Genomic DNA, 72089 nt, shown 5'->3' with positions numbered 1-72089 from the left:
ACTGTTTTAGTACATCTCTACCCTATCCAGGAAGCTCAGAGGACAGTGAAGGTAAGTTCCCATCTGTCTGCAAAAGACTCTATAGACTTCCACTGAGTTATGAGCTCTACTTTGCTAATGTGTAATGAAATTAATTAAAAACTGTCCCTTCCCCCAGTATTGGTTAAATATTATGACTCACCTGGTTGCTTTGTGAGGATAATAAAACTTGACAGGATTGGGGAGGGGGAGGGGGGGAAGAGAAGGGATGCAGAGGAAGGAGAGGATGAGAGATGTTTCTTCTTCTTTGTGTCTGTTTGGCTTCTTACTGCAAAGTCACATTCTGTCACATTATATACACACCAAAATATTTAGAAACACATAGGGCAAAGATCAGCTTGCAAACATGAGTTCATGAACTCTGCCAGCACACAGATCTCTCTGTCAGAGCAGCACAGCATCCCAGAGGCAAGTCAAATGAAAACAGTCACAATAATACGGTCAGGTAACAAAAAAGGCAATTGTATGTCCAAGACCAATCCTGAGCAGAATACATTTTGGCATGTATCTGAGACCTTGAAAAAAAGGAAGCCTCCAAGGTTACCAGCAGAGTTCGTTTAAATTTCTATGTACCTTTTATTTTATTTATTTATTTATTTATTTATTTTATTTATTTATTTATTTTTTTTTTAAAGGAGAAGGAGTGTTTAATTATCAGTTCTCAAGCAAGTGGTGGTTCGGCAAAATGTCAGATTTCCAGCTGAGATGCCACCAGTTTTGCTTGGAATTTTGTGCCAGGCGGCTGTATGGACAGGCAAAGACCTCCGACTGTTCGCTGAATGAATTTCCACTCGTGCCTCTCGACATTGATTGAAAGCGAAGGCTGCTGTTGGAGCCCTCAGGCAGTCTTAAGAAATCCATCCCTCCCTATGCTAGATCCTTGATGAGTGTAACTCTAGCTTCAAGAGAGACCGGTGGAGTGGGAGGAATTTAACCCTTACGGCCCCTGGAGGCAAAGTACTGTCATTGGTCTGAGCTGATATTCAAAGCAAAGGTAAAGAAAGAAAGGAGAATAATGAAACCAGAATAGGCCCAGCTAGAATCCTATTTTTTTCCTTGTCTTTTTTTTTTTTTTTTTTTTTGTCCCAGCAAGAAATAAAAGACATCAGCACAGAATCCATTCTAAGATGTTCTTTTGTTTTGCTTCTGAATTCATTATAATATTGGAACAAAAAAAGAAAGGGAAAAAACTAGCCTATGAACTAGGCGTTGAGCATTAGCTGTAATTGTTGCAGAAGGAAGATCCAGATTGGTGTAAATCTATCCTAGAGTATCCTAGAGAACCACTCTAGAAGTGGTTCCTGAACTACTTTTACTCTCTGAGAACTGAATTTATGATTTAGTAGCAATAAAACTGGGATTGTCAAATACTGAGTTTAATAGTGTGCCACAAGTTTAATGCGTATAAAAGCACCTGACAACCAGATCTTACTGAGGCATAAACGGGTGTTGTCTCATTAATGCCATGCCAATCCATTCTTTGCAGGGATGTAACCCATCAAATATAGCAAAAGTGTTTATTCATCACAAGAAAAAAAAAAAAAAAAAAAAAAAAGATTTGCTTTTTTGCCACTCTATTTAGCATTTTTCTTAGAACTGAGTATTTTGCAGTATATTTTTAATATCAGGAATACATTGCTGTGAGAGCTAAATGAGACTGCAGTCTGTCATATCAACCAACTGAAGTGTGTGTTGTTTGTTGTTTGTTGTTGTGTTTTTTTTTTTTCTTTTTTCTTTTTATTTTCTCTATTCTCTATTCCCTTTTCTTCTCTCTCTTCCCTGCCTCATATTTCAAGGACCATATTTTGATTCAGTTCTTGTACATGTCATGTAGCACAGTGGGGTTCTGATACGTCACTTCTAAATGTGACGGTAACAGCACTAACAACTGGAGGCAAACTAAGAAAAGCACTGCCACTGCAGATCTCAGAAACATCAAGTAGAATGAAGAGTGAAACGTTAAACAAAAATTCTCTTAAACAGTAATGACAGAAAAAACACAGTTCATTAACATCCTGTATTTAAATAAAAATAATAATATACATATAATAAATAATAAATAATATACAATATATAATACACAATATATGATAAATTAATAAATAATACTAATATGTAATGGTAAATAAATAATAATATATTTACATACATCCATCTGTCTCACTGCCAAAGCTAATCAAAACCACCATTGATTACCATGGGATTTTGTTTAAATTGTTTTGTTTATAATTGTCCCCTAAATTCCTGACACAGGCATTCCCTTCTACACCAAATTGCATAAAATCTTCTTTGTTTGTGCTGTTGGATTTTGATTTAAAAAAAAAAAAAATAATAATAATAATAATAAAAATCATATAATAAAATCCCATTTTCCTTTCTCCTAAATATAAAATACATATAAAATATAGTTTGCAAAACAATAATTTGCTTGGAATAGCAAAATGAGTAAATGAATTATTTTTTTTAATTCCATTAAATATTTTTATTTTTAAAGTTTTATTTTTATTTCTGTCTCCTCTTTCTCTAACAGAAAACCAGGAAAGTTATATCAAAGTGAACATTTTCTGTCAAAAGGGAATGTTTATTTTGTAAATAGTCATTCAGTAGAATACCGAACCACTTGCTTCACGTTGTGATGGATACAGTGCTAATTAATGTTCTCCCAACATGTGAGGCTTGAATTACTCCTTACTGAAAATAATGAAATGCTTACTATTGACTTCAGTGCATGCTGGATTGGTCCTCAAAACAGATTGATGAAAAGAGAAGGGAATCTAGCCCTGATTTCTGAAGTCCCTGAAATTACTGAACTCTCTGACATTTACTTCAGCCTCTGGACCATCAGGTTCTGCTCATCTATTAAGGTCAGTTAACTTCACCAAACTAGAACTGCATGTTCAGATGAGAAGGAGAAGCCTTTGTGCTGTTATTCACTGGTGGAACACTTTCCGCAAATGCCTAAAATCACTGTACCTCCCTCTCTGACCAGAAGGTTCACCCAGAGTTTTGCTTTCCTCTGCCACAGTGTCACACAATCAGGATATGAAGCAGGAAGATATTTCATCCCCTGCAGGTGCTGATGGAAATATCTGACCCCTCTCCCACATCCCATCTCTGAAGAGGACACAGCTGTGGGTGTTTGTCCTTGATAAATCCCTGTGGTGGCTTCTGACTCTATTATCTGCTCTCAGAATTGCTTCAGTTTTCCATCTAAATGGCAAAATACATGTATTGCCTTAGGCACCAGAACTCTCACCTTAGAAGTGTCCTGCACTCCCCATGTGCATGCATGCTCACCTTGCAGTCTATAGCCCAAGGGGTGGCTGCTGCAGCAAGGTGCAGAGCATCAGAATTGAGATTTTAGGTTTCTGGAGAATGTCATAGCCACTGAGAGATCAGAAGAGAGGAGTGTGGTAAAACACCCCTTGCCTCCTTTAAAAGAAGTGAGCCATATGCATTTAATTCAAAGTAGAGATGTATGAGACTGCCCCTGATGAGGAGTCCTGGGTACCAGACACCAAACAATTAAAGGCAGCTACCTGCAGTCTTGATCATGAGTCTAAGCTCGACATATGGCCAAGATTTTCTGACAAACCCCAGTATTCAGTTATGTTTTTTTTGTTTGTTTTTGTTTTTGTTTTTGTTTTTGTTTTGTTTTTGTTTTTTCTTCTCCTTTCTCATCCCTTGAATTTTCTTTGTGAAAACACTCTTTGAGGTGCCTTATACTTTTATTTCATCCTACGGAACAGCTGAGGTGCCCTAGAGGTCCTATAGTCTGTTCTTTGAGGCAAGGACTGTTAAGTTAGTGCCACTTTCTCTCCAGCACCTTCCATTCTAAGTGTTTTAAATGGCAGATAGAATGACACTGCTACAGACTGGTACCTGACAGTAACTAGCACACATGTGCCATCTGAGTTTGTTTAAGGAAATAACATGCACTGTAAGTGCAGCTCACTCCTTCTATTTTTTTTCCCTACATTGCTGCCTGCCTGTACATACGTGAAAGGCTCACTCCTGTATAAACCACATCAGAATATCTTTCAAATGGTTTCTTTGGTATTTCTGTTGGAAGGATAATAATAATAATAATAATAATAATAATAATAATAATAATAATAATAATAATAATAATAATAATAATAATAATAATAAACAATAACAATACTTTATCTGTTTAAAAGATAAAACGAAAGAAAGAACCAGTAAATTCATCATGGGTATCGATTCACCTTGGGAAACCAGGCTATTTTCATGACCACATCATACATCTCTGTTATTTGCTATCTGTGGCCATCAGAAAAGTCATACCAATGAGGACATGCAAAGTAAGATCTCATCCAGGCAGCGTCTTCAGTTTCTGTATGAAATTTGGCATGTGATTTTTTTTTTTTTCCTGCTGAAAGTATTTTTTTCCTGCTGAAAGTATTTTGCAATGGTTAAGGAAAAAGAATCACAGAATCACAGAATTGAAGGGATTAGAAGGGACCTCAAAAGATCATTGTGTCCACCCCCCCGCCAAAGCATACACACTTCTGAGCCCCAGTTTATAAGGCCTATTTGGGAACATAATAGCTGAAATGGTTTCTTGTCTCCTACTTTAGAGATAACTTGTGCCCTCTGGCTCATAACATGGTTTTCAAAGTATGATGAAGACATATCTCTAGAAGTAGTCCTGCAAATGCAAACTCCTGTTATGTGCTTACGTGAAGGTTTAGTTGTACAAATAGCCTTAGATGGCATAAGTATGGCCTAAACATGGTATAAAATCTCTGTGAATGTTCACTTATCCTGGCTTTGTCAAATCACAGAGTTTAAGAAGCCTGTAAAATGCTTTTTTCAGTCTTAATGACTGATCCTACAGTGCTTATTCTGGAAAAGGGGGTTTTAACAACTTCAGTAAAAGTTTGGGCCCATAATGTGTTTAATCCCAAACAAGTAAAACTCAGCCTTGTCCTCCCTTCTTATGTGAGTATGTTAAGCTTCTTGCAGGACAGCAGAAATGATTCTGTTAGCTCTTGCAAGGCTCCTTGAAGCTTCCTTTGTAGGTACATGGCAGGGTTGTGTATCATACTACAAAGCGAAGCCTGTTACATCCAGCAGAGAAGCTTTTGTATTGCTACTGCTGTCTGTATACAACACATTTTTCAGCTCAGTTTCTCTTCAGAAAGTTTAATTTGGAACAAGAAGAAGGAATTATAGCTAAGTGCTAGACAGACTGAGGAAACTTGCATTGTTAGCTTTGCACTTCCTATTTTGAGCCTCCTGTTTTTCTCCTAGCCCTTGCCTTCCACATCTGTTTAGCTCAGCAGTTATTGAGCATAGAGAAAGGAAAGTTGAATAGAAAGATTGGTACTTTTATTTACCCTGAGGAGGAAACTGAGAGAGTTTCTCCTTCCAGAGAACAGATATACATTTAGACCCTTTCACTCCAAAGAAGGAAGGAAAGCTAAATTTCCCGTCTCCTAGCAGGGTATTATGCCACAGCTCATTTATAGAACCTAATTTAGGAAAATAAGATCAATTCAACTTGTAAGAGATGCATTAAGATTTATTTTTTCCTTTTTTAAGCTTTTACATACTAAAATCTATGTGCTGTGGAGGTAAAATTATTGATGTTTAAGATCTGAGAGGTCTGTATAAGAAGTTCATCCTAACTAAAAGGACATTGCTTTCAACTAAAAGCTAGAAGTAATTCACCTGGTCCAACATTTCTCCAGAGGACATCAAAGTTACATTTGGTTGTCCAATCAATTTGTTCAATCAATTTGTAAATGTTGTCACGAATGGAGAGCCCACAACCTCTCTACAGTTTCAATGTTGTTTTTGGTTGTTTGGTTGTTTGTTTTGCTTTTCTATTTCAATGTTTGATCACACATTACTTTTTTCCCCTATATTGCAATTCCACTTGATGGTTGTTATCTCTTCTCCCTTCACTGGACACTTCTGAGAACAACCTGACTGCAGATTTTTCTAAGTACTCATGAGGTTGTCAAAGAACAAAAAAATATGTCTTTTCCCCAGAGAGCTCAGCCTCAGCTCCACCAATGTCCCTATGCACATTCTCCAGTCCTTTGGCAATAACGATGGTCTTTCGCCAGATTCCCCAGTGTACCCCTGTCTGTCTTGTACTGGGGAGCCCAGCACTCCAGGTGTATCTCACCAGTGCTGAGCAGAGAAGTATCACCTCCCTTGACCTGCTGGCAATGCTCTGCCAAAATGCTGCCCAGTAGGCTGTTCTTGTTTGCAAGGGCACATTTTTGGCTCCTGGTCAACCTGTCCACCAGGACCACCCCAGGTCCTTTTTTTTTGGAAAGCTGTTTCCTAGCCCCAATTAAATAAAATCCCGATTATAATGATAGAAAAAGCACACAAAGAACTCTCATTAGCAGAGTTACATCAGTATATCCTCTGCTGGTCAGGAAGCTAGATACCTGAGAGCAATACCACAGGATGGACATGTGGCCCTCCTTCCTGAGCCAGGACTGCAGGGGAGAGAGGTGTGGCTGCCTCCTGTGTTTGTTTTTCATAAGGGGAAGGGAGTGTTTGCTGATCTGCTGTGCCTATGTTTAAACTGAGTTCAGGACTCTAATTGCCTGGTGTTTTCTGGAGTGTATTTGCTTGCTGTCTTGACTGGCTTTGGACTGGAGTATGTTTGTGCTGAGTGATTTTGGAGTTTGTTTGCTTTGAGGGAAAGTGGGGATTTGTCTAGACTGAAACTTGTGGTGTTCCTGTGCCAGCTGCTTCATGTGAGGCATTTCTCTTCCCTCGAGGCACTACTTTGGAGCTTCAGCCTTATTTTTCCTCTGTGCAGGCAGGGGTACCTCATGCTTAAAGGGGTCACTGCTTTTTCCCTTATTTCAGCTGTGTTGCAAAAGGAATTCTTTAGGAAAAACAAATAACTCCGTGAGTGTTTTTTTTGTTTGTTTGTTTTTTCTTTTTCAAAAACAACAAAATGGATACATTAATGTGTTATTTTTAGACATAAGCACAGTTCCTATAGAACTGAGCAGACAGCTACAAATGCATTTCCTGGAAGGAAAATGCCAATTACAACTTACAAGCAGAATGTTTAGGGTTAATTATATATAGTCAATGGATTTGCATCAGCAACTAACCTGCCAAGGCTAGGCAAGACTACTTTTTTTTTTTTCAAAACCAAATTTCAGAACCAAACAAAACCTGCACAGTGAATTTGGACAATTTTTTTTTGGTAAAAAAAAAAAAAAAAAAAAAGTGGCAATGTGGTGTAAAGACCACACGAACTTAAGGGCTCTTTTAGGATCTGTGACTGCTACTACCTTATTGATGACATAACTTCAACTCTCTCTTATTATATGTTATTAAGGGCAAAACTTCATCCCCTTATTGAGGACAGGCTCCCTTCCTATACTATTTGCCCCACAGCAGTCCTTTTCCACTAATTATTCATTGGTCAACAACTTTGCCCGACAATCACAAACACACAGCAACTTCCATGCCTTAATGGCTAGAGAAAAAGCAACCCGAGACGGCAAGGCCTCTCCTGAATCGCCCTTCTTTGTTCCTTCTAAACTCTCTACATTCCTGATGGCCTCATCGTTAAGATTCAGATGTTAATCAACAACCGGTCGGCTTGCCGACCCCCTTGGCCACACTCTCACATGGAAAAACAGAAAACAATATTTGTATTTGCTCTTCTCATCAGCAGCAAAATGACAGGGGAAAAAAATAAATAAAAAAAGGAAACAAAATAAAAGAAAATGTGAAAAGAAATAAAAAGCAATTTATATTGTTATGAGTGTAACCTTAGCTCTATAATTCTCCACGGTGAGAAACTTTTCAGGGTCAGAGAAAATACGCATCAATTGTTTCTGTGTAGCATTTTCATTTTGGTTTGTTTGCTGAAATGCATTTTGAGTGGTTAGACAGTAATATACTAGGCAAAGCATAGACCAAAGAGGCAGAAGAGGAAACCTGAACTGTCTCTCGAGAGAATTAGAGGAAAGGAACTCTGAAGCATCACCTGATGTTTGGTGAGTATAGAAAGGTTTCTTTCAAAGGGATGAACAGTGTCCTAATATCCCACTTGTAAAAACTGGGAGAAAGGAGTCCTTGAAGAGAGCCAGAGAGATGAAGCAATTTATTTTTTGTGTCTCGAGCGATTATTAAAGAACTGTGTACTTACGCTTATCTGCAGTTTATGAGGCAGCCACTAGATGTCTCTGATTATTGCACACAGTTTCAGGACAATTCAGTCTGCGGTAAACAAAGGAGACAAAACTGGATCTGGAGAAGTATGAAATCTTACGTAGAGCTCGACTTACATTTGCTGTTAGATAAATGTCCTACTTTTAAAACACCTATCATTCTGCATATTGCAGCAATATCAGTGTTTCATATATACAAACTGCCTTTTATCAGAAAAGATCCAGGTGAGAACCCTTCTTGTAACTTCCATTTGTCCTTTTTGTAATTTTCATAATTGTGTAAAAAAATGATTTCTGATTTTTCACAGTAAGTGAAAACAAGTCTAATGCTCTACATCATAGCTAGTCTATCAGCTTAACAGAATACATCAGTGTGGCATGCCCAAGTCACACTATTTACAAATGAGCCAGTCAATGAATGAAATATCCTTAATAAATACCATTTGTGTTTACTGAAAATACCAAAGCAGTTTTTGTGCATGCACAAAAAATAGTTGTGAATACTGTGAATGAAATTCTGGCCACATTTTAACCAAGACCATAGTGAACATCACCTATATAAAATCTCCTGGAGCTTTTCACTGAAAAGACTGTTTTTCCTAAATGGAGTACATTTAGGCCAAGCCTTTTCAGCACAGAATGATGATGATAAAGAAAACAGTGTCTTATACAGAAGTGCACATTTATTGTTTTTTGTAATATATAGCCTAATTCCTTGCTGTCTTTTCCTTGCAAAGTCATGTACAGTGAGTTTCAAAGTGTATGTGAGATGGAATTAGTCTGGAACAGAGCTACACCTTTATAATTTAAAACACCATTATAATTTAAAATGAGAAGGAAACCTAACCATTATACTGAACATAATAGCATGTCTACTTCAGGAGCTGTTCAATGTGTAGCTGTCTTTTTTTTTTTTTTTTTGTCCCCGGTAGGTCCAAATGGGCACTGATATCTAATAACGGAAGGAGACAGAGCTGGTACTTTGTAGAAACTTGTATTTTAGTTGTTTACTTTTCTAAAAAAAATCCCTCAAGAATGGAGAGAACCTGAGACTGACAACCCAAGTGCCACCTCCAATTTCACCACTGCCTTAATAATGTTCTGAAGTGGGTTAAGGCCTTTGGGATCTGTTAAATATATCACTTCATCATTATAATGATCATTGGAAAGGCTTATTCATTGCCATTGTTGGCAACAATTTTTTCTCTGTGCTGTGCCAACCACACTGAAGGAAAGCTTCTCCCTATTCCACATTGTGATTAGGTGTGCTGGGATGTCAAACAGGAAAAGGACTTCTTGGTAGAGAGCAAAAATGATAGAAATAGGAAATGAGATTCTCAGGGAGATAAATGAGTAGGAGAGATTTATCGATGAAGCATAGATAGTGCTAAGAGTAGAAGTTAAAATAGCAGAAAATGAGGTTCAAGGGAGTAAATTGAGGGAAGAGATTTGTACTTCAGGGAGAAGCAGCAAATGGAAAGTGTGTAGCCATGATAAAAGAGCATGAAGCACACAGACAAGAAACAGAGTTGTGAAGCCATAAACATCTTCTGGTCCTCCCATGTGGGTAACCCATTTTAGCTATCTACCTGCAGTGTCATTACTGGAAATGAAACTTGGTATTTACATGATGGCTTTGAAAGGTGGTGGGCCATGTGTATTTCTGTTGCAATCCCACTGGTGTCACTACAGGCTGTGAAGTTCCTCTGGGGAGAGCACACTTAGATGTTACACCTGCAGTTAATAAACCTCAGCACATCTCAGCCCCTATTTTCTGATCAAAGGCATGTGGTTCATGATAAGCCAGACCGAACAGCTGGCTTGAGGCTTTTGTGGCTGCTTTTAGGAACCAGGCTCACTGGCAAGGCTGGCTCCACTCTTTAGCTAGGTTAATTCTTGCCCTATTATTCAGCACCAGATTTGACCTATTCACCTGCACCAGATTTGACCCAAAGCTCTACAAACCTAGCTTGAACAGCCTTTCCTCTATTTAGAACAATGATAATTATTTCTGATGGTTTTATATTCAGAGTTTTAGAAAAATAAATGATTGCATTTGCTTAGATCTATCTCAAATAAGGTAACACATTTGTAATGAAATTTGATCGAGATGGTCTTAGCTAGTATTGCTCTATTTAAAGGCAAAAAATCAGGGTAGAAAAAAGGGGATCTGATGGGATACATGTCATCTGAACTATAAACATAAAAGCATTGATTTTCCTAAGAGTAAAGTCTGATGGATAGATAGGACTTTGGGTTATAAGAGCATAAACTTTTTGTAACTATTTTCTGCATTGATGAAGCTTGATTCAGAGCTCATTGTGGCCTAGCTGGACTTTAGATCTCATTCAAGTCGAGGGCATGAGTCTTGTTACAGTGTTTGGAGTTGTATGGCTCCAACCATTCTGTCTACTTCAGATGATGGTTTCAAAGCAAGCCCTAGCCATATGAAGAAGTCTAGCCTATTGAATTACAGGCTATACGAGGTGTAATGTTATTTATCAGCTGGCAAATGCTATTATACTATACTAAACTATTCTTGACTAAGCCAAGGGACGTGGAAGAAAGACTAAACTCAAACATGACTATTCAACTTAGTAACTGTGTCATCCACACAGGGAATAAACAAATAAATCAATCTTGTCAGCAACTGAAATCAATAGCTCAGGTCCTGAGTTCTGTTCTCCATGATCCACAGACATTGGGTTAAGCAGAAATAATGAAGATAAGAAATCAGCCTTCTATCCAGTAATCACTGCAATAATAATGTGGAAGATCCCTGGATGCACATTTTTGCCTGACCAGTGACTTCCCTCAAATTATGCTGGCCAGCTCTTTCAGACAAACCACTTTCAAATCCAAGTACAAAGCTCAACTTTACCTCAATAATTTCTTCACATAAGCACCTACAGAAAAACAGACACAGCTTAGAAAATCAAATAATTTCCTTCCTCTGGGAAAGAAGAAAAAGAAAAGGATTATAGCTGTCCTTTTTAATCTGAAATATTTGAGACATGCTGAATTACTGCACTGATGAGACTTACGATTTCCATGAGAAAATGAGACATTCTCCCTCTGGGAAGGTGTTTGACTTTAACAGAAACATCCATGTTCCCTCAGGCTGGGATGTGACTGGCAATGTACCATCGATCCTTAAACTGACTGATTTCTTATCCTGCTTGCCATACACGGTATTATCACCAAAGAAGCTGTTCCACGTTTAGAGCAAGAAGCCATTGCAGACCAGCTCCGGTGAAAGACTGTGTGTGTACCTGATATCCTAGATGCTGTATTTGAGGAAAGGAATTGAGGAAAGGATTAATGCCATTCAGTTGCCTATGCTGCACTCATTTCAACACTTCTGTGGGGTATGTCAGTCCTCTCCTCTCTTTGAACACAGAGAGGTCAGAGAAAGGGGTGTTTCATCCCAGATCCTCTCCTTCATCCACCTCTACTTTCTGTAGCCTTCAAATAGAGGAAGAAGTCTAAGACAATGTCTGGGTGACTCTGCAAAATCAGTTTGATGCCCCTCTGCATTAAGAAGGCAAGAAGGATAGCAAATTAAAGAATATTGCAGACCTCAGGGTCTTGCTAATTGACAAGCCTCTCACCTGGTCTGGTCCCACAACAATTTTGGCTCTCCTGTAATCCTCTGCTCTGATTGACCCATTACAGACACCCGGCATCCTTAGACACCTCTTTCCTCCTACAGCAGTGGAGGAGGAAACCTGTTCAGTAACCCTACTAGGCCTTTAATGACACTTGATAGTCTGTCCTGGAATTTGGGATGAAATGGATGAACAGAGATGAGCAACTAAAAATGAAATGAAAAAAAAAGAAAAGAAATGAAATGAAATAAATAAAATAAAATAAAATAAAATAAAATAAAATAAAATAAAATAAAATAAAATAAAATAAAATAAAATAAAATAAAATAAAATAAAATAAAATAAAATAAATAAAAAGGCAAAACAAAACAAAGGAAACCTCCTTGAAAGAATACAGTCAAGCCCTAGTTCTGTTAGATGTCTTTTACAGGTATGTTCATAATCTGTGGTGAAGAGCATAGTATTGCGTTATAGCACTCACTGATTCACTGTTATTTCACTATTTGACTCCAGTTAATACAGTCCATGTCTCTCTCTGTCTCAGATTCCTCATCAAAAAGAAAAACAAAACCCCAAAACAAGACAGGTAATAAATCTCATATCCTATTATTGGAACTATCTGCAAAATGCTTTAACATATATTGACAAGGTTTTATTTGATGCTGGTAGGTTAGTGACAGTCCAGGTACCATCCATGCTTTCATTTGAAATGGGTTTGATATAGAGTGAATAATACACTTGAGGAATGAGTGAATGGGGAGAGGGACAAACAGTGGCTGTATAAATTAGTAAGAGCTGTTTTTCATCACTGGAAGTGCACAGTCTGGCGAACAAATATGGATGTGTACAGGTTTAAAAAAAAAAAAAAAGCATGAAGTGTAGGAACTTGTCTTCCAGCCTATTGTTCAGATGATAGATGACTTTGTAAATGTCACAGAACTTTTTCCCTCCCATATGAAAAAGAAAGAATCTGATCAATTCCTTTCCACTCCCCAGTGCTTCCCCAGGCAACTTTTGCAACCGATGCAAAGCATAGCATTCAGTGTCAAAGCCTGTTACATGCTGCTATCTCCTAATAATATTAAAATGAAAATGAAAGTAGCTCCCAAAAAATCTTTAAATCAATCCTAATGTGATCAAATTCAATATCTCCCTCTCTCTCTTCCTCTTCTCCACTCCCTTCCCTGTCTCTTGAACGTTTACTACAGCATTTTGTCTGCAACAATGGATTCAGTTGTCACATTACTGATTGGTGTCCAAACTCTAAAGTTTGACATAGTTGTTCTGTTCGAAGGGTTGCTGTACCTATCTTTTTAATTTGATTTCTTTCTATCTGTTTTGTTTGTTTGTTTGTTTGCTTGTTTGTTTTCCTGATATGAAGCTGCAACATGTTTTCGGTGTAATTGAACTGACCATAAGATAAGAATTTTTACTATGTCTGGGAAGAAAGTAGCTTCTGCCTAAAGATGGCCTGTAATTTCCAGACCTTGTCTTTCTATTGGCTGGCCTAGATGTTTACCAGAACTGTTATTCCTGGTGGATAGTACCTCCCTGTCCTTTGAGAACTTTCATAAGTCTTGCCTGAACTTGATTTGTTCTGGGAAACTAAAGAAAATAAAAGGCATTTGAAGACTGATGGAAAGGTGAATTAGACTAAATTCATTTTAGTGCTTTAGTCATTATATCTTTGGAAGCCTGGTGTAATGGGATGCAAACAAAAACTTCAAAGTCCTGAACAAGGGTTGTCTGATTATAAGAACATTCTTGCAACAAGAAGTTAAAGCAGTTCTCTGAGAAAAAAAAAAAGGGGGGGGGATGGGGAAGAGGGAGTTCATGGTTCCAGTTTTAATAATTAATATAGCTTACTTAGCACAGATGAAAAAATACTGAGTATTGGATCCCAAAATATCACATAAAATGAGCAATCAGCCCTCAAAAACTCCTTTCAGTGGAATTCCAGAGAGGTGTTTGTTCATACCTATGATTATTAAATAGTTTTAACAAGGACCTAGGGAAAAAAATAAACAGAAAATCATTACAGAGAGTATTTTCAGATGACATAAATTTGGGCAGAGTAGTAAATAATGAGCAAAATAGATGACTTAGTTAGAGCTCTCTGGATTGCTTGGTAAGCTGGGTGTAAGTGAACAATTGGGACCAAGTGTGCCATTACAAATCCAGGGGAGAAAGAAGTATTAAAGCTGACTATACAAACAGAAGGATAATGCAAGGAGGTAGTGACCCATTTTTTAAACATGGCTATAGCTGCTGCTCTTCCAGATTCCCTTTGTAAAAATCTTTTGCACATCAGGGTTCAGACATAAATTATTCTTATGTCTCCCTGTATGAATTCAGTATTTCATTTGATCTGGCTTGGCAGAGGTAAAACACATGGGGAGATTTGATTATTCTGTAAGTATCTACGTAAAGAACATTGTGGACAAAGCTGGTTGTTCAAAGGTTGGATGTTAAAGCTACAGAAATTCAAACTGAAAATAAAGCATAGATTTAAACAGCAAGATGATTAACCACAGGAACTATTTACCAAAGAAGGTGGTAGATTTTCCATCTCTGTGCGTTCTTAAAATGGGTTTGCTACTTTTCTTACTTCAAACATACAATTTGGACTCCGTGTAGGAATTAATATAAGGAACTCCCAGGGCTTGCTTTGTGGAAAGAGGTTTCCTTTTATCCATAGTGCTAGAGAAATTACACTGCCAGAAATGCCTTGTTTGGCCCAATATTTAACCAACTGTAAAAGTGAGTGTGAGACATTCACCCACATGCATTATCCACAAAGCTCAATTCTGATAGCTCTGTGGACATTGCCCAGAGGACCAATTAATTGTCCATCTGCCTTCAATGTAGCACCTATTTTGACTGATATACTCAATTTTTTCAACTCTATCCTGAATTTGTCACTTCTTCAATTTATTTATTATGATTTAGAAATAAATCCTCAAGTCTCATGATACAGCTGAATTTGTCACAATAATCACCTGAGCACAACATATTCCTGTTGTGAAGCTTGATAGGTTAATAGAGCTTCACAAACCTTGTAATGGGGTTTGAGATGCTTGGATAAAAGTGATAAGTATTGGGTAAAATCACTGTTAATATTTTTTAAAACCTTCAAGTATAGTGGCACCCAATTAGACATGCTGAGAACATTATCAGAGTATTAGTCAAGATATACACCAGCTACCTTTCCTCAAACTTTTTTTTTTTTTTTTTTTTTTCCTACAAGAACAGAGAATTATTTTTGTCCATAGATTCAGCACTGAATCATTAGGGCTGGAAGAGGGACCCTAGTGGGTGGCATATCTTGTGCTTCTGATTCACAGCAAGACTGAATTCATTTTCTTTAAGCCATTACTGTTAGACTGATTATAAGTCCGCCCTTCAAAGCTTCTAAGTGAAAGTGGTTCTGTGACCTCCCTTGGCAGTTTGTTCCATGGCTCTAGCTATCCTAATAGTTATAAAGTTTGTCTTAATCATTAACTTAAATTTCCCCTTTGTTGTAGCTTCATCCCATTACTGCTTGTTCTGACCTTGGTGGCTAATTAGAATAATTGGCCCCTGACCTCCTTCTATTGTTCTTTATGTATTTGGAACAGAGATGGGTGTCAAACAGAAAATGTGGAACCATATCCTAATGCCCTGACAGCCTGGGGAAAACATACAGCCTCGGGACTTCTGTTTGACCTAAAGAAAGGGTAAAAGCTATTAGAATGTTTAGAATAACATTTTGTCTTTAAAGAAGCTCCATTTTACTAGAGTTGTTATGCAATTACATATTAGCAAGCCAAAAACATCTTGCTGAACTGGCCAGAGCTACATGGTTAATCAAATCAAGTCTGCCCTTCCTCAACCACAAAGGTAGTAGTGAAGCATTAGTAGCTCAGGGTGGTTCAGAGGTTTCCATCAGGGCAACTCATTTGGCATACTATGTTATAGTTCCTCAACAGTGCCAAATTTTAGCAGATCCATTCAACAAGGCTGAGATTTGTCAGCATCCCTGCTTTATAGAGGAAGAACAGAGAATATCAGATTAGACCCTCAAAGATATTTGAGGAGATCCTCTTACTGGTTTGGGCAGAAAAAAAATGAATCCAGTTCTCTCTAAGATATAAATTTGCATGTTAATTCCAGCCTTTGCCTCACTCTGGAACTTATCTATTGAATATAGGATTCAGGATCTTCTGCATGATTACAGGTGTAGGTTGTTCTACAGGACATGCTTATTTCTGAGATCTAGGATTGTTCAGATTCAAAATACTTGTCTTTTCAATGGCACGCATTGGGTAGTGACTGTTGATTTAAAAGAGTAATTTTTCATGAAATGATCGTACACTTTTACTATATACATTGTCTTACTGGGGTGGATCATGTGTCTTGGAAGGATGTTGGATAGGTCTGAAGAGTTCATTTCTTTTCCACATAATTTCTGTTCCATACAAACTAGCATGTACTTAATGCTATTTTCCAATGTCACAAACTTGCATCCAAAAGAGACTCATGACTTTGAGATCATCGCAACATTAATAGTCTCTTAATGTAGGATGATTTTAGAAGGAAAAGAGCTTCATATTTTTTTGGGGTGTGCACCCAGTGGTTAGGTCACCTGTTGATATTGTATGAAGCTGCCTTCAAATGCTGTAGAAATTGGGTCTTGTTAGTAGGATTCATGATAAATTTATCAACAGCTCATTATTAAAAAAATTGTTTTTTAGAAATAAATACAGTCATTATGTATGTAATTTATACTTTTGGTTTCTAGTACAGTCTGTGGCAATAGGTCCGCAAGATTGGCATATAATACATGCAAAAAAAAAAATATATATATATATATGTATGTATTTTTTACCCTAATGCCTAATAATTTTATTGTGTGCTCCAGAATTATTGGGCTGAGGGGAAGAATAACGAATTTTTTATAAATGTTTTTGGCAGTTCTGTTTTAAAGACCTTTGATTCTTCTCCATTATCTATGGAGATCTAATATTATTTATATTATTTGCATGTATTTCTTTACCACGTTTTCATTGCTGGTGTTGGTGAAATCTGTATCCCATTGATTTCAAGAGGAGTATATCAGAGCAGACACTTTTTTTGCTCTGATAGATAGATTCTTCCTCTAAATGGCAAATGAAAAAGAATTTGGTACATGGAACAGCACACCCAAATTTAGGGCTAAACACACAACTGATGAGTAAAGAAACTGAACAAGATTCCCTTACCTTCTGCTATGTTAACATATTTCCCTGGGATAGTGCAGCAACAGCATATTGAAGTCCTCGTCCTAAATTAGTTAGGTAGATAACTAAATTTTACCAGTGGGATCTGATTTCATGTCCTACTTGACAGTTGTGACAGAAGGTAACTTCTGAGTTACAACACCTTATCATTCATGGCATGTCACAAAATATTAATGCCCTTGAGTGTGATTAAGTAAGTGACACATCATAATAACTTATCATATATCTCAAAGGAAGTCAGAATACAGTGCAGGCCTTTTTTGATGCTCTCAGATTCTAAAAAGAAAAGGAAAAAATTATACATTGCTTGCAATTTAAGACCTAACATCTCATTAAGACATCCAGTGAAAGGGTTCTCCAGTAAAATTAAAATGAAATCGAAGTAGTACTATCAAAAGGAAGGAAGTATATAGCCATAACGTAATTCTTATTTGTGCAGTACACATTGCTTTGAAATACAATGACAGGCTTTCCATACAGATCTTTTAAGTTGAGCATGAGAGAGGGTCAAAAGGCCTGAATTCCAATTGGCTAGTGGTCATTGCCTTTTCATGGAAAGAAGGTTGCCAAACTGATCTGAGATTATACAATTATGTTGGCTACAATTAACAGTAAATGTAACTAGAGGTAGAATATATATATATATATACATATATATATATATATGCTTCATTCACAATATTTTTGTAGGGCTATCAAGATGCATTTAATGAAGAAAAATCCCTTTCTGTCAAAAATGTATTTTCCTAAAATATTTAAATTCTGAAAATGTTATTTACAAGGTCAGTATTTATTAAAACAACACTAGTTTTTCTCTCCTCTCCTCTCCTCTCCTCTCCTCTCCTCTCCTCTCCTCTCCTCTCCTCTCCTCTCCTCTCCTCTCCTCTCCTCTCCTCTCCTCTCCTCTCCTCTCCTCTCCTCTCCTCTCCTCTCCTCTCCTCTCCTCGCCTCTCCTCGCCTCTCCTCGCCTCTCCTCGCCTCTCCTCGCCTCTCCTCGCCTCTCCTCTCCTCGCCTCTCCTCTCCTCGCCTCTCCTCTCCTCGCCTCTCCTCTCCTCTCCTCTTCTTTTCTTTTCTTCTTTTTATTTTTAAATCAAAATATTGATTTTTCATTGCCAAAAATCGAGCTATTTTTACCTGTGCAGTTCCTGATCTTTTAGAAATACTGCAAGTGTATGGATTTTTCCACTACATAGTGCAGACAACAATTTTGAAGATTTTTTTTGATGAAAAACATAATAAAATATTCATTTTTCCCCCCCCAAAAAAAAAATCACTCACACTGAAATGCAGACTTTCCCAACAAGCTTTTATCTCTATTCATTTGAAATCTTCAAAAGGAAGTATTAAACAGTCTTAAGAGTGTTTTTTTTGTTTGTTTGTTGGTTTGTTTGTTTTTAATCATTTACGTTAGTTATTTTGCGATTGCACGTTTCATTATTCTATGAAGCTTGTCCTGAGATTCTTTCCCTTTGTATTATAGAATGTCTTGATCACAGTTCATCTGAGGTTGAAGATCACTTAGCTTTTCTTCACAGGACTGCAGCTGAGATCCACTGCTCCCAGGAGATGGTCTGTGATACAAGGTAAGTGACTCCCAGGAGGGCATACCACAGATTTACATCAATTAGTATTTTCAGTTGCAGAAATATCTCACAGATCGTGAAGAGGAGTTAAAGGGAAAAAAAATAAAAAATAGCCCTTCCTCAAGATTCGTTAATGTCCCCTTTGAATTACCCTGAAGGACTAAGAAGCTGTAATGGAGAACCATGACCATGGAAGAGACGGTGCTGTTGCCTCTGTATACTCCTGAGGCCACCCAGGCATATTTCCATAAGTTTAACATGGTTCAGGGTTCATATATTTAGACAAGGTACAGTGTATTACTCTCTCCAAGGCAAATAACCTTCCCAACCCTGCAAGGTTTAAAAATGGACAGTTTATTTTACAGTTTAATAGTATGACAAATTTTGAGTTGAAGACTGTTCACTGCCAGGTAGAGGCAGTCAAAGAATGTGTAGACAGAGGCAGAGATAACCACAAATGCATAGTCCTCCAGAAGGAGGACCAAAATAATGAAGAACCAGAAATTTTATGCTCCACTGTTTGAAAAGTCCCTAGTGCTAATCCAAAGTGGATAAGGGTGAAAAAAAGTTAAGGTAGGGAAATGTTCAAGTAAAAATGTGTCCAAATTCAAGCAAAAATAATACACTTTTAAATTTTGTATTTTTTACTTTCACAGAGTCTTCCATTATTTCATTTGGCCTCACTCAATTGTTGTTTGTATGTTATACAGGTAAAGATTTCATCCCTGAATACTGAAGAAAAGGAGAAGAAATAAAAAGTCTGTTGGAGAAGTACCAAATTACATATCGTTCAGAAGTGAAACAATCTTTGCTGGTTTTAGAAAGCAGCTCTATTGCAAATACTGTTGTGGTACACGTTCACCCTCCTAGACTTCTTTTATACCATTTCTCTAGAAGGTAGCAAAACACAATGGTGCTTTGGATAAATAGAAACCCAGAACAGATAGAATAAGTAGCATGGTCATGGCTATACAGAAGATATTCAAGCAGGAGCTTGAATAAGGATCTTAGCATTACAGCTTTGCTAATCTGAATACCTCCGCTTTCCGCGACAGCAGACAGGCAGGCATCAATGAAGTAAACTGGAGATACAACATATTAAACAGAGTCTGCATGGGCTCAAGCTAAGGAAATCAATTGCTTAAACTGTTGAAAGCAGAGAGATAATATAGGCAAAATCTTCACATTAATTATTAACTGCTTTCAGCTTTTTTATTTATTTATTTATTTATTTATCAGAATGGAGGAAAGGGGAAAAAAAAAAAGAAAAGAAAAGAAAAAGATGTATCAGAACTGAGTGATCAAAAAGATTACTTCTTTTTTTCTTCCTAAGAAAAGCTGTAACAATTCTTCATCAATTATAAACCAAGAAAGACAGGGGCAATAAGAACACTTTGCAGGCATCCTGCGCTTCCCCCCTTTCCCCCCTTCCTTTTCGGCCCCCCACCCCCCACCCCCACCCTGTTCTTCCTTTGGTCTCTGCTCTTTTGCTCCTTCTTCAACCAAGAGCAGTTCTGCCACTGTGAATGCATACCTGGTGTACAGCAATGGTTCATAGTTAGATGATTTTGATCTGTGCTTTTTATCTGGGGTGGGCGGGGAAGGAGGCTGCCTGGTCTCCATGCAGATATAGGAAGAACTTTCTGCTTCTGTGGCCTTTTGCCTCTGAGGGCATACTACTATGCACAGCCTCTGGAACCATGACACACACACAATTCACACCACTCAGTATTGAGATTTAATGACCGATATTAATAGTAGCCAGTTAAAAGGGAGGGAAAGTGTCTTTAAAGATCTGAAGATGAGTTCTCTTCCTTCTGCCTGCACCACAACTGCTTTCAATTCTGCTGAGGAACTAGTCTACTCTTTCTCAGTCCAAACCTCCCTTTTCTTCTCTTTTCTTCCTTTTCTCCCTTTTCTTTCTTTTCTTTTGCTTTTGAGTTCTCTCTCTCTTTTTTTTTTTTTTTTTTTTATCTTCTACCTCTTTGTTCCTCTTCTCTGTGGACCTCACTGCAAAGATCAGATTTCTTTTGTTTTTGCCACTTTCATTTTCACTTTCTAAAACTCATTATTTCTTTTGATGACCAGCATTCATCCTTCTAATAATTCAGATATAAAGAAAGAGTATGTAAAGAGAATAGCTAATAACTTCCCCTCATAATGTTTCAGTCTGCAATAGGAGCTGACATCCTCATGAGGGCATGGTAACAAGTTTTGGAGAAACTTGTGAGGGACCTGCCATGGAAATTAACAGGAAAGATGCTAGCCACAAAGAAAAGGAAAAACAAATTCTTCCCTGGACTGGTGACAGCCCCTTAACTCATTTGCGTTTTCTTCTCAAAGGCACAACTGAAAAAAGCCTACAGATGGGAAAATAGGATGCAAGGATTGATGTTTGAATATCATGAAAATGGACCAGATCCTCAGCTGGCATAAATCAACACAGCCCCACAGGAATCAATGCAGCAATGCCAATTTACACCACATGAAGACCCAGCCCAATAAATCTATCATGCTCTGGATAAAGGGGTGAGTGGGGAGAAGGAATGTACTATGAATTACTGTCCAGGAAAATAGGCAGCGAAATAGAAGCACAGTTCCTGTTCATTGCAGAGGTGTAGCTATAGCAAATACTTCCTTTGGTACAAAGCATGTCCCTGTCAATCCCCTGCATCTTTCATTCTTGCTCCCATGAAGGAGATGGTGGCTGATGCAGCATCATGAGTGTTTGCCCAAAGGTTTGAAGGAAATTAAGACATTGATTCTATGTTACACAGGGGGTTATTAAGAAGTAGCTGTTTAAATGTAAAATAAGGCAATGCTCCTGTAAAGGCTCTACCTCATACACATCTAGTCTGCACCATGAAAATCACAGACAGTGTCCTGAGTTTGCACATAGTCTGTGGTATCTCCCCTACAAGCCATACTGTTATTAACTTGCAGCTCTCCCATATCTGAGCATTTTATAATGACGAAATAAAACACCACATCTGTTTTGTCACCTTTGGTGTCTCTTTAGTGTTTAAAATAATGGTTTGGGGCTTGGTAGTGGTTTTGTTGTGTGATGTGAAAAGTATGACATTCTCTGAGGTGTGGCTGAAAGTCAAATAAACAAGGATATGAACCTCTTCTCTTAATTTCTTTCCACTGTTGCTTTCCTAATATCTGTTCGGCCTCAGTTTCCATCCCCCATGTCTCTACAGTTAGGAAGAAAGTGGGAAATAGGAAGAAAAGAGACTGAAAGAAAGTGCTTTCATTTCTGACTTATCACAGAGGGCATTTTTTTTTTTCTCCCTCTGAGGAGTAAATCAATAAATGTTTCTTCTGTCAAAATCTCAATTAAAATATCATGAAAAACAAACAAACAAAACAAACAAAAAATAGCAAACAAACAAACAAACAAAACAAAACAAAACAAAAACCAAGCAACTCAAATCGAAGGTAAGAAGAATAGAAAGTTTTTCTAAGTTCTCAGTGTTCTAAGTTGATATCTGCTTTCTGAGAGCAAACGCTAACAGCTTACAAGAAGACTACTGAGTAACTCTCAGATATTGTCAGTGATCCCCTGTAATATTTGAACTCTCCTGTACATTTTGCTTGAAAATGCTTTTGCTTTTATTTCTGTTTTTTTTTTTTTCTTTGTTTTTAGCACAAATTCAGTGTAGCAAATTAATTCAAGTTCAGTATAGCAAAAGCAATACATTGCATACCAGCAAATCCAAATACCAGCTGGTTGTCAGAAGCTAACAGAGAAAAACAGTTCTTTTCCCAGTGACAAAAGTAAGCAATTTCTCACTTTGCATAAAAGGGAGGGGGGGTGGGGGTGGGGGAGGGGAAGAAAATATCAGATCTAACGGCAGAAGAATGAAAAGTGATATATATATAACAGCAAAATTATATTTGGACTCCAAATGAAAAGATTTTGTTTCTGTTCATGTCTGAGAAAACTCACTGGGGGATGTAAATAGGTAATGCTGCCATTTGTCTTACTGATAAAGTTTGAAAAAGCAGCAAGGTTCAAAAATGAACAGTAGTAAACCATCAAAGCAGAGAAAATCAGGCAAAATCTGAACAGCAGAGCAAACAAGATACAGACAACAGTGCTTAGCAGGTCATGAAGATTTTTAACAACTAAACTAAGAAGACAACAAAGGAAAGTATGGAATTGACCTGAGTAATCATTAAAGTCCTCTCCAAAATTATGTCTTTGTTTCTAATAGACAGAAAGCTGCTTTTGTCAAACCAGTTTGGGGTAAACCTTTGCCATTGGCAACAGGCAGACTTGGATAGGCATACCCAGGATAAGATTTTTACCATGTAAATGGTAACAATGACTTTCCTTCAGGGCCATTGCAGGGATGGAAAGAGCCCAGTCAGGGTCTCTGCAGGTAAAAGAACTACATGATAGACAGAAACCCATGATACCCTTTGCAGAGATATCATAAAAACTAATTCTTCTGACCAAAACAATTCATGAGGGTATGCATAAAAAGGCATAGGGTGTATCTGGATCTTGTTTAACTCCATGGAGAAAAAAAATATTATTTTTTTTCCCAGTTTGTTGATTTGAACACATGCACAACCTTGATGTTTGAAACAGAAGTTTGGCTGTGGAAGAAATTTCATTAGTTTCTATCTTTTCCTATCTTTAAGATAGTTCCTATCTTAGAGGGGAAGACGTATGAGGAGCAGCTGAGGGCACTGGGCCTGTTCAGCCTGGAGAAGAAGAGGCTGAGAGGGGACCTCATCGCAGTCTACAACTTCCTCACACGTGGGAGTGAAGAGGCAGCTGACCTATTCTCCGTAAACACCAGTGATAGGACCCATGGGAATGGTGTCAAGCTGAGGCAGGGGAAGTTTAGGCTGAACATCAGGAAGAGGTTCTTCACTGAGAGGGTGGTTGCACACTGGAACAGGCTCCCCAGGGAGGTAGTCACTGCACCAAACAGTGACTGAAGCCTGTCTGAATTTAAGAAGCGATTGGACTGTGCACTTAGTCACATGGTCTAAACTTTTGGGCAGACCTGTGCAGTGGCAGAAGTTGAACTTGATGATCCTTATCCCTTATCCCTTCCAACTCGGGATATTCTACAATTCTATGATTTTGTCAGAGCGTCGTCATACTCTTTCTCCTTTTCTTGTGCCTTTATTTATTTGTTTAATTATTTATTTAATTATTTTTGTTATAAATGAGGTCTCAATCTGAATTTTGTAATATTTTTAAAACAAATATGTCTAAAAGGTATAAAAGGCAAGTAAACAGCGCTGGGTGTGCGGGGAGTCTATGCTCAACCAACACACACACACGAATATCAAACATTCTAAATATACAGAACATTGCTTTGCATACTAAACCCGAGTATGCCTATACATACGTACAATCAGGAAAGGTAACAAACAATCCTTTAAGATCCATAACTTACTAAAATCGAGTACACCTAAATATATGTACAATCAGAAAAGGTAACAAACAAGCCTTTAAGTTTCATGACTTAACAGTCTCCATTTTCCATTCCTTTTGAGCTATATGTCTCGCTTTAAGTTGTCAAGCAACTCGGTCTTCGGGCATTATGTATCCCGTTTTTACCGGATCAAAGAAAAGCGTATCCATCTCCTTTTCAAGGCCAATAGGCCTGAGTCAAAAGGCACGTTCAGTTCAGCAGGGGGCGTAACAGCAAAAGCCTTCGATGGCTGTAGCAGCAGAGGGGCCCATGGTGTAGCAGTCAGATTAGTAAAGGAGCCCGCAGCTCCCTCACTGTCTGGCAAACCACACGTGTCTGACTGTGGCCCCACATGTCTCTTTAAGGCCTCAGAGACTGCTCGCCAGGTGCCGAGCAATCCCACTGCAACCTTGTCATTTTTAGTTGCAGAGTCCCACACCCTGACCTCAGTTTGGTCCCATATTTCAGGCTCATAAACTGTCCGATTGTTAAGAAGGAGAATAAGCTGTAAGGTTACCAGGACAGTCTTTGTTCCTAAGGACGTATGATTCCCCATAATGCGCAACTGCTTACCAGCGAGGGGCAGTTGTGTGCGCGGGTCTGCTTCTCTCAGCTTGAGCTTCTCCCCAGCTCTAGTGCGCCTGTTTCCAGTGACTTTCTGTACGAGCTTCTCTGAGCAGTTTGCTGAGTTTGGCCGAACCTATCTTCATGAGGCAATCAAAGTGCCTGTTCCCATCCTGGTCTCCATTCTGCCAGCCTGTTCCTCTTCACTTCTTTTCCCTGCTTCTTTATTGATGACATAACTTCATCGTGTTGCCTTTTTTTTTTTTTTTTCTTATCTTGAGGGCAATTTCCCCTCTTATACCCTTGTCTCCAGAGCAGTTCTTTTCAAAACAACTTTTCATTGGTCAAACAACTTTGAATGTAACAACACCAGCAAACACCCAGAAACATCCATGCCTTAACGGCTGGAGAACAAGAAACCCGAGACGGCATGGAGTCTCCTGAATCACCCTTCTTTGTTCCCTCTAAACTCTTGTATATTCCTGATGGCCTCGTCGTTAAGAGTCTAATGTTATCTCAACCACGGGGCTTTCCAACCCCTATGGCCACATTCCCAAATCTCCCCCTTCTTTATTAATATCAAGCATTTTTTCAACACAAATTACCACATACAACATTTTCCTCATAGCCATGTTTTCAGGCCTTTTGCAGCTGTCTGGCCCTATTTACTTCTATATCTGCATCTGCCCCTTCAGCCTTCGCTTCCCGCCCTTTCTCTGCAGAGCTGCAAAGAAAGAAACTCTCCTCCTTCCACCCCACTGCTGATTCAGGCCACTGTGAATATTTCCACCCACATATTCCATATTTATATAATGTGTGGCCTGCATTTGGGGTGGTGGCTCTCATTGTTTCAGCTGCTTCTAAACAAAGGGCCCTTTGTTCCTTCATTTAGTCCAAGAGTAGGTGGCTGCTGGGCACTCTCACTTCCCTGAGGTTTTCCCCACCGTAACAAAACTATTTTGTTAGATTCTTCAAAATAAAAATGCTGAGACCAACAGGCTAAATATATTTGGGCAGATGAAACTCCAAGTAATGAATGAAATAGTAAGTGTTAAGAGAAAGAAGGTGAGAGAAAGTGACTACTGAATAGAAACAAAAATTTAAAGATAAATGCAGATTTAAGTTATAAAAATGATCTAAAAGGTCCCCAAGGGGAGATGCAGGACTTTATTCAGAAGAAGGAAGTCTTATCAGGGGTTACAGTGTATAAATATTGAAAAGCTCCCTAACAGGTTAGCCACACTGCTAGATGTCAGCACGTTCTTTTCAAGATCCAACTTGCAGCAAATTGACTGTGAAAGGAAGGCTGAAAAAAAAAAAAAAAAAAAAAAAAAAAAAAAAAAAGAGAGAGAGAAAGAAATGAAGCACTGCTTGAGAGAAGGCCTTCAACCTCCACCCCCCACCCCCCCCCTTTTTTTTTTTTTTCCTTATTCAGCCATACTGCATATAAATGCACTTAAACATCTCTGAAATGCCTTGCTCATACAACCCCGTACAACTTCTGTCTTGGACTATGATTTTCTCAGAAACCTGCCACTTTCAATTCTGGAAGAGACAAAAAAAAAAAGAAATCTCCCTGCCAATAACACCTCTGTGAAATCTCCTCAAAGGACAGCAGTTCTTGCACCTATGCTTTTCCTCTACAAGCTGCCATCTGCTGTAATGCATCTCTATTTTAAGCTTTACAGTCACGTGATTTAAATCCACATAAGTGTTGATTGTACATGATTGCCTTTATTGATTCTTCCTGGGACACAACTTGCTTGTATTCAACTTTATATATAGTTGTACCCTGGACTTTTCTTCCACTCTTTCTCTTATACTTTTTTTATTTTTTTTTATTTCCTCGTCCTTTTTTTTTTTTTTTTTTTTTTTTTCTGATTACTCTTTTTACTGTGGTAGTGGCTTGAAAATTCAAGTAGTTAGAAAGTGCCCTGTTATCCTGTGTGTGCAACAAGCATTTCTCAGAAAAAGTGAAGAATGGCTCTTTCTTGTTTTTTTTATTGTAATAACAGCAAGTAAATCTGAAAAAAAAAAAAAAAAAAAAAAAAAAGGCAGCATATGTAATTTCAAATTAGGAAAAAAATAATAGGAATAATGTCACAGAGGAAATAAAAAATATTAACTTATAGTATTAAGCATGTTGCTGTAGTTTTGGTGGCGATAAAATTCATAAACCTTTTTGTCTTGAGTTATTAGATTGCAGTGCAAACTAGTCATCTCATTGATTTAACATTTTGTGTTTCTACCTGTCCTTGCCAGAATAACTCCAGGTCTTCTGGATATATCTTATGGTACTGAATTTACATATACAGACCAACTGTTTGGGGTTCTTCTCTAGGTCATTTTTTCTGATCATCAGAAACTAGCAAAAACTACTAAGTTATTCCTCTGATTTGCTTTTGTCCTTCCTTAACAAATTCATTGGCTATGAATTTGCTATACCGCTTTCAACATTGTGCTATTTTGGGTACAACTGTATAATATATGTATGTATATATCCTACATTGATCTGAATTTTAACAAACAAGCTCATGTTCAGCTTCCTTAGAATATTCTTAAAAATAAAAACTGACTAAACCTTTCATTCACTGTTTATAATTTGCATCCCTTTAGCATGCAGGGATTGAGCAGGTATCCTGGGTGTCAGAGCAGCCCTGTTCAAATCAGTGCTCATATGCTTAGAATTAGGCACCTGCTTACGCAGTTTGCCTGCGAGCAGCTTTGAGTGAAATGGTTCATGAACATCCTGAGAACAAATCTCCAGATTTATCTCCTAAAATAGTTGCTAAAGCTTTAAAAACACCCATGTTCAGTCAGTAGGGAGTATGACTCCTCTTAGGCAGGATTTTACTTTATCAAGTAAATAATCAAGTAAATAGACACTTGAGAAGAAACATCCATTTTATTTATTTATTTATTTATTTATTTATTGTAAATGATGGACTTGAGCTCAGATCATTTGCAAGACTTTTGGATACAGATCAGCAACTATACACAGAGAGCATGAATCTTGAATCTTCTATTTCACACTCTGCCTGAACTGGGTAATAGCTTGAGGTACTGTCAGGACCTTCATCTGCAAGAAATGATGAGAGTAGCAAACTTTCTGTGATTACACAGCTGGGGAACAGGACACAGGATCTCTGGATGACTGAAGCAGGGAGAACTAAAAAAGCATTTGATTTTTACTGATGTCTACCTATGTGCACACTGGAGCTGATAAATTAAAGGATGAAGGATTCTACATTTTTTCTCTGGACAGGAGGGAGATGGGAGGATAAAATTCAGGGCTGAAATTCAGCAAAGTCAGGGTGTGGCATTGGTATTGACTGCTTAATAGTCTTCTTTGAGGATGGGACAAATGGTGACCCCAGCTGTGGTTGAAGGTTGATAGGGAGAGTTGAAGAAAAAGGAGAGTTCAAGAAAGTATGCATGGCTGTTGGTGGAGTGATTTTTCTAGTTAAAGGGATTTTGGGGTTTCTCAGGTAGAATAGGTCCTGGAAGGGCGGTCAGGAGCTGGGCTGGGGTGAGGGGGTGTGTGTGTTACAGACTCTTCCTCTGTCCTGGGAAATCAATATATTCTGTCTTTTATACCAAAGGATTTCATAGAGAATTTTGCTCACTGTTTCTTTATAGATTAAATTTAAAGAAAATCAAACACTTCTGATATGAGTGAAGAGATCCTGTGGAGTTTAATGCAGAAGACAACTGATGCACAGAGCTCAAGCTGATTGCCTCCAGAAAGATGCTTTTCCCCCAGATTTCTTCAGCCAACACTACCAAAATTTATTTTTATGAGTAGGCAGTATGCAATCAAAAATCAAAACCAGCTAAACAGGAAAAAGAAAAAGAAAAAGAAAAAGAAAAAGAAAAAAAGATGCTATCTACATTTAGTTAAATTTGTCTGCTGCAGCAACTGGCAATAGGATTTTTATTTTATCTTTAAGGTGGGAGAAGCATTAACATTAAGTTGGATTCAAGAGAAACCTCTGAATCACGTCCCTGTCTTTGGCTCACCATTACACACTAAGGAAGGGATTGTAGAAAGCAGTCATGGATGCACCAGGCCCAGCAGAGCATTTGTGAGTTAATTTTTTTATTTTTTTTTCTATAATTTAGAAGAATGCAATTAAAACTGAACTTGATAATTAATTCTGAACCGGTGAGAACCAGTTTCAGAGATTATGACTATAATGCTATGTAGCCATTGATATAAATATTCATGAGGTTTCATTGTTTTATGTGTTTTTATGAAGCACACAGCTCATCTGAAGAAGTAAAATTAAAGTACTGTTATTTAACATTACAGTGTAAATAAGACTGGATATATACAGAAAAATATACACACAGTGAAATGTAACATACATATCCTGTAAAGATGTTTATGAGTATTTGTGCATTGAAATGTGTGTATTAAGTACCTCTCTACATTATGTACAGATATCGTATAGCTGGATTCACAGATATTCTTTTACAAGCACATAGAGGATCAAGAACATATGAAATTGTTGCACTCAAAAGCATAAGTGTACCTACTCCCAGAAACTCCATCATCAATTAAAAAAAAAAAAAAAAAAAAAAAAAGGGAATGAGAAATGAGTAAAAAAGTTTGGATCTTAATCTGGTCACCACTGGGATGACTGAAAATCATAGGAATTGACTTACCACTAAAAATCAATCAATGCATAAAACTAATCATGTGTAGTTGATGACAGAGAAAGAAAGTGTCCTGCCTCATTTTATCTCACTCTAGCTCATGATGATCATCTTAGCTGCCCCCAGTGCAATTGCTTTTTAAACATGGAATCTTCAAATATCCTAGAAAAAATAAAAATATGCAGACAGACAAGGTAAGAAAGTAACAAAGAAAAGAAAACAAAATTGTAAAGGAGAGGTCTGACCTTAAATGTAGTGTTTGAGCTGATCTCACTTTTTTTTTTTTTTTTTTAAATAAAAAAGTAGCTAACACAGAATTGCTTCATGTAGTGTTGAAGACCTGGGGAAGATTGCTTTAGCTCAGCCCCTCCAGTCAATGAACACAATATTCAAATTGGAACAAGATTTAAATCTCCTGCACTGGTATGTTCAGTTCATTTATTGTGAGGCACTGAAAAGTCAAATTCAGTATTATGTGATTAAGCTACATCTGTCTCAGCACAAGCAGTAACCATATTTCTTTAAGTTCAGCAGGTGTTTTGCAAAGAATCTAAAGGATTTTGCACAAAATTAGTGCCTATAATAAAGTGCCAGTGATGAAGAGACAGCTTTTTATATCACTGATATATTATAGTTTTGTTCTAATAAATGTCATTGCCAAATATTTCAAAACCTAAAACAGGTTTGCTGACTGAACTGTTTTGCAAGCATATTTGCTATGCCTTATTGCAAAGATGTTCTTTTATAGACATACAGTTTAGAAATTTTATTTGACACTGCTGACTACTAAATTAGCAGCTTTTCAACTTTGCCAGACTCATGCAAAGCAATTGAGATAAAAGGTAAAATGCATAGCTTCCGTATTAATTCTTGTTGGCAATGTCATAAGAATCCTCGAGATGTGTTAATTGAGCCTAGAATATGTGAAACAATTGATAAAGCCCCCCTCCCACCTTGAGATCCTTTTTCTCCCCTTACTGTCTCCCTCACTTTGTCTGTTTAGTCTGCACTCAGCCTCTCATTACGATACATGAATGCTGCCTGAGTACAGCATGGTTTGCAGAGACAGGTGCCTCTTCAGAAAGAAAACAAGTCTTTGGTATACTGTGCTACTTGCGAGCATGTCTGAGAGAAAAGGAGAGCCATTTACAGCTTGATGGTTATCATTTCCTGCATTTACTGCTGGAGAGTTTCTTTGGGCTATGATTTCAACCATGTAAATGTACAGCTTCATAACACATCAGGGTCTGGGATGCATCCCTTCAGACATAATCCTGATGAATTTCCAATGAAAGTGAGCTACAAGGATCCCACAGAAGTTTACAAAAGTTTCAGGGTACAGAAATCAAGAGGTATTGGTCTTTAAATAAAGGCAGATATATTTCGTTATTGATTTATACATAGAAACCCCCAAATTGAGATGTAATTCCCAAAGAGATTTTTTGGATCCTTTCAATGAAAGGAGGGAATTACTAAACAGACATAAGCAAAATTCACTAAATTTTACAAAAGTGTAAATCTTTGCAATGAGAGAATACAGAATATGTTTTCTGTTCCCCCCTACCTCCTCACTGGAATCCTGGGGCAAACATAATGACAAATTTTTCAGTCATTTGTGACAATACTTTTGCACCAATGCTAAGACGTCTGAAGATGATTGAGACCTTGTGATGATGAGTGTAAAACTAGAAAAGTAAATAATTAAACGGGAAGCTCTGATTGCACGATGTACTTGGCCAGCTAGGCTTTGGATTCCTTTAAGTTCATATTGAAAAATGTTTTTCCTTCTATCAGGAGCTTCACTGACTCTCATTTGCCTCCTAAAATAATTAATTTAGGAGGCAAATTAATAATTAAAAATTAATAATTTCTAGGTGAGAAATCTAACTTGCAAAGAAAAAAAAAAAAAAAAGAGAGAGAGAAGTGCAGCTCAAAACTCCAGAGCTGAAATGTAAAAATATGCTTCAAACACTGCCTTGAGACTTACTCAGTTCAACTTTTTTTGTTGTTGTTTGAACAACTTGTTTATAAAGACCCACATTTTACTGACATAACACAAATATCTGAGGTATTTAAACTAGGAATGCAGTAACTCTACATTCACCCCATTGTCATTGCCATGAAATAAATGTTTCTCTGTTTGTGGGTGACTCCAGAGGTACCTATTTCTTTCAGTTGATTACAGAGGGAGCCTACTGTGGCTGTGCTTCTAACTTAGGCATCTCAGTTAGGTTCCCATCGCTAGTTAGGATGAATCCAGGCCAAAATCAATAGCAATAGCAAAATCTATGTCAGTCTTCTGGAAAGAAAAAAATGCCAGTCTCTCTGTTTCTCTTCTCCCCTCCTCCATTATCCCCTCCAATAACTTCATAAACCAGAAGCCTTCCTTCTGTGCAAAATTCCTTTGCAGTGCTTCACTGTTCTGTGTGGATAATGGTGAAAGCAAGGAGAACATACACAGCATGGAGATCCTGAAATGGTCTCTTAAAAGTGTCCTCAGATTGCAGCTCCTTCTGCGGAGTGCCTTTCTGGGGGGTCTGATGGACCAGTCTGCCAATGGAAAGGTGACTGCTGGGCAAGTCACCATTATGGGGGTTTCACACCAACAGACAGCTAAGCTGTTGCCTAAGAACCATACTGCTTCTTCATTCCCCTTCTTCAAAAGAAAAGGGGGAGAAAATGTGCTGAAAAAAAAGGCTCACAAGTTGAGAGAAAGAGCAGTTTAGGCTGCACAGAAGCAAAAGGACAGAACAACTGGTTCTGAACATCATCTGCAGGTGATGTTCAGTCACATCTTGGGTAGCAGGACCCCAATCCCTGTAGTGGTTGTTCAGGAATATAAATGGATAAACGTTTTCACAATGAGAGTCCCCCCTTCTTCTTTTTCTCCTCCAGGTTTTCTTGCTGCGCATGATGTCACATGGTATGGAATATCCTTTTGGTCAGTTTAGGTCACCTCACCTGGTGACATTCCTGCCTCACTTCTTGCCCATGTCAGCCTACCGACTTTTGTGGGGAGGGGTTTGGAGAGACAGCTTGAATGTTGTGCCAGCACTGCTCAGCAATAGACAAAACATTGGTGCAATATCAGAGCTGTTCTAGCTATAGCAGTTCTAGCAGAGCACAGCACTAGATGGGCTGTTATAGGGAAAGTTAACTTCATCCCAGCCAGACACAGTGCAGAATTCTTTGGTGTATTTTATGTTTCTGCTGCCAATGAGTTCCTAGAATTTAATTTCAAATGGATTTAACTGATGTGACCCTGCACTACTGAGCGGGAAGTTCCTTGAGTACCCATTTCACACCCAGAGTCTCATTAATACATACAAAAATGAGCACCAGGAAACCTTGCATTTTTGTTATTGCTCTTCTTTTAAGAACACAAATAAGCAAGTTGAAACAGAATGCCAATCAAAGTCAGTTGTAAGCTCTATTCTCAGAAATGTATATTTTTTGTAAAATTAATCACTTTTTCAAATATGCTTTTTTTTTTTTTTTTTTAACCTAGATTATACATATGGAAAGGTAAAATACTGTCTTTTAAAAAAATGAAGACTTGAAGACTAGTTAAGTATTTTGTTTCTTATGAATTAGGTCTTATCTGGTTTTGTTTTAAACCATTTCCGATAATATTTTCAATGAACAACTCTTTCTAATAGAAAATGCAAGTAGAAAACACAATGAAACAAATTTTTAAAAAGGTTTTCATTCGTTATTTCTATCAGTGTTGTGCCTTGATAAAGTTTTAAGAACAGGATTTGATTGTCTCAAATCTTCCTTTTTTGACAAGTGGAAAGTCAAAATTCTTGATGGGTTTCATGTACATTCCAACTGTAGTTGGTACTCCTGCAAGAAATGTTATGAAATATGAAAACTAAAGCTATAAGAAGTTGGACATGTATTAGAATTAATTCATTATTTCAATGATACAACAACAACAACAACAACAAAATAGTAATCTCATGAATTCTGCACCTGCTTGTAATACAATGTGTCAGGGAAACATCAAATAGGTAGATAATTTTCTCTCTGTAAGGCCAGAGTTTGCAGTTTAGATGAATCTTTCACTTTGTTTTCAGTAAAACACTTCAGGAAATTGGTCTACCATCTGGAGAAATTTTAGAAGAAGAAAACAGTAGAGAGCTTAGAAATATGCCTTAAGTGGTGGGGTGGGATGTGAAAGCATTTTCAACTCTTTTCATACAAAAAATGGAATTATATTTTATTATTATTATTGCAGATCAGGCAAGAAATTACTCATTTAAATTGGTGTGAGAGAGATATTGATTACAAGTTAAGGATGTTTCCAATGGTCGGTCTAGCTAGGGGCTAGAATATGATTTCATAATTGTGGGAATAAAAATGTTGTTTTTGCAGAGTTACATTGTTTAAAGGTAAGGAATGTGGTATTGAGATATGTTTGCATAGCATAGGTAGGCGACCTTGTAAAATGCAGACAACCGGACTGCTTATAACAATTAGGTGAAAATCATGGTGTCAAGTCTAGTCAGGTAAGTGAAGAAACCTTACCACTTCAAACAGTATAAAAGTCAAAAGAAACCTGAAATTTAACAGGTCAGCTACTGGAGGCCATGCATTGTCTGTGAAGCATCAGATAAGTTGTGAACCTGGATTACCCAGTCAATGGGGAAACAGAGGAGGGTCCCAGTCATCAAGAAATAAAGTACATAAACAGTACTCTGTGACTAGTAGGTGCATTCCTACTTGTGGAACACCTGCCATTGCAATCGCAAATAAATTAATACTTCACTGAGATCCTCACCTGAGCCTAAATTATTGGCTACAGAGTGTTTCTCACAATAAGGATATGATGGAGTTTCTGACTTTGACAGTCTTGTAAAAAAATTTAGACAACTGTTAATTTAAAATGTTTTTGAAAAAATAAAAAAGACAGCTCAGAAAAGGGATTTTGAGAACATGTTTAAATAAATATTTGCAGTAGGTTAATTTAAATGATCACTTTTATGAAACAAGTCAGATAGAATGAACAAATATAATATTGATGCTGGTGGTTAACTTTCACTTATTTTAAAGGGCAGATAACTGTAGAGTTCTTTCTCCCTTTAGCCAGGAACTTCAGTAAACATCTTATTCCTTAACATCTTTTCTGAGAGCCCAGGTCCATTGGACCTAACTACTTGAACTATGCCTAGTCAACGCTACCTGTGTTTCCCTCCTGCAAATGCAGTGCTCACATCTCCTTCATAGACTCTTCAGGCTGGTGAACAACAGGCACTCTTCATTGAAGTTCAGAGCTTGCAGGTAGTCATTCAACACCCTACATTGAGTCTTAGTGACCAACAGTGAGAAAAAGGTGAGGGTGGTGTATGAATGAACTAGGTTTCCTTTTGGAAAGAAAGTGAATTTAAATTATTATTTTAATTTTTTTTTTTTTTTTTTTTCCCCTAGGGGTATGAATGCTCTGTTATTTATGGAATACTGGCTACATAAAGGGCATATGAATCAGACTTCCAAAACCAGGAAAAGAAAAAAAAAAAAAAAGAAACTGGACCCTCTGCATGTTATCATAGATACAGGCATATTCATTATTTAGCAGTAAATAATGGAACCCAGGCATTGAGTCACCGCATTAGAAGAAGGTAGTGACTCCTCTACGAAGTGCAACTAGAGGTTCATTATAGACCTAATTCTGAATCACTTCTCCCACTGTTTCTCCCCCTACATATATAGGAAATGACATGAGAATAGCTATATTTACTTTAAAACTATTTTACATGTTTTGATGCTAGAGAGATTTTCTCTATTTTGCCAACTTTAAGTTTAATCAAACAAGTTCCCTTAAAGACATGAGAGGATGCTGAGCCTCCTGGTGTTTGTGTGGAATATCAAAGACCAAAAATGACCCCATCCTATGACAGGAAATGTGTTACACTCAGGTGTCTGCAAGAAATACCAGTGACCTGGACTCTTGAAGAAAAAGAGCTGAATCTGTCTGCATTTCTTGTGGAAGAAGCGATCTAGAAAATTCTCAAATTGTTGTCTACTGACAAGCTTATAAACACATAGCTTGGCAGTAAGATCTATTACTTTCTTGCATAGTCACAGAAATTGTATTAAAGCTCTGAATCGATGTATGTGGATTAAAAAAAAATAAATAGAGAAAGAAAAAGACTATAAAGACAGCTCTACCAAGTCAGAGTATGCACCTACCCTATCTCTGTCACTGAATGTCAATTTCCCTTAATGGTCTTCTAGCTTCAAAAGGTTAGTAACTACAGAATTTTTTCAGAGAAGTGATATCTGTCTATTTAATATCCTGAAAATTACTCTTCATAAAATTCTCCTACTGCTGTTTGAAACTATGCAAAAAAAAACTTCTTACATGTATATTATATGAAGAAAATTGAGAAGAATATTGCAAAGAATTTGTTATAAATGAAGATACAACTCAATCTGAATTTAGTAATATTTATAAAAGGCAAGTAAACAGCGCTGGGTGAGCGGTAAGTATATGCTCTACCAATACGCACACATGAACATCGAACTTTCTAAACATACAGAACATTGATTTTACATGCTAAAGTCGAGTACGCCTATATGTATGTACAATCAGAGCAGGTAACAAACAATCCTCTAAGTCTATTACTATTAATGACCATGACTGGAAGAGCATAGTTGGAGTTGGTAATCCTGGTTGAAGTGCTCCCATACCTTCCATGACTTCATTAATTTCTCTCAGATCATATAACAGTCTCCATTTTCCATTCCTTTTCTTGATTACGAACACCAGAGAATTCCAGGGCTAGTCGTTGGAACAATATGTCTTGCTTTAAATTCTCAACCAATTCAGCCTTCAGGCCTTACGTATCCCGTTCTTCCCAGATTAAAGGGTAACAGTAACAGATCCATCTCCTTTTCAAGGCCAATAAGGCCTGGATCAAAAGGCATGTTCAGGTCACCAGGGGGCTGAACAGCAAAGGCCAGCGATGGCAGTAGCGGCGGGGGGGATGATGGTGTAGCAGAAGGATAGGTGGATGAGCCCATAGCTCCCTTGCTATCTGGCAAACCACACATTTCTGACTGTGGTCCCACATGGCTCTTTAAGGCCTCAGAGACTGCTCGCCAGGTTCTGAGCAATCCCACCAAAACCTTGTTGTTTTTCGTGGCAGAGTGCCACACCTTGACTTCAGTTTGGTCCCATATTTCAGGCTCATAAGCTGTCTGATAAGGAGAATAAGCTGTAAGGTTACCAGGACAGTCTTTGTTACCAGGACAGACTGTCCGTAAAGAAGGATCGTACTCTAGGCTTTGGCAAGAATTAGAACAAGGTAGAAGATACACTGAGAATTTTGCCTTCCCTGATACTAACAGTACTAACACTAACTGTGTATCCTCTTAGGTGAACTACCCACCCACCCCACCCCCAACAACAAAGAAGGAGAGGAAGTCTTTATTCGAGGACCCCAACAGCCTAGCTGAACAATTAGACCAGTTCCTACAACCTGACTTATACTCTTAGGGAAGGGAATTATGTATGCAAGTATGTTGTTTACAGGGAAAGAAATGGGAATGATCAGGAGGAGAGCTGCTATACAAGAATGGGAAAGAGCTCATCCTCCAGGACCAGGGATAATTCTGGCAGAGCAGAAATACCCACTTGCCAATCCTAGCTGGAATAATAATAGTGTGCAACACGGAAATCATATGAGAGACTTGGGGTCAGAATGAGAAAGTACTTGGGGATGAGTCCCGAGGACACGGTATCCCAAGGACTCTTGAAAGTTTATTGTGTGATTAAAGCTTGGAAAGATATGGAGAAAATGCTCCAGAAGGTGGGGGGATGTAGTGAACAATCACTGGGGAACCCTCCTGCGGGATGCTCTGGAGGTGGGTGGCCGGAGGGGAGATGAGAAGGAAAAGCAGAGAGCGAAACTAATGGTATTGACAGTGCAGTGGGTAGTGGGGCAGTGGGTTGGAGAAAGGAAGAAAATCTTCAGGGGGAGTCAGGGCCAGGATGGAAAGGAGAGGAAGAGAGATGAAGGAATGGCAGGCAAAGAAGTCTGCCTGTGTTGTGGCCTGAATCCTAGCAGGGACAGGCTTTGATAAGATGTTTTAAGTGTGGCCAGGCTGGCCACTTCGAATAGGAATATCTGGAATGGAAGAAGGAGGAAAGAAGGAAAATGGGATGAAATATGGTATACTGATATGTTGTTTCAGCATCCTGGAGGGAGAAAGGTATGGAATTAAGTTGGCCCTTGACTGAGACTTTGGTGAAAGTACAGGCTGTAGAAAGACAGATAGAAAGAAGTGTTAAAAAAAAAAAAAAAAAAAAGAAAGAAAAAAAAAAAAGGTTACTAAAGGTATTAAATGTGTGATATGTAGCATCACAACAAGGCCAAGTGCCGGGTCCTGCACCTGGGGCGCAATAACCCCAAGCAGAGCTACAGGCTGGGAGATGAGTGGTTGGAGAGCTGCCAGGCAGAGAAGGACCTGGGAGTGATGGTGGATAGTCGGCTGAATATGAGCCAGCAGTGTGCTCAGGTGGCCAAGAAGGCCAACGGCATCCTGGCTTGTATCAGGAACAGTGTGACCAGCAGGGCTAGGGAGGTGATCGTCCCCCTGTACTCAGCTCTGGTGAGGCCGCACCTCGAGTACTGTGTTCAGTTTTGGGCCCCTCGCTACAAGAAGGACATGGAGGTGCTTGAGCGGGTGCAGAGAAGGGCGATGAAGCTGTTGAGGGGCCTGGAGAACAAGTCCTACGAGGAGCGGCTGAGGGAGCTGGGCTTGTTCAGCCTGGAGAAGAGGAGGCTCAGGGGCAACCTTATCGCTCTCTATAGGTACCTCAAGGGAGGCTGTAGTGAGGTGGGGGTTGGCCTGTTCTCCCATGTGCCTGGTGACAGGACGAGGGGGAATGGGCTAAAGTTGCGGCAGGGGAGTTTTAGGTTAGATGTTAGGAAGAACTTCTTTACCAAAAGGGTTGTTAGGCATTGGAACAGGCTGCCCAGGGAAGTGGTGGAGTCCTGGAAGTCTTTAAAAGACGTTTAGATGTAGAGCTTAGGGATGTGGTTTAGTGGAGGACTTGTTAGTGTTAGGTCAGAGGTTGGACTCGATGATCTTGAGGTCTCTTCCAACCTAGAAATTCTGTGATTCTGTGATTTGACAGAGCCGTTTGAAGTTGAATGAGCAGGGATGTAGGCATTATCTAAGTAACAGTCTAGAAGTTTTGGTATATTTGCTGTGGTGTTTGGTCAGTTTCCCAAGTATCGGGGAGGGGGACAGGGGGGAGGGAGAGCCTGCTCCACCAGGAGCCGCAGGCCTCAGGGAGGCTTCAGCTCCAGCGCCTGGAGTGCCTCCTCCCTCTCCTTCTGTGCTGACTTTGATGTCTGCAGGGAGGTTTCTCGCTCCTTGCTCTCCCAGCTGCTGTTGAGCAGCAGGTTTTTGTTTGTTTCTTTGTTTGTCTTCGTGGATGTGCTCTCACAGAGGCACTGACTGTGTTGCTCATGGCTTGGTTCTGGGCAGCAGTGGGCCGGATGAAATTGTCCCTTATCTGCCACAGGGAGGCCTCTGAATTCTTCTCATGAAGAAGAATCTTCTCCCTCCCCCCCCCGCCCCGAACCTTGCCATCGAACCCAATACACTGGGGCAGCTAGGTCATTACTGGCTTGGTATCAGGGATTAAATTAGCTAATGAAACCCTAAAAAGTGATGGGGGTAGTAGGGGCTGGGATAACAGTGCCCCTTCTGGGGGATACCAAGCTGAGACTAGGGGATAAAATGATCACTGGACAATTATTGCATGTACCCAAGGCAGGGACTAACTTGTTGGGAAGGGATTTGGTGATGAAATTGGGCATTCAACTAGTAAATTGTTAGACTGGAATAACAGTTAATGGAGTAATTATTAATGGAGTTCTCTCAGGCCCTGAGAGCAAAGATATACTCACCTCTGGAAAGACCCTGAAATGGGGGCGGAAGCAACAATACAGATGGATGGTTTTACCTCGGGGGTTTACAGGGCCACCTATTTATTTGGGCAAGTTCTAGAACAGATTTTGGAGCAATTCCAACTTCCCGAGGAGGTGTTACTGTTACAAATATGTGGATGATCTTTTATTGTCAGGACAGGAGAAAACAGTTGTGAAGGAAGCTACTAACAAGCTATCCAACTTTCTGGGAAAGCAGGGCTTGGGAGTATTGAAAAATAAATTACAATATGTAGAAAGAGAAGTCAGGTGTTTAAGGCATCTAATGTCTAAAGGAAAACAAAAAATAAATGCAGAGAGGATTCAGGGAATTGTTGAAAATGAACTAAAAAGTTTTAAAAGAAAGATTTTTTTAAGGAATCAGGAGCCATGAAGTCTGAAGGAAAATGGATACTCCCTGATGGGAGAGAAATGCTGAATAAAGTGATAATGAGGTACATATTAACTGTTTTACATCAAAAGAGTCATTGGGAGGTGCAAGCAATGTGTGATGTTGTGCTAAGTATGTGTAGGAATATACACTTTAGAGAAGCACATATGCAGAGGATGTACCATATGCCAAAAGGTAAATAAAAAGGTCTTCTGTAACCCATCTAGAGGGGGACAGGAGCCAGGGATTTGACCTTTCCAAAGTATACAGGTAGACTTTACTAAGTTACTTGTTTGTCCTAATTGACCACGTGACTGGATGGGTGTAAGCTTTACTGCAAGGGTTAAAGCAGGCCTTAGAGATTGAGTGGGATTTTCACAGCCCCTGGCACCCCTCCTCTTCTGGGAAGGTGGAGTGAATGAACCAGACATTAAAGAAGCAATTAAGTAAATTATTGTTAGAAACCCAGCTTCCTTGGGTAAAATGCTTACTCCTACAGGTTCAAACAGCACCAAGAAAGGATATAGGAATTTCACTATATGAGATGCTGTTCAGATTGCCCTATCTGGGCAGAAGGGATGAGATATCACACTTCAAAACAAGAGAGTTTTCTTAAGAACTGTATTCTGGGGTTGTCCTCTTCTTTGTCATCTCTCAGGACCTGTGGGTTGTCGGCTCAAACCCCACCTTTGGAATTCCCCATTCACCACCATCACCCAGGAAACCGGGTCCTGATTCAGACCTGGAAAGACTCAGCTCCGGCCTGAATGGGAGGGACAATTACTGACCACTGAAACATCTGTAAGAGCTGCGGAAAAAGGTTGGACTCACTATACTCGAGTGAAGGCATCCGTCGACCCTAGTACCTGGGAAGCTGTTCTTACAGAGGACGTGTTGGAAGTTGAAATCAAAGAGAAAAATCTCATAGTGGTCTCTGAGCAGGATAAAAGCTTACAATTGTAAACTAACCTTTTATTTTCGCAGGTAACTAATGAGTGTGACTTGTGATTGAGAGAAGGGACAGACCTATAGCGAATTGCAGTGCTCCCAAGGGGGGGGGGGGGATTATAGTAGTAGTGTACATCTTATTCTTTGTATTGATAATTATTTGGAAACCTAAGGTTTAAAAATAATTACAGGGAAAAATCAATTACTAATTTTGTTTTTAGTGATTCTAGGCCTCAGAGAAGGCCTTGGTTACTTGGCAACTTGGAAAAGGCACGACCAGATAATAGCAAAAAAGGGATACCCCATCAAAATATGGGTGACTGTAACAGAGGGTTATGTACCTCAACATGTCATGTTTGATGCTTGTGAGGTGTTAGCTTGTGGAGATTTAAATGCCCAACGACAATTGAGCAGAGAGAACAAATAACTGGGAGAGACCCAACAGCCAGATTGAGAATGCCTGTATGTAAACAATCCTCCATTGCCATCAGAGAAAGGGAGAAACTCAAGGAGAAAACAGGAGAGAAAACAGGAGGCCCTCTGAAATGTGGCAGTTCAAACATTTGAGATCCAAACAGGGTATGAGGATGTGAATGCCTGGATAGAATGGGTTCCTAGAATGATAGCATGATAGCAATATCAGAGCTCCCCCTGTATTCTCCACAGCTATAGGTAACCATACAGCTTGCCTCTCACGGCAGGGTGTGAGTGCTACCCAGCATCTGGGAGAATTTGCCTTGTGCTACCAAGGACTGGATAGGAAACTGCTCAAGACTTGAGATCCCCAGGGCAGATCTCCGGTGGTACTGTGGAGGGAAGATCTTACAGTCCACCCTACCATCTAATTGGGAAGGCACTTGTGCACTTGTTCAATTAGCTATACCCTTCACCCTGGTATTTGAAAGAGAAACATCACAAATACCCAGAAGAAGTAAAAGAGGCTTAGGAATATCATTTGATGATAGAGTATACATAGATTCTATTGGGGTACCTAGAGGAGTTCTGGATGAACATAAAGCCAGAAATCAAATTGCTGCAGGGTTTGACTCACTGTTCTGGTGGGTAACAATCAATAAAAATGTGGATTGGATTAATTATATCTATTATAATCAGCAGAGATCCATCAATTATACCAGGGATGTGATAAGAGGAATCACTGAACGACTAGATGCCACCAGCAAAATGGCTTGGGAAAACAGGACAGCATCAGATATGATGCTTGCGGAGAAGTGTGGTGTATGTGTGATGCTGGGCAACCATTGTTGTACTTTCATCTCTAACAATACTGCCCTGGATGGCACAGTAACAAGAGCATTGCAAGGGCTTACCACCCTTGCCAATGAATTGGCAGAAAATTCAGGAGCAGACACTTCCATCACAGGATGGTTGTGTTATAAATGAGGTCTCAATCTGAATTTTGTAATATTTTTAAAACAAATATTTCTAAAAGGCAAGAAAGGCAAGTAAACAGCGCTGGGTGTGCGGGGAGTCTACGCTCAACCAACACGCACACACGAACATCAAACATTCTAAATATACAGAACATTGCTTTGCATACTAAACCCGAGTATGCCTATACATACGTACAATCAGAAAAGGAAACAAACAATTCTTTAAGTTTCATGACTTAACAGTCTCCATTTTCCATTCCTTTTGAGCTATATGTCTCGCTTTAAGTTGTCAAGCAACTCGGTCTTCGGGCCTTATGTACCCTGTTCTTCCCGGATCGAAGAAAAGCGTATCCATCTCCTTTTCAAGGCCAATGAGGCCTGGGTCAAAAGGCATGGGTCAGTAGGGGGCATAACAGCAAAAGCCTTCGATGGCTGTAGCAGCAGAGGGGCCAATGGCATAGCAGTCGGATTAGTAAAGGAGCCCGCAGCTCCCTCACTGTCTGGCAAACCACGCATTTCTGACTGTGGCCCCACATGTCTCTTTAAGGCCTCAGAGATTGCTCGCCAGGTGCCGAGCAATCCCACTTCAACCTTGTCATTTTTAGTTGCAGAGTCCCACACCCTGACCTCAGTTTGGTCCCATATTTCAGGCTCATAAACTGTCCGATTGTTAAGAAGGAGAATAAGCTGTAAGGTTACCAGGACAGTCTTTGTTCCTAAGGACGTATGATTCCCCATAATGTGCAACTGCTTACCAGCGAGAGGCAGTTGTGTGCGTGGGTCCGCTTCTCTCAGCTCGAGTTTCTCTTCCGCTCCAGTGCACCTATTTCCAGCGACTTTCTGTTCGAGCTTCTCTGAGCCGTTTGCTGAGTCTGTCCAAACCTATCTTCATGAGGCAATCAAAGTGCCTGTTCCCATCCTGGTCTCCATTCTGCCAGCCTGTTCCTCTTCACTTCTTTTCCCTGCTTCTTTATTGATTTAACTTCATCGTGTTGCCTTTTTATTTATTTTTTTTTTTCCTTCTTCTTCCGAGGGCAGTTTCCCCTCTTATACCCTTGTCTCCAGAGCAGTTCTTTTCAAAACAACTTTTCATTGGTCAAACAACTTTGAATGTAACAACACCAGCAAACACCCAGAAACATCCATGCCTTAATGGCTGGAGAACAAGAAACCAGCTGGAGAACAAGAAACCTGAGACTGCATGGAGTCTCCTGAATCACCCTTCTTTGTTCCCTCTAAATTCTTGTATATTCCTGATGGCCTCGTCGTTAAGAGTCTAATGTTATCTCAACCACGGGGCTTTCCAACCCCCATGGCCACATCCCCAAATCTCCCCCTTCTTTATTAATATCAACCATTTTCTCAACATGAATTACGACTCCATATATAACAGTTGGAATCTTGGTTTGGTAAGTGGAAAGGGATGGTAATGTCCATATTTACATCCTTGATCGAAGTAGCAGGAGTTTCGACAGCCATTGGCTGTTGCATTATCGCCTGTGTAAGGGGACATGTCCAGTGGTTAAAACTGCATTTTTGAAAGAAATGGCCATGGATCCACCACCCTACTCAATTAAATGATGATAGTAGAGGAAATGGAGAGGAAAGAAAGTGAAGAAGAGGAAAATATTTACCAAATTACACTTAAAAAATAAAAAATAAATAAAATAAAGTTTAAAAAGAGTTTTTGCAAAAATCAGCAGTTTATAAAAAAAAAAAAGGAAAAATGGGGAATTGTGGGAATAGAAATGTTGTTTTTGCAGAGTTACATTGTTTAGAGGGAAGGAATGTGGTACTGAGATATGCTTACAGTGATAAGAAAGCTTAGCAGGTGACCTTGTAAAATGCAGACAACCAGACTCCTTAGGACAATTAGGTGAAAATCGCGGTGTTAAGTCAAGTCAGATAAGTGAAGAAACATTGCCACTTCAAGCAGTAAAAATGTCAAAAGAAATTTGAAATTTAACAGGCCAGCAACTGAAGGCCATGCATTGTTTGTGAAGCATCAGATAGATTGTGAACCTGGATTACCCACTCAGTGGGGAAACAGGGGAGGGTCCTGTCATCAAAAGGTATCTAAACCGTGTTTTGGAACTAGTAGATGCGCTCTCCTGCTTGTGGGGCGCCCGCCATTGCAATCGCGAATAAATTACTACTTCACTGAGATCCTCACCTGAGCCTAAGTTATTGGCTACGGAGTGTTTCTCACAGCTGATAGAGAGAAACACACACAGGAATACTCACAACAAGATATATAGATAGCTGTAGATGTAGATGTATACGTTTGAGTACCACGATCCTTAACCTGATATAAGGTTAGCTGCTAAGAAAACACAGAGACAACTTGGATAAGAAGTTATATCCAGAGTCTGTTTTTTGCTTAACATAGCTATTTGATCCCTAAGAGTTCTTTCACAACTACTTTGAGTCGCTTCCCTATTAATTCCCTCCCTTTTCTGAGGTTATATAAGAACGCATTATTTCAGATTTAGTTTTTAGTTTTGTGTTGATGTTTTCTTTTTAATCTTCCTTTCAAGCACTGCAGGCTACCCATTGTGTCCTACTACATTATATACTGCACCTAGCACTGTGGAAATGTGGTATTATCGGGGGATTCTAGACATTACTGAAATGCAAATTATGATAGTTACAATATTGCAGCTGCTTAGCTGGTCTTTTAGTTTAGAGGGAAAAAAAGTTTCCCTCTCCCTTCCTCACATCCTATTTCCATCTTTACAGATTTGTAGATGTAAAGAAGAAAGAGAAACAACAATTAAAAGCCCTTGTGATTGTTTTCTGGAAGGGACAATACTTTTATAAATCCCCTTGAAGCAGTACTTGATTTCATAATAAGTTTTTCTTTCTCTTCTGGAAACACTCTTCTGAAGGAACTGCACACATTTCAGGGAATACAAGAGAAGTTGCATAGGAGAAAGGGAGAGAAAGGCGGATGTGATAAATTAGTAGGGGTTTGTTCATTTTCCTTGAGAATTTAAAGAATCTACTGAGGAGATAAGGTTTCACAACTCATGGCATTGTAACATGGGGACAAATGGGGAAGGGGGGTTGGGTAAACATCCTTGTTAAAAAAAATATTTTGTAAGATACCACCCACCCACCGCAAGACATCCTGTTTTGCCCCCACCTGAACACAAGCACAACGCATGATCATCGGAGGAAGAATAACGACCCCCAACAACAGACAGCGCAGCCTCAGAACAAGTCTTGACAAGTCGACAAGTCAACAGATCTCGACAAGTCGACAAGTCTCGACAAGCTGGAACTTGAATGCTATAAAACAGCAACACTGGAAAGGGAAGTTGTGTGTCATGGCGGAGCGGAGACTCCCCAGCTGCCCAGCACTGTTTTGCTTGTGTCTGCTTACTTGATTAATAAAATAATTTCAATAGACCAGTAAATTGTGTGGTCTAACTTATAACAGCGGAGAAATGGAGGTTGATAGCTTTGTAACTAAAAATGATGTCTTCAAATCCTTTTGAAAAATACCTTCTGTGCCCTCAAGCACCTATTCCAGATCAGATGTTTACAGCCTTGAGTACTGAACCATACTGAACCAGCCATGCTCTTTTGCAGCAGATACTTTTTGGAAGTTGCCAGCAATGTCAGTGATTTCAGCATTATTCACATCAGGAGGAAGAATTTAATTCCTCAGCTCCTGATGGAGCAGGGAGAAGGCTAGAATTTACCTACCGTTGTTAAAGCATAGGGTGATAGCAAGACTGCAGCTGCTTGGCTCCCTCTTAAACAAACCTCCTAACCAGCCACCATGGAGCACCTTTCACTCTGTTCCCATGGCAACACCTCTATCCTCTGGTGCCCATGGTGTCTCTAATGCTTTCGACTAGTTGGATTCCTTGGCACCCGCCTCCAGTGCCAGGTCTTGTCAAACCTTATTAGACTGAGAATCCATTTCTACTGTACTAGTGGGAAAAGAAAGTAGACAAATTTAGTTCACCTGAGATCTCTTTCAAATCCCCGTAAAGTCAATTTCACAAGTTTCTAACTAAGGAGTGAACTTGCCTAGGGCAAAGACCTTCACTTGTACACACAAAAACACATGAAATCTGTCTGCTTCATGTGTGCTGTTTCTTCCTTCTGTAGAGTGTACACACATATATGATGACACTTGCTTGTGCTTGCAGACTAATACAGAGGCTTTTGCTTGTATTTGCAACAAGAGAACACTTAAAAACTTGTCTTTTAATACATAAACAAACTGTCACACAAAAATCTAGCCTTCGAGTTTTTACACATTATCACATCACAGGCTTGCTGCCTTGCACATATGTAATTATAACTACTTATCCCTCCTCTTGCACAGAAACTTTCTGTTTTACAAGCATTGAAATGATTGACACATGCAGACTTACAATACAATGCACTATTATTGATACACAATTCTACTTTGTCTTTTCACACACACTCATCTTCTGCACACAGGATAGCTCCCATATAGTCATTATGCCTGTCTAAATATAGATAAACTTTACCAGTTTAGTGGAGAAATAAAGGGCTCATTCTTAACCAATATGCATGCTTACTGATTAGGTTGAATAGTGTTATGTGTGCACCTGGATGTGATTATATGCAATGTTCTCAACTCTTATATATAAGTACCTATATGTGTGCAAACATATTAATATACAGGAATGACCTATATGCTGATAACTTGCAATGCATCTTTGGCGGGCATGTTTTACCTGTTAGGGGAATATTTGTTTTTACTTTGGTCCCAAGCTGACCTCTGCAGTCAACATCAAGCTCAAGTCTGAATATAAGCGTTTAACAGAGACACGGGGTTAATGTGGCCTCCATCTGTATTTAATGCTGGTAGACTGATGACTTTGCTTAGCCAAGTCTGAACAAGACCTGTCTAGTGTTGTCTAATTTAAATAAGACTTCTAAGCTTTTTCTGCAGAAATAGAAAAGACGTGCAGAAGATGATTCAGTACACTAAACTTCCTATTAAACATCTTCTTTTTAACAGAACTTAGATGACTGTATGCTTTATAAAGCATGAGTTACATGTCTAAAAATTATTCTGGGGCAAAATGAGTATGCATTTGATTTCTATTTGGAGAAAAAGAAGAGTATTTTCTTCAGGTTACCTTCCAGTGTACAGGATTCTTCCAGCAAAGAATACATCAATTTTCTCTGTTAATACCCTCCCCAAAGCTGTCTGAGCAAACAATAGCTCCTTAGAACCAGGCCCTCAATCTATTTGCTAGGGTATTGCCTTTACTTAGCTGAATAACAAACAGCTCCTGATCTGTCAAAACAAATCTATTTTGTTGAAGAACTTCCTATCTTTTGAAGTTGTCTACACTACTACATGTTTACGTGACATGATTCAAATTTCAAGTGTTCTGGATTATCTCCAGCTTCCAGGGAAAGTATGAAGCTAAGTATCGATGCTAGTTATCAAAATATTGGCCAACAGTTTCTGGACTTACTTTATTCCAGACCCGTTTTTCATGAAAAAATATCCTTTCATCAAGCTTTCAATACATGCAGGCCTTTCTCGTTAATTATGGGCTTAAGCAGGATTCTTAGGAACAGAGAACACAAAAATGAGAAGAAAAAATTACTTTAAAATTATTGACCATTTCATACTTCTCTTGGTGTTCCCTCAAGGGCATAGTAAGTCATTAAGACCAGTCTCTACAGATATTCTTATTCCATTACCAGTCCTCCAGAGGTGTAGTGACATAGAAGAATGTCTGCCCAATCAACTTCAGCTTTTGTTTTGGGAAAGGTACTCAGGAAGGATGTCAGGCTGCATGCTGTTTAATTTTTCTTGTGTTTCAGTTTTGCATAAATCCATGCTTGTCATTGGACATGGTTACAAATGATTAATTTACTTTATTCTGTCCACAGTAAAGGTTAAAGGAAGATTTTAATGTTTGGTGAGAACAAGTGAATCTGATAATTATACTAATTGCATTACATTAGTGAAGCCTATAGTTAGTAATTTATTTGAGACCCCTTTCAGTGAGGAATCACACAATCTCCTTCACAGTGCTTTTGTCAGAGATCAGCTCCATGGAGAGGACATCATCCAGAACTAGGTTATGAGCTGCATTCACAGAACCTCTTCCCCAAATTCTCCTGTTAAGTAGCAGAAGATATATTTGTGTTTGGAGACTGACAACTGAGCCTGAGGCTTAAAAGTGTATTTCATCTATTAATTTGTATGGCCAATGATAACAACCATTACTTCTGAAAGAAACACAATTTTCTAAATAGTATTGTTATTAGGACAACAACATCACTACAACCCCTGAGGCCCACTCTACTTTGTATCAAAACTCTCTACATAAGTAGGACTTTCTAACATATAGCTTTCTTTCTTTTCAGGAAATGATAGTAGAGTAACCCCCCAAATGCCCTTCTGCTTTCTATTTCACTCATAGCTTTAGTGGAACTCACAATACTTGGATTTAAAACTTCCAAAATTAAAACTAATCATCAAAGAAAGCCAAGGAACCTGTTTACTCAGAGAACTCAGTGGCTATGTAAATACCTTAGCTTGGGTTATTTGTTTGATTCTTGTGCTCTAATTGAAAGGCTTGTTTTATCCCATCTCTCTGGTGCATCCTAAGACAATCCACAGTCCAGCTTATCGAGTTGTAGCAATTATGTAGTTTAAAAATAATTGCATAAAATCACAGTAGTATCATTCAATTCAATTTCTCCTTAAGAATTCATAATACATAAACAGCAAACTAAATTAAGTGTAGGGTATTGTGATTGTTTCTTACTGACAATTTTGGATAGCTTTTCAGTTTTTCACAGCTTACTATTTGTTAGCTATGTATCCGGGAACCCCAAATTTAGCCACAGATCCCAAAACTTTTAAGCTTCTAATTTTAATCTACCCACTTTAGGAGGTCAGTCTATTGATTACTAAAATTGAAGAGTACTTTCTGCATAAAATGATGAAATTCTCTGCCTTCTTCTTTTCTCCCCTTTTTTTTTTTTTTTTTTTTTTTTGGTTTTAATTCATATTTTCCTCTAAAATGGAGTTGTGAGTTTCAAATAGCATTGGTTTACTTGTTCTACTTCCATGCAGCCAGAAAAATAAGTTTTCCTAATCGTATTTTGTTTTGTAATCTCAGTCTCACCTGTGCATCAAGATAACCTGAGACCATGACATTCTTATGTTAGTTGAGTTTAGAGGTGAAGTTCTTTTCATCAGAACAGTTTTAATCCCTGAAGAATAGGGGCTCTATATCTCCCTCACGAATAAGTCTAGGCATAAAGATGGATAACCTTGATAACAGAAAATTCAACCTTGCAAAAATTCATCTGCTGAATAATAAGATGTAATTTGTACATGCACTTGTTAATTCCATTCAGAGCTCTGCTGGTGATGTTTAGGAGGCTTTTGTGCATTTAACTAACCTAAATTGTACATTTCACATTCAAGACTTAAACTGTAACATTAACATATTTAAGTAAAATTTGGAATCAAAAAATGTTAAGCAAAAACAAATAAACAAACAAAATGTTTGAGAGTGACCACGCAATGGTGGAGTTCACTATTCTTGGCGAGGCCAGGAAGGGGACCAGTAAAACCGCTGTATTGGACTTTCGGAGGGCTGACTTTGAGCTGCTCAGGACACTAGTTGGTGGAGTCCCTTGGGAGGCGGTTCTGAAGGGCAGAGGGGTCCAGGAAGGCTGGGTGCTCTTCAAGAGGGAAATCTTAATGGCGCAGGAAAGGTCTGTCCCCAAGTGCCCAAAGATGAGCTGGCGGGGAAGAAGACCAGCCTGGCTCAACAGAGAATTGTGGCTTGATCTTAGGAGAAAAAAGAGGGTTTATAATCTTTGGAAAAGTGGGCAGGCCACTAGGGAGGACTTTAAGGATGTAGCGAGGCTGTGCAGGGACAAAATTAGGAAGGCTAAAGCTCATCTGGAGCTCAATCTGGCTACTGCCGTTAAAGATAACAAAAAACGTTTCTATAAATACATCAACACAAAAAGGAGGACTAAGGAGAATCTCCATCCTTTACTGGATGCGGGGGGAAACTTAGTTACAAGAGATGAGGAAAAGGTGGAGGTGCTCAATGCCTTCTTTGCCTCAGTCTTTAGTGGCAATACCAGTTGTTCTCTGGATACTCAGTACCCTGAGCTGGTGGAAGGGGATGGGGAGCAGGATGTGGCCCTCACTATCCATGAAGAACTGGTTGGTGACCTGCTACGGCACTTGGATGTGCATAAGTCGATGGGGCCGGATGGGATCCACCCAAGGGTACTGAGAGAACTGGCAGAGGAGCTGGCCAAGCCACTATCCATCATTTATCAGCAGTCCTGGCTATCGGGGGAGGTCCCAGTTGACTGGCAGCTAGCAAATGTGATGCCCATCTACAAGAAGGGCCGGAGGGCAGACCCGGGGAACTACAGGCCTGTCAGTTTGACCTCAGTGCCAGGGAAGCTCATGGAGCAGATCCTCCTGAGAGTCATCACGCAGCACTTGCAGGGCAAGCAGGCGATCAGGCCCAGTCAGCATGGGTTTATGAAAGGCAGGTCCTGCTTGACGAACCTGATCTCCTTCTATGACAAAGTGATGCACTGGGTGGATGAGGGAAAGGCTGTGGATGTGATCTACCTTGGCATCAGCAAGGCTTTTGACACCGTCTCCCACAGCATTCTCCTCAAGAAACTGGCTGCCCTAGGCTTGGACTGGCGCACGCTTCATTGGGTTAGAAACTGGCTGGAGAGCCGGGCCCAAAGAGTTGTGGTGAATGGAGTCAAGTCCAGTTGGAGGCCAGTCACTAGTGGCGTCCCCCAGGGCTCAGTGCTGGGGCTGGTCCTCTTTAATATCTTCATCGATGATCTGGACGAGGGCATTGAGTGCACCCTCAGTAAGTTTGCAGATGACACCAAGCTATGCGCATGTGTCGATCTGCTTGAGGGTAGGAAAGCTCTGCAGGAGGATCTGGATAGGCTGCACCGATGGGCTGAGGTCAACTGCATGAAGTTCAACAAGGCCAAGTGCCGGGTCCTGCACCTGGGGCGCAATAACCCCAAGCAGAGCTACAGGCTGGGAGAGGAATGGTTGGAGAGCTGCCAGGCAGAGAAGGACCTGGGAGTGATGGTGGATAGTCGGCTGAATATGAGCCAGCAGTGTGCTCAGGTGGCCAAGAAGGCCAACAGCATCCTGGCTTGTATTAGGAACAGTGTGACCAGCAGGGCTAGGGAGCTCATCGTCCCCCTGTACTTGGCTCTGATGAGACCGCACCTCGAGTACTGTGTTCAGTTTTGGGCCCCTCACTACAAGAAGGACATGGAGTTGCACGAGCGGGTTCAGAGAAGGGCGACAAAGCTGGTGAGGGGCCTGGAGAACAAGTCCTACGAGGAGCGGCTGAGGGAGCTGGGCTTGTTCAGCCTGGAGAAGAGGAGGCTCAGGGGTGACCTTATCGCTCTTTTTAGGTACCTCAAGGGAGGCTGTAGCGAGGTGGGGGTTGGTCTGTTCTCCCACGTGCCTGGTGACAGGACGAGGGGGAATGGGCTTAAGTTGAACCAGGGGAGTTTTAGGTTAGATGTTAGGAAGAACTTCTTTACCAAAAGGGTTGTTAGGCATTGGAACAGGCTGCCCAGGGAAGTGGTGGAGTCAGCATCCCTGGAAGTCTTCAAAAGACGTTTAGATGTAGAGCTTAGGGGTATGGTTTAGTGGAGACTGCTAGCGTTAGGTCAGAGGTTGGACTCGATGATCTTGAGGTCTCTTCCAACGTAGAAATTCTGTGATTCTGTGAAAATAATAGAATTTGATCGACTTTTTTTGCTTATTCTATTTCTTTTGTTTGTTTGTTTGTTTGTTTTGTTTTGTTTTGTTTTGTTTTGTTTGTTTGTTTGTTTTCAATAACAGGAAATTTATTATTATTATTATTATTATTCCATACTGTTTCTAAAACCCAGTTAGTAAAGATATAGAACCAAAATATGTCTTTGCTCAGTCTTTCATATTTTTGTCATTTTATTAGTGAAAAATTAAATTATTCCTTCTCCTTTGCACATTTAGCATCATGTATCTTTCTTCTTGCCCATTTTGCTCTAGTGCGCAGCAAAGAGGTTATGACTGGGAAGACATATTGGTCAAATTTCAGCCTCCATTTAATCTTCTCAGCTCTCTGGGAACAAGTGATTTCTACTATGAACTTTCAAAATTTTAAGCACATGGAAAAGTGAATCAGGAGCTTGAGTGCTGGTAGAGTGACTGCCCAGTTCATGCTGGTTGGTGTTCCTGGTAGGCTAGATTGCTATATAATTCAAAACTTCAATTTGAACATTGTACTTTCCCAACAAAACTGGGTATAAGATCTGAAGATTGGGTCCTGGATCTGAAATCCCATTGAAGATATAACAAATCTGGGTCTTTATTAAGCCTTTTAAGGCCAAAAGAAAGATTACGGCATGGGGAAAAAAATAAACAAAACAAACAAACAAACAAACAAACAAAAACACTTTAAGAAAAACTTTAAGGACATAGGTGGAATTGGAAATGGATGTTGCAGATGGGACCTTACTAGAGGTCTCTTCCTTGATTAATGACTCCATTGGTTTTATTTAGAAATACTCCTTTCTGTCAACTTATCCCGAAGTACCACCTCTTTGTACTTTTGAGATAAACAAGGAACATGTACCGAGTCATATTAATTTTCCTCCAGGTAGTAAACCAAAAGTGATGGAAAAGGGAAATTTATAGAGTTAAATTCATTTAGTTAAATTTATGCACAAACTCACATAGTCACTCTAGACTCTTGTCGTTGTTTAACCCGGCCAGCAGCTAAACACCACGTAGCCATTCGCTCACCCTCCCCCCTCCCTCTCTGGGACGGGGGAGAGAATGGAAAGTGAAGCCCGTGAGTTGAGATAAAGACAGTTTAATAAGACAGGAAAATAATAATAACAATAATAACAATAATAATAATAATAATAATACAATGATGATAATAGTACTACTACTAATAATATGTACAAACAAGTGATGCACAATGCAATTGCTCACCACCCACTGACCGATGCCCAGCCTAACCCCAAGCAGTCTGGCCCCCTCCCCCGGCTAGCCACCCCTATATATTGTTTAGCATGACGTCAGATGGTATGGAATACCCCTTTGGCTAGTTTGGGTCAGCTGTCCTGGGTCTGTCCCCTCCCAGCTCTTACTGCACCCCCATCCTGCCCATTGGCAGGACAGAGCAAGAAGCTGAGATGTCCTTGGCTTAGTATAAGCACTGCTCTGCAACAATTAAAACATCAGGGTGTTATCAGCACTCTTCTCATCCTAAGCCAAAACATAGCATTCGACCATCTACTAGGAAGAAAATTAACTCTGTTCTAACTGAAACCAGGACAACTCTCAGGTAGTCTGTAATTTTCCTTCCGTAAAAGTAAGGCATATATACCTAAGTTTTCTCTGTAGCAAACTGATAGATGAAGAAACTTTCAAAGATGCTTCAGCTCACATATCTTAAGCAGCTTTCTTAGGAGGGTGGGTCTCCATGTCCAACAGAGAGAGCTAATGTAGCCTTCTTAGGCTCAACATCTAATATTTACATAGTTAAGGTTAGGTGAAATGAAACTTATTTAACTTCCTTGATTCACTCATTGATGGTCCATGCCAACTTATATATTAATTCAGTTAGTATTCCTTTTTATTTTTCAAAATAAACTAGTGATTGACATTATTAAAGAATAGTGTTATTTAGCTGAAGTTAGTGGGAGTTTGTCACTGGCATTCGAAAACTCATTATACCCCTGCACAAATCAGGATATTTCTTTATTGTAAGTTGAGACAATTCTTACCTCTTGGATTATTAGGAAGCATTATTGTAAGAGAGCATGTTAGGATTCTTTAATGAAGTATGCTCCTCCACAGATCATTATTATTACTATTATTATTAATTATTATTATTATATTTGATGTTACCATTAATTAATTTTAATTTTGACATCCTCACTACAGCAACAAGAATTACATATTAACTTGAATAATACGAAGAATCATTGCCAAAATAATAACAATGATCATTGTATATCATAGTAGCAATGCTATGAGTTACTGCTCACAAAAGTAATTAAAACAACTATACAATGCTAGTACATGCAGTTAGAGCTGAACAAAGGTGGAACTAAGAAATCTGTCTCTTCTCCAAACCTGAAAGATTTAGATACTAAATGCTTTTGAGTATTAATGCTCAACAGGGGAAATACTTAATAGAAGACAAACAAGTGAGCCTTGGCAAGAAGTTTTTGGACATAAGTCAGTAAAGTTAGGAATATTTGTTCATTTCTTTGCTAGTTATAGTCATATTTTATTTTATTTTATTTTTTTTATCCCAATATCCAAGGTCTTGGTCAACCATATTAAAGTAGCAGATCACCAAGATTTTAGAGTGTTTTAGTATTCATCAAGATGGATGTCATTGTACAAATGTAGTATATCATTACTGTTATTGCTGTACATTATAAATAATGTTTGTCTAGAATGTTTTCTGAGAGAGACTGACACTGGCACAATCACTGATGTTCCCTGTAATGAGAAAAACAATTAGTTATCAGTCATTTGCCTTCCTGGGAGTGCTACATGCTAATTTACATCCCTTGTTCTTCAATGAAGACATTCTTTCTGTAAGACTTAATATTTCAGTTGCAAGAACTTCAGACAATAAGCAAGGATCTGCTCCTTTTGCTTGCAGTCTACATCATTGTTTTTAGAAGCTATAATCACACTGCAAGCATGTAGGTTTGAAAGCTCTCTCTGATGATTTTCCAAAGATCGTGCTGTTGTCCTGGGGAGTCAGATATGTGAAACCAGCATGGAGCCTCAGGGAATACTGGTGACAATGTGACCTGGATGCCTTTCTAAAAGACTGCTTGTAGCACATCCAGGAATAAGGACTGATGCAAGAATTACTTGGTAAATTTTTTTGGCTTGTCACATAGAAGGTCAGATTGGATGCTTATTATTGGCTTTTTGAGCCTTAACAAAACACCTGTCTTACTATTTGTCTACAGTCTCTGACAGCAAGAAATGCCAGGAGGATATTTTGAGAGAGAAAGCAGACACGTAATTATGGAGGAAGAAACATGTGCCTATTTCCAATAAACACACAAAGTTTAACTAGTTGTCTGAAGTTTATCTGGAATCTAAACCTCTCAGAAGTTTGCAAATATTCTGTGTTCTGGAGGGAATATTTTTCCTGATCTCTAATGTCATCACCATTATAGCTCAGTTTACAGATGAGGTAGCTTTCTTTGTGCCTATAGCCAACTCAGAAGCCAGGAGATATGGAACAAGGTGAAAAAGGTTTGTAAACATATGCTAGAGTTCCTTTCACCTAATTTTAGGCTAAAGCATGGTGGCTAAAGCTAAACTAGATTCCCCTTCTAATCGTGGGACAAAATACATGGCTTGGCCCAAATTGTGGAGGTCTTCCTTCACACAAATGAAAATGTAACAGCTCTTTTATTAGAGAAACAGCAGTCTTGATGGTTTGAGCTCTGTATTTGGGGGAAAAACAATAAAAATGTCTCTTGAAAAGAAGTATTGTATCTTCATTTGCTCTTTAAACAAAGTGTATGTCCTGAAGTTATTTTCTGGATATAATAAGTTGACATAAAGTTATGGATAGATACAAAAAAAAAAAAATAAATAAACAAATAAAAAAAATTTACAATCACATTCAGATGCTGTCAGAAGCAATGGGAACTTCTTACAGTTTTCTTCAGGTGTTTTGGATGTTATTTGCTGGCTTCTCCAAGAATCTGCAGGCCAATTCTCCAGTGATTAGCTAGGCTAGAGTTCTTTCCCTTTTCTATTTTTATTCATTTATTTATTATAGCAACAATTAGTTAACCTAAAGAAAATCTGAACACTGAAGTAGTCAAACCTTTACTTTACTTTCTAAAGGTTCTGTAAAACAAGTGATCTGATAAGCAAAACTTTTTTTTTTTTAATATTATTTTTTTATTTTGCAATTGCGTTTGATAACTTCAAACTGACAACCTTATCTTAACTTTTGTTACCAAGAAGGACAAGTAGTCCTTGAAAGAATTAATGAACACTTTAATATTATAGCAAAAAGGTGTTATATTCAAAATCCTATTTATGGGGGAAAAAACAAAACAAAACAAAAAACAACAACAACAACAACAACAAAAACATCTTATTTATAGTTATCTATTTATAAAATCAAGGATTTGTTGTTAGTATAACTGAAATCTTAAGACTGCTATCGTTATTAATTCAGATCTAGTATTATAGAAAAATAACATTATAATATTATAGAAAAAGACACTCAGTTTTTATCTCTTTTCCTGGTGTTATATAAACCCTTCTACTACTTCTCAGAGCTGCAAGGCCTCTGGTTTCATTCTATTTGTGGTAGGGCACTGTGTACTGAGATTCCTTTTCCAGTACTGAGAGGGAGTCCTTTGTTTCTTGCTGTCATTTATATAGCAGTATTGGTTGTCCCACACAAAGATAAACAGAAGTGAAACCTAATATTTATAGGCACCTGATGACTTGGAGAAATTGGTGCCACAATTAAACCAAGTGAGACAGCTGCAGGTCAAAAACAGATGAAGCCTGAAAGGCCTCAGACATGTGCTCTTGGAAACTCAGTGCAAAGCCTGAGGTCTGTTACTAGCAATTGTACTATGGTATTACAATTGTAATATGGTGTTACATCATCAGTCACTTTTGGTGATAGCCTTCTTTTTCTTAAAAACAATGAAACTTTAAACACAAACCTCACTATATCTTCTTGGACATAGTGGAATTATATTGGTAAAGGGGAGCAGATTTTCTAATAAAATCCTAATCATACATGATTAATTTGTGTAGAATATTTTAGGCACTCTACAGCTGCCTATCCTACTTGTAGATTAAGCTGGTTATTTATTGTTGAGACAAATATTCAGGCCTGGTTTCTGCTTCAAAAAGCTTACCGTCTAAGTTTAGATACATGACATGAAAATGAGAAGTGACAAGTGAACAAAAGAAACAGCAGGGGAGAGAGGGAGCACAAAAGGATAAGCTTTGCAGAATTACCATAGTTTCTTGAAGGCATGTTTGATCTCACCTAAATTTAGTCATCAAAGTTACATGTCTAGTTTCAGCAAATAGAAGACCATTTTTGCATGTGGTCAAAGGAGTTAACTGTATGCTTTCAGAAGATGATTTAATAGAGAAATTTATCTTAAAGTGTGTGAATGACTTTCTGAATGTCACTGTCTCTGTCCGCCAACAACTGAAAAACATTTGGCTTGTCCTACTCACCTAACTTCTAGTTCGTAAAGTATTATTCTACAAATCTTTCATAGACCTTAAGGCTAGCTAAGAAATGATGATGAATTAAGAAGGCAATGATAATGAATTACTCTAGTGAAAGATCATGGAGTTTCATTTTGTCCTGTAAAGCATTTTAGCAGTGTTTTAAAGAGTGACAGAGGTTGTTCCTATTTGCTTCTCTTAATACACTTAACTTTAGGACACTGTCTGCCATGTCTTTTCTATGGTGAGATTCGTCTTGCTTCAAAACAGAGTTCATTGAGGAAGCTCTCACCCAAGTTCAGCCTTTAGCTTGGACAGATTAAATATACAGAAAGTCTCATGCTTCTGAGTCACTCAGTGGCTTCCCAGCCACTCTACAAAGTTATTTAGTAAAAGGTTAAAGAAAGTTTTACCTTAAATGCATTAACATCTAGTGGTAAACAACACTGTAGCCTTGGTACAACGTGCATTTTCAGACTTCACATGCCACAACAGCTCTAAGTCTTGTATACACCCAGCTGAAGTTTACATATTATTCAGCTTTTACAAGATAAACAGTAAGCATGGCATTGCAGGAAATCTTGAAAATTAAGCGAAAATTAAGCTTCTGCTTGTTTCTGTGTTGAATTAAATCTGATTCTACATGCAGAAGAAGAATGTGATAGATGCCAAAAATTAAATTTTGATTGTACTCCTAGCCCCTTTGTTAGAAGTAATTACTTACTTAATATATGGAAATGTTTTACTTTGTATAGACATTTTGGCATGAAAAAAATATCTTGTTTTTGTCAGGGAGTTTGCAAGATAATTTATGATTAGGAAGAAAAATATTAGGAGCCATTTCAGAACACTTATTTTAGTTGCCAAACAGACTCTACAGCACTTAGAAAGCAGACATCAGACCAGTAATTCCAAATACTTGACTAACAAATTTACTTCCTTCTATTTACTAGGTAAAAAGTTAGGACACTTCTGTGCCCCTGAACAATGTAGAGGAAGATAGTTAAGGCTTAGGAGTGTCTGAACCAGAGGGTGAATTAAGCCTTCCCAGTGGGCACTACTACCCACCCAGTTTTCAGAAGGCTACATCTTTTTCCAAGACTGGATATTGTGAGGGAAAAAAAAGAGGTCTGGGACTGAAACTGGATTTATGTAGTCTGAATAAGTTCTATAGTGACTTTAGAATGGAGAAATGTCTTCCAACATAAGGCTTTGATCTGCAGCTAAAACATCTTTCTTCTGTAAATGTCACCTATCTTTAGTCTGTAAATAACACCTACATCATCTGTAAGGATAGGTTTTAAAATGGACAGATTTAACACTCCTTTCTAACAGAGAGAGTTTACAGTCATCTAAAGTACAACATCTTTTTTGTTTTGTTTTGTTTTCTTTCTGGTACAATGAAAAATGAAGGTATGAAGCAGTATTTCATCAACAGCCTTTACACAAAACAAGTAGTTGAATTAAACATAATTGCTAGAAAATCTTTTTTTGGGTATACAGAATTCAAAAGCAAACCTGTCCCCTCTCAAGTGACACCCAAATTCCTCCACAAACATGTAGTCTATACAATAGTAATTGCACACATTGAGACACTATCTTCAGCCTCTCTGATATTTTTCACTCTGTATACATGTGTATGGACATGTACATGTGGCTCTTACCAGCCTACCTATAGGAACTGAATATTAAAATATGCTGGACAAAAATCAACCTGAGGTCCACATCTGCACCCTAGCACATAGAGTACAAATGTAGAGACATTTGACAAAACACACATATAAACTTTGCTCTGTGTATTCAACATAGATTCATATTGCATAAGTGTGCTCAAGGAGCACAGACTATAGATCATTTAAAATGAGCAGAATTGTAAGACAAATTCCTCCTCACCTTAGATTCCTAAAGGACATGCAATAATAGAAAGAAAGAACAAACTTACGGAAAAAGGAGTGGAAGTAACTAATTTCTTGCTTGGATCATGGTTCCACATGTTTCCCAAGTTTGTGAAAAGGAAAATATTTTTGGTAAGCAAAAAAAAAAAAAAAAGCCATATAGCTTTTGTTTGATATTTTTGAATATCTATAAATTTGAATATTTATAAAATATTCAAACATATTTTAATGTCAAATAAATGCTTTTATCCACTTTTTTTGAAATTTCAAAACAGAGTTTGAAACAAGGAAGTTTTGAACTAATTTTATTTGAATAAACTTTTTGAAATAGAAAATTCAAATATTTTATCTAGAAAAATAGATCACGATAAAGGTTTTGAATTATTCTAAACAAAACAAATCAAAAGAAAGCAACAACATCCACCAAAACAACAAACAGCAAGAAAGTTTAAATGAAATGATGTCTACACAGTTTGCTGCTAACAGTCTGAATCTTTTTCTTAATATATGAAGTGAGAAAGTTCACTAAGGTTTAATCAGCAGGCTTCTCGGTCATACCTGTTGTACACTGATGTCCCCCTCTTAACAGGACTTGATTTGTTCTCCTGGATTTTCTTCAAATGTTATTAACTTACATCAAATCAATGTGGATTAGAATTCTGCTCTTGAAAAATTGCAACAGCATATTCAGATCAGCTTCCATAGCACATTTCACCCAGTGATCCTATTTCTTTTCAGAGAAGTGTAGAGAAGTTGTGATTTTAAATTCTGCAGAGAACAAAGTGCCAACACATAGGAATATAGCTGGAAATGTTCAGATTAAACTGTTTTTTATTTGAAAACATTGATATATCAACTTTAAAATTCTCATAATATTTCATTCATGCAATTTTTCCCAATTTTGAACAGAATGTGTATTCACAGACATTCTTTGACATATTAGATCACATTTCTTAGTTTTGGGTTACAAGGGTTCTGGGTTTGATCTGTTTAGGGAGGCAAAAAATAAAACATTATTGTTTTCCTTGCTCCAGGTTGCAAGAAAAATATTTGAAGTTTGGAAAAAGTGTGTCTGCACCCCTGGATATATAGTTCTATTCAGATCTAGAATGTTGGGCCCCAGCTCTGCCTGCATCTATTTTCTGAGCTTCAGTTTTTTCTACTCTATGACTCAAGTTTCTCATTTGTAGTATAGGAATAAGTATCCTTTTCTGGTTATACAGAAGATGTAATTACAACTTAATGAAAACTGACAGAATTGCCAATTTCAGCTGCATATAACTTAAAAGGAGAACTGGAATTGTTAATTTCTCATCAAGATAAAAATCTGGTTTAGTACATTATGATACATTTGAAACATTTCAACTGACTTTTTATCATATGTATTATGATCTAGTATGGTATGGAATAGTACTGTATGGTATGTTATGCAATATTAAAACACAGAAATGGAAAGTAATTTCAGAAGAAAGAGCCAAAGAAGAAAGAAATAGCTATTTCAACAATGTCAAAATGTAGTATTTTGAATTGTGAGACCTTTTATTCCATTTTTCTTCAGAACAATATTATATTGAAGCTGACCCAATTTTGTAAAGTGTTTCATTTCTGAGTGAACTGTGCATTCCTGATGGGAATATGGTTTTGTCAAAGCCTCTTCTACTTCCCTGAAAAGTGCTGTGAAATCTAAGAGTGAAAAGTGCTATATAAAGACCAAGAATTACTATAATGGGTCTGATCCCAACCAGGCTAAAGATGGATGACAGCTCAGGTAACTTGCTCTTCTCCCTTTACAGAACTATGAATGTACTAACCACGTTCATGTTACTTGATTTCGTTAGGAAGGCTACAAAGATCTGGTCTTGAATCCTATATCAAAAGATACTAAAGAAACATGTGAGCAGCATAAGTAAGGAATGCATGTATCTTATGGCTTTATGTTTTGTAACATGAAGTAAGAACATTGACTGCAGTATTTCCTGTTACTGGGGCACAACTTGCTCCTTTTTCCCATGTGAGTTCTGTTGTTACTCTTAAAAATACATTTCATTATCTTAGCCCTTAGGAGATGATATGAATTAATAAGATCGTTTTTGTTTGTTTGTTTGTTTGTTTGTTTGTTTTTCCCTCATCACCATTATTTTTATTGAATATATTAAAGCTTAATAGTTATAAAATCATGCTTTATTAGTTGTGCACAAGACTGAGTAACAGGTTCACAAGCTGTTGAAGAGGGGGTGCTGACACATAGATAAACAGAAAAACATGCACACATTGAAAGAAATGTAATGACAGAATGTTGTTTTATCAGGTTCATTTACTTAGAAAACCTAACTAAAATATACACAGAGAAACAATTCTGCATGCAGAACAAGTCTTACAGATTAGAATGGATGAATTTTCCAACATCTAACATGCAAGTTAAACCAAGCCATACACCAAACTGATACTCAGAGAAAGACTGAAAGAATAAAACTTTTTCAGTTTAAGTTGCATGAGAAATTTTTGTGTGTATTGGAATAAGGGGTATTTGGATCAATACTTGAGTGAGCCTGGGTCATCTGCTGCAAAGCCATTCCCTGTATGCTTAAAGTAAACACTTGACTCTGCCAGAAAAGGATCTGTATTCTAGGAAGCCAAAGTATAATCTCACAGGGTGAAGCATCATGAAAAATCCAGTAGTTATGAATGAGTGACACTAGCAAGGATAAAACAACAGGGGACCTCAACCCTCCTGCTTCAGGGCATGAATTGCTTAAGAAAGATGAAAGGCATTCTCACCCTTTTTTCCCTGAAGTATAATACTGAACAATTGGTTCTTCTGACTGCATGTCAGAGTCTGTTGCTCTCAAGTATCAAACACTGACCATCATTGACGAGAGGGCAGTAGGAGAGTGGGACCCTTGGGTGCTAATTCTTGTTTGCACACAAAAGCAATACATGCAGGCAGATGAATGCCTCAAATCTGGAAAAAAAAAATATATATAAAAAAAATAGCGTGGCTTCTTGTGAGAGCTAGAGGTTGAAACATGCAGATCCCTGTGCCTCTAGGTTAAATAAAGTTTTGTCATCCTCAGCCTCTGAAGTGATTAAATTTGTCCCAGTATCATTACAAAATGGAATTAGCAGCAATTCATAGAGCCACAGTAGCCTGGGGGTGGTTTCAGCGGATACAGCGACACAGTTCTAATAACAAGGGCTGAAAATGACATGTCACAATTACTGTTGGTGCTGCTGTTGATTTACGTCAATGCAACAGTTCCATGGCAGTCATCATTCAGTTTTATGCTGATTTCTTGGCATGTATTTCTGGATATGTAAATGTTACCAAGGCACTGGGATGCGTTGGTGGGTCACAGAGATAGATCATCATTTTGTGAAGGAAATAATACAGTGAAATTAGACATTAGAAGAAGGTTTCTGATAATCAACCTTCAAGCAAGAGAAGTAAGGATAGAAACAAATAACAACAACAAAACAAAACAACACACACAAACAAAAACAAAAACAAAAACAAAAACACCACAATCAAAACTGTATAATCCGTGTTCACTTTTAAACAACAAGTAAACCTATTGTAAAGAAACTGTGTAATGTAATGTAATATTTTCAATGAAGAAATAACACTTGATGATTCTGAGACCTCTTCCAGTCTCTGTGTTTACGAGAAGAAATACACTCCTCACTTTCATTATTACTCTGTTGAATAGGATTAGTCATTCCTCTTTTCTTAGCTGGCATTCCTCTTTTTTTTTTTTTGCAAATTATTAGAAGTTGAGCTGATTCTGCCTGGCCTTTTTTTTTTTTTTTTTCTTTTTCTGATTGGTATTCCAAAAACATAAAATCCATCAGATTTAGTGTAAGTTACAACAAAATATTTTTAACCTAATTCAAAGTCAAGTTCACAGTGATCCTGAAACGAACTTCATCTAATCTTTTGTTTTAGAATCAACACAGACACTGATTTCATTTCCCCTGTAGAAGGTAAACACTCAGTCATTAAAACAGCTAAAAAAGATTTACATGGGATGGAAATTTAGCATTGTTAGACAAAATATTTTCTCTGTGTGCTTCAATATCATGCCAGTTTTTCCAGCCAAAATGGAGTTTGCTAGAAAATTTGCTATGGTTTTTCTTGTTTGTTTGTTTTATATCTTCCAAGTGGAACATGATGTTCCACAGAAAGAGTTTCTGAGTGTATAATATAAAGCCTATAATGTATAGCCGTGCCAAGAGGCTCACGTGTGAAATATCTGTTCCAGGACATATAATTATGCATACAAAATTATAATGTGAAATTATAATTATTATCACATAAAAATTATATGTGATATTAATGTCATTACTGCACACTGAAATTCTCTCAGAAGATATCATGTCTAAGTTAGCAATGGATCAGATGAGGTTCTTTGATATGAGTTCTCTTCTCAAAATGTATTTTAGAATCTATCTTTTCAGTTTGATCTAGTACCTATTCTAGTACAAACCACACCTTTCTTACTTAGATTCACCAAATATCTAACTGGTACACAGTTAAAATATGGATATGTATCTTCATTCACTTTCTCTGCTTCATTTAACAACATTCTTCTTACTATCTCCTCACCTCAGCTCTGAATTTAAACTTAGTTGGCTAAGTGCTACAAAAACAGGAGCTTTAAGATTCTTCCTGAGACCCTGTGCAACCTCTCAACTCCAATGTTATAATTGTCTGAGCACTTAGAGATATTTTTTCTTTGCAGCTTTCTTTGGCTCACATAAAAGTTGACAAGCCTGGTGACACGATGGCTATTATTTCAAGTAGTTTCTAAACAATATCATTTTTGTGCCCTTCTGCTTTCAATAAAATTATAGGTTTCTTTATTTTTTATGAAACAATAGCTCTCAGCTTCCATGCTATATTTCCTGGGCAAATTTCTGATGAGACTGCAAAGATTAATGCAATTATTGTTGTTGACGTCAATGTAAGCATTCGCTATGCTGAAATCTCCATTTGTGGTGTCACTTGTGAGGACAGAGTTATAAACACCTTCTTGTTACTTAGTCTGCCTATGTAAACCAAATAAATAAATAAATAGAAATACAAGCACAATGAAACAAAATAAGCTGCTAATTCAAAATGCATCCATATCAATAAGAGGAATATTTATAGAAATGCACTGGTGAGAGATCAGCTGTGAATGTGAACAAGGAGCTGATAAATTCTCATTACCTGCTTGGGGCTGACAACTGAAATGACCTGCTAGGCATCTGCTGGAAATTCAATCAGGTACCTGCAAATAGCAGACATCCACTGCAAAAATCCAACATGTGTAGAGTTTCACTTAGTGTTTAGGTGTTCCATTCCTGTGCAGTCAGGAGTGGAGGAGGCTTGTCAAAATTTCAAGCTTGTCTAAGGCACAAGGAAATTTAAAAGGCTTTGCTGTATCCCTTTTCCTTCCTACTTCATCCTATTGTGAGGTTTCTGTGTCTTTGTTTCTAATAAGCAAATCAAAACTTACCCATGTTTTATGGGATTTTGTTTTTAATGTCCTTTAGCTCCAGCCAAAAAAAGAGCTCATGATTATAGGGCAGGAAGATATTGGCTCCATTCAAATAAGCTTGAAAATGGTTGAATGGTTAAATGGTTAAATGAGTAAGAAGTGATAACTATGGTGCTAATAGACAAGATATTTTAGGTTAACTTAAGAATTTTGTTCTGGCTCCCTCAATGTTGAAAAGATTACCTTTCCAGTCGGAGCTCTCTCTCCAGCCTTCAGTTTATGTCCTGAAATCCCCAGAACCTCTTACTGAGACTCCTTAATATTCTTCTTTCCCATTCAAAAAAACTTAACCCAGCTTCCTAATTAACTTACATCTGACATCTAAGTGGTGGTGTTTTTTGTTTTGTTTTAATTATTATTTTTGTAATTGTTTTTGTTGTTGTTGCTGTTGTTTTGTATTAATTAATTAATTAATTAATTTATTTATTTATTTATTTTTAATAGGCTTCTTTTAGAGAGAGAAAAGGACTATAAGGACTATTATAATGTGAGGCTGCATCTATCTAGGTATTCAGAAGATCCCAAAAGAATGGTGGGCCATCACCCTGAAAAGAGAAGGAGAGGCCAAGTTTACACTTCTGTAACCTCAAAAATGAATTCAATTAAGAGAGTATTAATGTAATTCACACAGCAATTTGGACAGCTACTAACAAATGTGGCCACACTTGTGCGAGGAAGATAAATGTCAAACCAGACAAACCTGCTGAGAATCCCCAGAAATGACATAGGAAAGTGAGAACTTATTTTAAGAAATTACTTTGACTCATTTAGATCAGCAATACAATGGCAGAATGGAAAAATATATATATATATGTTCCACATTAAAGAAATAAACACTTACAGTTGTTCACTCAGTTTTAATAATGTCTTTAAACAAACGCATTTAATAAAACTGACTAACCAAAAATATTTCTGCTGGAAGTTAAAAAAAAAAATTAAAAATTGCTAAATATCAGTGAACAGCTATTCTGGAAAAGTCTTCCAGCAGGCATAATGAGTGCAGATTACTTAGGTAATCTGAGATTTTGTAGCTGTTTTTTGCTTTCTGGCTTTTGTTTTAAGAATAATTGTGACCAGTTTGTTAATGACATTATACATAACTTAGCTTCCCATGACAACAGGGGACGGAATCCTGCGATAAAATTCCATTCCCATCTTACATGTTCCTAGATAGTGATATATACCATTAAAACAAACAACCAAGAAACCCAAACATCTTTTTGATAGAATGCCTAAATGTGTACCTGTTATGAAGTGGTTGATACACTCAGAAATTTTGCAGGTGAGATATATCCAAATATACACAATTAACAACACTGCAGGTACTTTCCACATGATTAAACCAACTACATATAGCAGAACCTTGAGCTCATTCAGGCAAGCAAAATGGCTCTTATGAATTTTATTTGATTTTTCTGCTCCAGATGCTTACTCTTGAACATATCTTAATAATTTAGTTGAACAACAGATTTGTCTGTGTTAGACTGGTAATGTGTTCTTTTCTACTAAGCAGTCATTAGGCTGCCTGCCCTAATGTCTATGATACAGATGTAGAATTCAAGGAACTTGGGTTTTATTATGTCATTAATTCAATGCAAGATTTTTGAACAAGTCACTCTCTTACAATAAGAACTTTCATAATTTTGGGTTATTCTATGAAAAAGGTGGATCACAGTTATCATGTGCATCCAGCTACTGTTTCCTTTGAGAAGTTCAGGTTTATCTCCATTGGATATAACAGGAGCTTAGACTGCTGGTCAGACTTACACATCTAACTTTCAAACACTTCAGTTAGATCAATATTTATTGGAAATATTATATATAATATAATATAATATAATATAATATAATATAATATAATATAATATAATATAATATAATATATTAAATATAAATATAATATATAGTATTATATATATATATAATATTTCCAAGATTATAAAATTATATTTGCATTTAGAGGTGGCAATTGATATCCTCAAAATCTTCAGTGCCTTCTCCCCCACCCTCTCCCTCCACCCCACCCCCTCCGGATTTCAGTGTGAAAATACTGTCTAATTTGAGAGAGAAATAACATACATAACATTCAGAAATTCAAACAAACAAGGAAAAATCCCTAGAAAAGTTCAAAATAAATCAGAGCAATCCAAGGTCAAGCAGTCTATCTGGAATATCATTAGGTAAAATGAGTAATCTATAATATCACAAACTACAGATATGGAGGAATTCTTGTGTTTTGAATGAATTATTGGCCTTCATTTTAAACTGCAGGCAGGTATGTATAATTTTAAATGATTCTTTTGCCGTTAGGATGTTGCTGCTACTCCAACAGATTTGTTTTCTTTCAGACTTTTTTTTTTTTCCCTAACATCATTGTACAAGCTAAATACAGTTTACTGTTGGATTACACACTTACTGTTCCCAGAAGGGGTGCATGCATGTTGCAGCATTTGGTGTTAATGCTGGTTCAACACTACCTGATTCTGTTTCCATATCCTAGTATCCCAACAGTCCCTAAAGAATAAAAATCTTTAGACATAAGTTTTTCAAACACACTAGAGCCTTTGACTGTTTATGTTTCTTAATGGAGAAGATAGGCTAGAGATAGTGGGAGAGCAAATATTTCTTTTCAGGTAGCCTGCCCTTGTAGGTTAAAATTAAGGCTGTTCAAATTGCTGCTAACATCAACCTGCTTTGTAATTAAATTTATAGCACTATCTTATTTCATATATCAACCAAAAAAAAAAAAAAAAAAAAAAAAGTCTGAAAATTCAGAACAAGTCAAGATCCCTTCTGTTTTGTTCTTCTCCAGTTTTCTTCATGTACTGCCTAGAATAATTAAGTTCCTGAAAGTTTTTGTTGAATGGAGTGGAAAAAAGTGTAATGCTTGGGACAAAATTTAATTCCTTTAGGAGATCTTTTCCATGGAAAAATATAGATTATTTCTGCATTTGAGGTTCTCTTACATGTGGTCAAATCTCAAGGATACAAAAAGAAGCAAACAAACAAGATTCGTCAGCATTTTCTTTAACTTTAAACCACTGTAGTCATTTTATAAGCAACACCTTTGACTAGCTCAGACTCATATCAGAAATCTGAGCAAAGCGAAGTGATTTCAAAGAATTTCCCTAACTCCAGAAAGAAAAAACATTTTTCTAGCTCTAAATTTGGTAACAGGATAACAGTAAAACTGAGATTCTAAAAGCCTGACTGAAGAGAATAGAACATCTGTTTCAGTCCCCATACAAAAAAAGGATAAGAAATTGTAATATCAAGAGACATATTTAAAGCTTGTGTTTTTTTTTTTTTTTTTTCAGTTCCTTTCCATAATATTGGACTTGCCCTCCCTGAAAAACCCTGAAGATGATACATTTTTATGAGGGTGTCTCAAGTATAATAAAGAAGATGCAAGTTGAGGACGTAAAGTGTTAAGTATCCTTGAGGAGTGGATGGGCTTGAGTGCTCTGCAAGGATTGATGAAGTTGAATTATTATTATTAGCACTTGTACAACATAGGGACTGGATGAGTAAAGGTAGAGAAAAAAAAAAACAACAACAAACTACACACAAACAAAAGTGAAATTAAAATGCAATCATTGCAAGAAATTTCCTAACACTTAACAATTGTAGATACATATGTAACATATGCTAAAAACAAAACAAACAAACAAATAAACAAACAAACAAAATCTGATGTCAGATAATCCTGATACATCCTTCAGATTTCGTCCTTCAGATTCTGACTTAACATCTTTTAAAAATCAGTGCTGGCCCACCAAATTATACAGTGACCCACCTTCCATAAATGCTTCTTTAACCCTTTGCAGCTTGAGTCTATACTGTGTGTCCCACTGCACAACATTTAATGGGTGTCAACAGACACTAGCTAATGTAGGGCAATTATGGTAGCCATTTCATGAAGACATATAAAATATATCTAGATTATAGATAAAAATATGTTTTTTATTTATATATAAATAAATTATGTACTCAATATTTTACAAATACATATAAATCTATATGTAGTTTATATATCAATACATATTTATCTATATTTCTTTCTTGTGTCTGAGTGCATAAGTGTTTATATTTATATACATATATGGGCGGGGGGGATATGAGCATAGAGGAGGAAATATATAAATTTAGGAAAAAACAGACCTAATTCTATTTGTTAACAGATAAATGCATTCTATTAAATAGAAAGCCCATCATTTCTGTCAGAAACACAGCCATGTAATAACTGTAAGATTTTCTACCTATTTCTACCCATTTCTACCTATAATTTCCCACCTCTCTTTTACTCCCCAATTTGAGCTGTTTGACCAATGATTCTTACCTTTTTAATGCTTTTTATTACTTATGTTTCAGAGGAAGAGGCAGAGGAAGAGACCCACCATTCACAATGACTTTGATTATTAACACATGTACTTCTGAAGATAATATTCCAAGTTGCATGTTATGGGAGGGGAACATAGGACTACATTGCCAGGGTCAGCAATGAAAACAAATTTACACCATTACTTTGTCTAACTGTTTTGGCTGTTGTTACAAGACAACAAAACATCTAAGGCAGAAAAATATCTGTCTCTCCAAACCTGTCATTACCCTTTAGGTAGGCTTCTGCAGACCAGTGCAAACTCTTCTCAAGTGACCTCCAGAGATTAGTTTGGACTTTAAGTCATATTAAACATGGCTCCATGGCATTCTTTCTGCAGCTGGCTCATGTTTGGCAAAACCAGTGTACATAAAGCTCAAGTTTTTTTTTCTCTGAAATCGTTCAGAGTGTATTTGTATATACTTGGCATACAAACTCAAGTTAACATACCCACAAATTCTGGGAACCAATAGCTTATTCAGATTCCTAAAAGATAATAAATGTACCACTACTGGAATGTAAGATGCCTTGAAGTGATAAATGAGCACTCATGGTCATATAGAAGTAAAATGATTTGGGGTACCTCATGTTTAGTCTAATGATCTATAAGGCTTTCATATCTTCCATAATTCTGACCATCTTCCTCTTCATTAATCCTCATAATATCTGTTTTATTAAAGCTTATCTCAGAGAATAACATCACATCACATCTTTGTCACAGCTCATGTTCCCAATGTGTCTTTACTAGGGTGTTCAGTACAAATATCAGTACTTTATCTTTCCCAAAGTTATTTGTCAAAAGAGCCAAAGATATATTTAGAGTAATATGTCATTCATAGTCACTGCTAGCCATGAACAGTGCCAAGGAGCTTTTATCCTCAACTTATCAACAAGTGGGGGAAGCCTTAGCATTGCACAGAGCATCAGATCATTCCACAACAATAACAGCTCTGTATGCATAAGGTCCCGCATGCCATAATAAGGCCTGACAGCTTTAGAACAGCACACACTTCTGTTGGCTAAATATGCTGGCTAAAAGGAAATTGCCACCAAAAAAAAAGAAAAAAGAAACAAAACAAAACAAAACAAAAACAAACAAACAAAAAAAAACCTTTGGAAAGCACTTTTAAATATATATATATATATATATAAATGTATTAATAAAACTACACTATTTGAACTGACAATGCCAGGTAGGTTGAAAATGAAGACAAGTGAATGAAAGAAGAGGGAGGCAAGTATATGAGAATGATACAACGCCCATTACAGCTAATTGGATCCCAGTCTATGGTGTGCTTAACTTATTTAATCCAACCTAGATCTCTTCAGAAGGAAAAGTTCACACTGAGGAAAATCAAAGCCAAAAGAGCAATTGTCCTCACTCATAGTCCAAAGTTTGAGAGTCCATTTGTCACAGTTCACCCTTTCTCTGTGCATGCTCATGTCATCATGAATTAATGCAGGCCTACATATGAAAATCAATGTTTCCTACAGATATAAACACTGCAGATCTGAATCAATCCCTCAAAGCCAAAGAGGGTTAAATATTTAAACAAGCTATGTATTGAAATGCATTTTTAATGCCATGAAGTCATTCTGATGAAAGATTACTCAAGAGCCTTCATTACTGAGTTTAGAGAGTAATGTGGTATTATTGGAACAGATGGCACAGCTGTGAGCAGCCTCAGCCTCGGCCCTCCCCCCTGGGGTAAATCCAAGTGCCACTCCTGTGCAAAGTCATCCGCTGTCAGCCAATGGACTGAATGGATGGATGGCTGCATCTAGCTTGCATATTCATACATGACAGCCAGGACAGCTAAAGTCTTTAAGAACAGGCTCCTTAAAGAGAACAGTGCCTTCTGTAATCCCTTGTTTCCTATGTGCAGTGGAAAGCGAGGAGGGGAAGAGGAAAGCAATGCCATGAGCATTAAGAATGAACTTGCTGTGCTGCTCTGTGACTTAATTGCTAGGATTATGTGGTATCATTATGTCAACTGCAATTGTCTCTGTTAATTTCAAACTGGCATCTCTTCCATCTCCCCCCTCCTCCACTCCCTGTCTTTCTTCTCTTGCTCTTATTGAGTGAGTGAGTAGGTGTTGAGAGAGAGTGGCAAAGAGAAGGGAGAACCATCCGGGCACATTCTGATGATTATTAATTAAACAAAAAACAAAGGAAGAAACAGGAGAATGTGAAGGCAGGGGCTGTGCTGTCAGAATCCAAGAAGGGATTAGCTGCATGGCTATTAACACTGTCACAGATGCAGGAAAGAGCAGCCTCACACCTCAGGAGAGCACTTCTGGAGCTTACCCTTGCATTGAGTTTTCAGCTGGATAAAGGCACAGAGAATGCCCATTTATGATCAAGGCCCTGGCTCCTAGATTTATATGATAGTGTCAGATTCATAACATTCCCTATTGTCCATGTTTTAAATACTGCATAAAAAGAGAGTGCACAGGCCCTCAGATTGGCTTTGCACTAATAGATTTATTTATTTTTTTTTTTCCCGTGGAATGACTTCTAGTTTATCTTTGCACTCCTTTACCCACCTAGCAAATAAACTAAATTTTCTGAAAGGTTAATATTATTGCTTTTTAACATCATTCTGTCATGCTGGATGGTATTTTGGAACAGAAGCCAGAATCCAGATTAAAGAAGTATCTTTGGGGAACACCTGCTGGAGAACCTGCAGTCTTGTAGACTCCATCAAAGCATCCTTCCATAGATCTGAGCATCTTTTGTGAGCTGAAGTACTTGAGGGAAAATGTCCAGGATGGTATTAATATGTTAATTTTTGATTCTATAAACTAGAAGTAGATACAGAGCACTTAGTGATACACGTTATGTTTTGTAGTTCCTCCAGAGGTTTTCTTTCTGACCTTAAAAATCTCTCTCATTTTTTAAATAGGGTTTCTGTCACTTTAGTGAACCTCCTCTTTCAGCATTGAAGTCTTGCCTTGAGTAAAA

Source organism: Aythya marila (assembly GCF_965140915.1).
Source record: "Aythya marila genome assembly, chromosome: Z".
Classification (NCBI taxonomy): domain Eukaryota; kingdom Metazoa; phylum Chordata; class Aves; order Anseriformes; family Anatidae; genus Aythya; species Aythya marila.
Note: the sequence above shows the minus strand (reverse complement) of the source record.